General features: G+C 39.9%; 1 protein-coding gene across 1 annotated transcript; it reads right to left on the reverse strand.

Moving 5' to 3' along the window:
* Positions 1-16,448: 16,448 nt before the first annotated feature.
* On the reverse strand, positions 16,449-48,463 carry vstm2b (V-set and transmembrane domain containing 2B). Its single transcript, XM_053321179.1, has 5 exons — positions 48,370-48,463; positions 47,588-47,775; positions 46,679-46,708; positions 45,381-45,819; positions 16,449-16,537 (listed from the first exon to the last, which is right to left on the reverse strand). Exons 1-5 carry the CDS (start codon positions 48,440-48,442, stop codon positions 16,449-16,451), a joined length of 819 nt encoding a protein of 272 aa, XP_053177154.1. The 5' UTR covers positions 48,443-48,463.
* Between the last annotated feature and the right edge of the window lie 23,626 nt (positions 48,464-72,089).

The raw sequence follows: 72,089 nt of genomic DNA on the forward strand, positions 1-72,089 counted from the left end.
GGATCGGAACAGCACTGTATTGAGGAAAGCAGAGTGTGTGTGTGTGTGTGTGTGTGTGTGTGTGTGTGTGTGTGTGTGTGTGTGTGTGTGTGTGTGTGTGTGTGTGTGTGTGTGTGTGTGTGTGTACCTACATTCCAGCATGGAAAGGATCTTACATTTAACCAGCTAGTGAATTTGGTCCACCTAAACATATCATAATTATATCACCTCCTATATCTGAACAATACGGTAAATGATCGCAGTTGGGTGTCCCTTCCCAGGGCCTCCTATTGGCTGGTGAAACTAAACTGACAGCTGGTCTATTGGTTTATCAATTTATTTGGATATCCATTTGCTGAAACCACAGTTGGAACTTATATTCCAGGAGTCTACAGCTGCTGAGAGTGTGAAGTGTAAGAGTGTAACTTTAGCGCCTGCAGATGTGGGAAACAAATAGGTTAGAGGAGGACAATTGGAATAAAAACCAGACTAAATTGCAAGTGAATTCATATTAAATCATTGTGTTCTACTGTGAAATACATTTACCTGTAGTGTATATATTTGTAATTATTATTCATATAAAGGTTACTGGATTTAAAAACCCTGAAACAAATGTGTTGCTATTCTGTCTGAAAGTAGACATCTGTAGCCAGATTTCCATCCAAATGTAGAACAAATTTTAACAGAATGTCAATGTACTATCTTTATGTGAATATAAAGTTAGTTTGTCAAGATAAAAGCTGGTGGCACTAAAACTCCAGTATGGTTCCATTATACCACTGCAGAAGAAAAGGGTGCAATAAGATGATGTAATTAAAAGAGTATGTCAAATCTCAAACAGTAAAGACAATGTAGAAAACATGATATAAATGTGGCATTTCTGTATGTTTGAGGAGCATCACAGTCTCTTCATTGTGACACACTGATCTGATGTGTTTGTCCCTTCATTTTTGCAACATATGGAGATTTCCAAACTTTTGCCGTTCCATTTTTTGTACTAAATGAATACGTGAACAAAAACAGGTGGATGGAAACCAACTATGTGAGATCCCCGAAATTCCTTTGAAGGTGCAACTTTGTGATGGATGACAAGTAATAATAAAAAAAATTACATTTGTATGTTTCCATTAAGGTTTGTGTAATGAACACTCTGTAGTGCTTAGGTCTCAGATGGAGCTACAATGTGTTATCTTTTTCTGTAGTCCAGTCCAAATGAACCAAACCATAGGTGTGACCTGGCTGTTTAATTAACTGTGGGATAGTCCTACTGATTTGACTGATTAGCTTTGGGACATAGGGTACAGTGTTGCCATGGTAGCTTTTCTGTTCCAGATGGTCTGTGAGAAACCTCTTCAGTCTTTACTTCAAATTGCAATAATTTTGTTTGTTGTTGTTCCAAGATTATACAGGAAGTGATGGGGGATGATGTGAAGCCATCCTTCCTCTTAGCTTAAGTCTATGTCCATTATCACATCAGCATCAGGCCCCAACACAGTACTCTGCCTGGGTTCAGAGACCCCTTCTCTGACATCATATCAACAAGCTGTCCAAAGTGGAGGATGATGGAGATGAACATTTTCTGAGAAGACTTGCATCATTGAGACAGCTGTTTCCAGATGGAAGATTAAAAGTGACAATACGGCTTGTGAAAGGCACTACATCATGTGGAGATTTAAAGGAGGAATGCACACACTAACACAGGCATAATCCCCACCCCTTCTGGCAATATTATGTCTTTTCACATTTCAATCTGTTAAAATATGTGTGTTATTTGCAGTTCTAATAAAGGTCACAATTTATAAAATCATTGTGTAAATCAGTTGGTTCATTTTTAAAATGTATGTCAGTCTGTTAAAAAGAGCTTGATTAAATTGTGGGTGTTAATATTTTATTGAAATACAAATCAATTCAAATCAGTATTTATAAATACTTTGTAATTTGAATGTTTTATTTCTCTAAACGTAGTGTACACAATAACAGATTGTTAATCTACATTTCTTATTTATATTAGATAAACATTCATTTGGGTACTCGTGCTTTGTAGAAAATCTGCTTCCTAGCAGGAGGGTTGTACATCTGGACAGTGACAGCTCAGAGGACTAAAATAAGTCAGGGATCAGATATCAAGTCATGACAGAGGTGACTAATGAAGCTTATAATTCTTCCTCCACGGATCCATCATTGAGATTAAGGACTGTGCTCTTTATTACGGTTTTATGTGACTCTGAAAAGAGCCTTTGTGTTTTTTTGTTGTTTTTTTGTAGATTAGGGCTGGAGGGAGATTAGGGTGTAGGGCTCGATGGACGTCTGCCAAGCCACTGCACCAGCTGGACTGAAAAAGTAGGTTGTTAAATTCGCCTTCACTGTCAGTGCCTTATTGGTGGCATTGGTTCTGTTCACATTGGTATTTTGTTGCACTGCTGTATGAGGCTCCACAGACAAGTTGACAACATTTACTTCTCCCCTTTCTTGCTTTCAACTTGAGGACCTTGTGGGAAATGTCTTTAAAATGTCCTCAGCCACCTACGAGAACTGTCCAAAAGGTGGCCTAAGGTGATAAAATGTTAAAAGCACTGTTGCGATGCAGTATACATCAGGTGATGTTTCTAAAGTGTCTACTCAATGAAGACTAACCCTAACCCACAATGGTATCTTTGAGGTACAGGTTTGTGGCCTGGCAGTTGAGGATCTCCAAAGACACCAACAGCTAGTGTTCCACCATTTATTAATATTTTCCAAAGGTGTCCATTTATTGATATTTTCCAACCAAACAATGTCTAAGCCCAGCCCAGAGAACAAGGAATGCAGCTTCAGCTGCCTGTACTTCTGTGGGTTCCTGGAGTATAATAAGGAGCACTTTTCAATCTCTGGGAATGAATGTGACATCATTTGCCGGTGTGAAAGTTTCCTTTCGCTCATATTGGACCTCCACATTCTCATTTTGCTTCCAATATTGCCTGAGTCCTGGAAGGACACTGCAGGAAAATATGGATCCTCAGCTCCCAAAAGCCCTGCAGTAGATACTCAGCCACATCCTAGTTCTTTGTTTCCACAAGGTTTAAAGCCTGGGCAAAGATCCCTGGCCTTGGAAAGGTTTTTCTGGTGGCCAGGTCTTGGACAAAGGTCCCAAAAAGGATGAGGCTGTTGTCATAGGTGGTCCCAGATTGTTGGTCCCCAAGCTCAAACTCAGCTGGATGTTCATGTGGGAAAGCGACTGGCCTTAGGGAAATTCCTCCAGGACTTACTCAAGCTGAAAGCTATTCCATGAAGCATCAAAGCCCCCATTGGCAAGGTTGCTGTTCACAAAGATGATATGGCCCAAGACCTGTCTGCTGGTGGTTAGCCATTCGATAGAACCATGGAGACTAACTCCCAGGGGGTTGTCAACAAAGGGGAACACCATGAGTCACTGTGATAGGAGCTTCTCTCTGGATTGGATTTGGCTGCATCCTGGACTGGCAGGTGTCATTGGCAACATGCCCCACCCAACAACCTAGCTGGAATTTTGCATGCCAGGTCTTTTATGGAGCCCAGGTAGGAGACAGCCCTTGTTAATGTTGCTTTGTTACATTTGGGGTGGGACCAATCCTATGTAGCAGTGGCACCACTGACATGATTCCTGAAGGGGGTGTAAATGTCCATGTGCAACTGAACAAAGTTTACTTCACATGGACAGGAAATAGTGAGTAGATGATCTGAGATGAAATGCTTGCAGTACAAGTTCAACTGATAATTGCCGGTTTCATGTATGGACAAGGCACATTAACTAAATCCAGTCATGTTGTTAAGACACAGGGGATGCCAAATCCAACAGGCTGGGAAAGGTCATTTCACATCTCTGAAAGAAGAAGAACAAGGTCTTGATGAGAAGAATCTATAAAACCTGTTTGGAACATGAGCTAATAGCGTTCTGCTGATATGTTATTCTCAAAAGCACTATTATTTTGTTGCTGGAAAGCTTTGTTTCATCTCAATTGAGGCAATGTCAATAACACATTTAGAATACAATTGTATATAACATAAGAGCCCTACCAAAGACACTATCTTTGTTAAGTTTATCATGTTTTTGAAGAAACTGTCAGAGAGGTGATCACTGATCAATGACCATTTTTGAGGCTGTAGTTTGTGGTGGTGTCATGTCTACCCCTGCTGTTCATGTCTTTCTCCATTTCAGCTGCATTTTCTCTCTCTCTAAGCTTGTCACAGTAGAGTTTTTCCTTGAGATTATGTTGTTGCCTGTATGTCTGCTCTAAGCAGGCTGAGTATAATCTAGGCTTGGTCAATGTCGTGTGCAAGAACAAGTGCAAATGAGTCACATGTCTGCAGCCTACAGGAGGATTGCACTGACAGGGCACAGAAGGAAAGCCAAAAATGGGAACAAATGTGAGTGTCACAGTTGGTCTGAACTCAGCAGACATTCATCCGTTTAGTTAAGACTAAAAAAGAATATCCATCCTTACAAATAGCTCACAAATGCCCAATTTTGTGTCAGTGCAGGTTACCTGATGTCTTGCAGATAAAGAAAAAACAAGTTACATTTTTATACTAGTTACCAGTTACATTTTTATACTTCCATGCTGGGACCACATCTGTTACTAAATACGTGTATATGCCTCAGCCACCATCCCATCCTCCATGTTATCCCCTCTGACCTTGTTTAACCTGGAATCCAATCAGATTTGTGCAAGGACTGGAGGGCCTGTCAGATGTGTCAGTTCAGCTCACCACAGACTTCTCTGCCAGATGTTCATGATGGCATCTGCCCTTACGGTGTTTAAACATCTCTCGGTTTCTTTCTCATCCTGTCACTTTCTGTCTGTTTATGCCACTCTCCACTGTGTTCATTAGTCCTTTTTCCAAATGACATTGAATGTACTTGAATTAGTTTTGGAGTGTGATGTCTGTTTCCTTGGATTCCCTGTTAGGTTTTTAGTGTCTGTAATAGGTCACACTTGTTGTAAGCTTTAGTTGCTAATGCCAACTCAGCATTTCTTCTTTCTGTTTTTATCAGGGGCCCTATTCATAAATGATTTCTAAAAGGCATGAAAAGTTCTTGGCTAAGAGTTTAAATGTAATTCAACATGTTGGTGGATGGAAGTCAGCCTGCAGGGGCAGCAACTGTCCCCCCACTGAGTCTCGCCCTGCTGGGACATGATGCCCTTCAAACAGCATCCTTCGGCCGGCAGCAGGATACAACAATACGGTGCTTTTTTGGTTGACAGAGTGTAAAGAGGTTTACTGTAGTCTGACTATTTCTTTAATAGGCAAACTGCTAGTAGCAGATGCTTTTACTATTCATGACTTGGTCTTAGTGTCCTGTCAACTTGTCTTACATGTAGGAGATTGTTTTAATATTGAAATTTTTCATTAATGACCTTGAGAACACAGAATAAGGTGCCTTGAAATTAGCAACATGTTCCAGGTTTTACTTTTGAATTAACCAGTCAGGAGCTTGTCTACCAGTGCAGCAATATTAGAGACCCACACATTCAAGTTCATGCTTGGGAACAGTGCAAAAACATTATAACAGACATCCCAACTCTCCCGGAAGTTCCGGGAATCTCTCGCAAATGAGTTACACTCGCAAGCAAGAGTGTGCTCTAGAGAGTGTCTGCGCATGTCTGTGGGTTTGTGTGACTATCAATGCACTGCTTGTTTTGCTGCTTATTAGACCAATTGCAGGTTGGGATGTCTGTTATAATCTCAACTCAAAGATCCACTTACTAGCTATTTTAAAGCCGTCATTTACAGTGGCATAACTGATGTTACACTGACATGTTATTTTGTTTTATAAATTGTAAGCTATTACACCAAAACCCAAGAGAAACCTTTATGATCTGGGTGCCGGTATGAATACAGTCAAAGTTGGATAATGTTGCCTTCAAAACACACTTTATGGGCAATACCAGTAATTCACTGAGCATCACAGTTTATCCTGAGGCCTTGCCAGTTGTTCGTGTTAGTAGTGCCAAATACCAGGTGAGGTGAGATGAAAATCCTCTTCAGGTCACTGTTATTGATTGATATTTTACAGGACACACCGTGGCTTATGTAAAATCCAGGCTAGTCCCATCCTCTCTCCCTCATTCTGCCTCTGTGAGATGAGATTAATTCAGCGGTGACTATGCAGACTATGCCTCAGTTTGACATGATGTTTGCTCTCTGGCTGCAAAATAATCAGTGAGCCGGATCAGAAAAAGTGGAAATCGAGTTTTAGTGTAATGCTCTGGGCATCTGCCTGCCTGCTGAGATCTCTATCTATCTTATTAATTCATGTTTCGGTGACTTGTCATCATATCTTTATATCTCTCAATCTCCAAACTAGGATCTTAAATGACACTCTCCCAGACTATACAAGAGAATATTCCCGCCTCTGTCTCAATCCTCTTCCAGGATGAGATATATATTAAAACACACCCTGTAGACCATCTGTTTATGTACATTATACAGGAGCTTCTCCAGATTTCTATGAAGTCATGTTTGTGCTAAGACTGCTGGACTTCAGGCTACTGCCAATAAATTAGACCATATTGAATATTCTATATTATCCAGTTGAAGCTTGAGTTTATATGATGCTTTCTAAAGTGTAATTCTCCTGATTTGGTACCACTGTTTAACATTGTTGGAGGTTCTTTTTAAGCCCTTATCTGTTGCTTTCATCAGGATGGATTGGAAACTCTCATCATGAAGTCTATAGATTCAAGACCATGCCTCAACCACCACACCTAACCACACGGCCTACTACTACAGAGTCCTGACTACTTCAGCCATTGCTGAGGGCTAGGTTGTATTTCCTCACAAACGTGGTTGCACATCCTCATCCCGTCATCCTCAGTCTTCATCCCCCATCCCTCGACCCTCATCCCTTCATTCCTTATAACTTTATACCACATCCCTCCCTCCAGATTCCTTCATTCCTCCGCCATCATCCCTGCTCTCATCCTCCCATATTATCCATTAAACAGCATCCCTTTCTCTTTCCTTCCACTATCCACAGCTGATAAAGCTCACTCAACTTTGTCTGGTTCTTTTTCATTCATTCAACCTTTATTTAAAAGTTGAGGTATCATTGAGGGCTTACCCTCATTTTCGTTGATGTTGACCTATCTTATCATTTCACATCGATTCAGCTTTAGTCCGCTTTGTTTTACCCTTCACTAGTTCATACCAATGACGAGTACGACAGATGGTTTTTCGTGTCCCTTGCCCGGACGCGGGTCACCGGGGCCCCCCCCCTGGAGCCAGGCCTGGGGGTGGGGCTCGGAGGCGAGCGCTTGGTGGCCGGGCCTTCACCCATGGGGCCCGGCCGGGCACAGCCCGAAAAAGGGACATGGGACCCCTCTCCCACAGACCCACCACCATTGAGAGGGGCCAAAGGGGTCGGGTGCGTAGTGAGCTGGGCGGCAGCCGAAGGCGGGGACCTTGGCGGTCCGATCCTCGGCTGCAGAAGCTAGCTCTAGGGACGTGGAACGTCACTTCTCTGGTGGGGAAGGAGCCTGAGCTGGTGTGTGAGGTTGAGAAGTTCCGGCTAGATATAGTCGGCCTCACCTCGACGCACAGCAAGGGCTCTGGAACCAGTCTCCTCGAGAGGGGTTGGACTCTCGTCCACTCTGGAGTTGCCACTGGTGTCAGGCGCCGGGCGGGGGTGGCAATACTTATTGCCCCCCGGCTTGGTGCCTGTATGTTGGAGTTTACCCCGGTAGACGAGAGGGTGGCCTCCCTCCGCCTTCGGGTGGGGGGATGGATCCTGACTGTTGTTTGTGCCTATGGTCCGAACAGCAGCTCAGAGTATCCAGCCTTTTTGGACTCCTTGGAGGGGGTGCTGGAAAACACTCCCCCTGGGGATTCCCTCGTTCTGCTGGGGGACTTCAACGCCCATGTTGGTAGCGACAGTGAGACCTGGAAGGGTGTGATTGGGAGGAACGGCCCCCCCGATCTGAACCCGAGCAGTGTTCTGTTATTGGACTTCTGTGCTCGTTACGGATTGTCCATAACGAACACCATGTTCAAGCATAAGGGTGTCCATATGTGCACTTGGCACCAGGACACCCTAGGCCGCAGTTCAATGATTGACTTTGTAGTCGTGTCGTCGGACTTGCGTCCGCATGTCTTGGACACTCGGGTGAAGAGAGGGGCGGAGCTGTCAACTGATCACCCCCTGGTGGTGAGTTGGCTCCGATGGTGGGGGAGGATGCCGGTCAGACCTGGCAGGCCCAAACGCATTGTGAGGGTCTGCTGGGAACGTCTGGCAGAGTCTCCTGTCAGAGAGAGTTTCAACTCACACCTCCGGGAGAGCTTCAACCATGTATCGGGGGAGGCGGGGGACATTGAGTCCGAGTGGGCCATGTTCCGTGCCTCCATTGTTAAGGCGGCTGACCGGAGCTGTGGCCGCAAGGTGGTCGGTGCCTGTCGGGGCGGCAATCCCCGAACCCGCTGGTGGACACCGGCGGTGAGGGATGCCGTCAAGCTGAAGAAGGAGTCCTATAGGTCCTTTTTGGCCTGTAGGACTCCGGAGGCAGCAGACAGGTACCGGCAGACCAAGCGGAGCGCAGCTAGGGCGGTCGCTGAGGCAAAAACCCGGACATGGGAGGAGTTCGGTGAGGCCATGGAAAAAGACTTTCGGACGGCTTCGAAGAGATTCTGGACCACCATCCGGCGTCTCAGGAGGGGGAAGCAGTGCGCCGTAAACACTGTGTACGGTGGGGACGGTGCGCTGCTGACCTCGACTCGGGACGTTGTGGATCAGTAGAAGGAATACTTCGAAGACCTCCTCAATCCCACCAACACGCCTTCCGGTAAGGAAGCAGGACCGGGGGACTCGGGTGTGGGCTCTCCTATCTCTGGGGCTGAGGTTGCCGAGGTGATTAAAAAGCTCCTCGGTGGCAGGGCCCCGGGGGTGGATGAGATCCGGCCCGAGTTCCTCAAGGCCCTGGATGTTGTGGGGCTGTCATGGTTGACACGACTCTGCAGCATCGCGTGGACATCGGGGGCAGTGCCTCTGGATTGGCAGACTGGGGTGGTGGTCCCCCTTTTTAAGAAAGGGGACCGGAGGGTGTGTTCCAATTACAGGGGAATCACACTCCTCAGCCTCCCTGGTAAGGTCTATTCGGGGGAGCTGGAGAGGAGGGTCCGTCGGATAGTCGAATCTCGGATTCAGGAGGAGCAGTGTGGTTTTCGTCCGGGCCGTGGAACAGTGGACCAGCTCTACACCCTCTGCAGGATCTTTGAGGGTGCATGGGAGTTTGCCCAACCAGTCCACATGTGTTTTGTGGACTTGGAGAAGGCATTCAACCGTGTCCCTCGGGGGATCCTGTGGGGGGTTCTCCGGGAGTATGGGGTATCGGACTCCCTGATAAGGGCCGTCCGTTCCCTGTATGACCGGTGTCAGAGCTTGGTCCGCATTTCCGGCAATAAGTCGGACTTGTTTCCAGTGAGGGTTGGACTCCGCCAGGGCTGCCCTTTGTCACCGATCCTGTTCATAATTTTTATGGACAGGATTTCTAGGCGCAGCCAGGGTGTAGAGGGGGTCCGGTTTGGTGACCTCAGGATTGGGTCACTGCTTTTGCAGATGATGTGGTCCTGTTGGCTTCATCAGACCGTGACCTCCAACTCTCACTGGATCGGTTTGCAGCCGAGTGTGAAGCGGCCAGGATGAGAATCAGCACCTCCAAATCCGAGGCCATGGTCCTCAACCGGAAAAGGGTGGAGTGCACTCTTCGGGTCGGGGATGAGATTCTGCCTCAAGTGGAGGAGTTCAAGTACCTCGGGGTCTTGTTCACGAGTGAGGGAAGGATGGAACGGGAGATCGACAGGCGGATCGGTGCGGCGTCTGCAGTAATGTGGACTCTGCACAGATCCGTCGTGGTGAAGAGAGAGCTGAGCCGAAAGGCGAAGCTCTCGATTTACCAGTCGATCTTCGTTCCTACCCTCACCTATGGTCATGAGCTTTGGGTAGTGACCGAAAGAACAAGATCGCGGGTACAAGCGGCCGAAATGAGCTTCCTCCGTGGGGTGGCTGGACTCTCCCTTAGAGATAGGGTGAGAAGCTCAGATATCCGGAGGGAGCTCGGAGTAGACCCGCTGCTCCTCCACGTTGAGAGGAGCCAGATGAGGTGGTTCGGGCATCTAATCAGGATGCCTCCCGGACGCCTCCCTGGTGAGGTGTTCAGGGCACGTCCCACCGGTAGGAGACCCCGGGGAAGACCCAGGACACGCTGGAAAGACTATGTCTCTCGGCTGGCCTGGGAACGCCTCGGGGTCCCCCTGGAAGAGCTGGACGAAGTGGCTGGGGAGAGGGAAGTCTGGGCTTCCCTGCTTAGGCTGCTGCCCCCGCGACCTGACCCCGGATAAGCGGCAAGAAGATGGATGGATGGATGGATAGTTCATACCACACCACCTTCCAATCCACTCCAGCCTACTTCCTTTAGTTCCAAAGAACCATCCAGAAGATCCATTTTCTCGTGGTCGTCTCACAGTTTGCACTCAGTCCTCACATTGGACCCCTTCCCCCTGTTCTTCTCCCTCCCCTTGACCCTCCTTCATACCACAGGCAAATCACAGGCTAAACTTAGCTCTTCTAAGACCTTCAATGGCCTCAAGCCTTTCTTGCAGGCTAAATACATCTCTCCTTGCTTCCTCCTTCCTAGATTTTCTCTTTCACCTTTTATCTTCATTCCTAATCATTACACTCCATCCAGGGGCATCATACCTATTGCTATCTGTGTACCAGTATTCCTCCGGTGGCAGTGCTCATGCCACGTTCAGTTTCTCTCACAGCTCCATCAAGTATGGTTGATGATGTCACCATATCCTAAAGCACCAATTGCTATTAGATCCATCAAATGACCCTAAATGAACCATCCAGACCACCAGATCATTATTTTTCTTTTGCATGGTTGTCCCAGGGTTTCCACCCAGTCCTCACACTTGACCCCTTCCCCCTCTTTCTCTACCTCCCCTCAACATCAACCCCTTCATCTCACCCCTTGACCCTCCATCCTGCAACCAAGCATTGTTTATGGTCATGCCAATATGTCAAAGACCCATAAAATAGTGAATGGGTAATTAAAAAGCGAATAGCAATCCTAAAGTTCCTCCTTTCTGGTTCATCTGTTACATTTAGCAGTTTGATAGAGGTTTTTATATGCTTCATTTTGATAGGTTGTTGGAATAACTGAACATTTCAACAGTTAAAAAACACTTAAAAAAATAAGTGTTTTCATTCCATTCATTTTTTTCCTCAATTTAATCTGTCACACCTTTGTATGTCCATTCTCTTGTTTTGTTTCCTGCTTTTGAAGATGTAGAATAAATTACTTGGATGTACTGACAGTGTGCAAAGACAAATACCTTCTAACTATCAAACAAAGGGTATTTCATTCTCTAATAGAACTCCTGCTGTAGCTGGCAGCTCAATGGAGCGCTTGGCTGTGTTTTTTCTTGCTTCAGGATTTGTATTAGGCCCAAATTAGAAGGGGAATGTAACCAAAGGCCCTGAGTTTCTCTGGCCAAAACACAGGACAGGTGTTAAAAGCAGACTCGCAGAGGCACCAAAGACTTAAATGATTATCTTGGAACTGGTTGCAAACTTTGGCACACACATGTGGGTGTGACCCACTAATTTGTCCAATGTCAGTTTCAAGGGGGTGAACACTGGCACAGTGGGGCATAAAGTGGAAGCTGAAAATATAATTAGAAGCAGGAATATCTGAAGCACTTAATAGTTAATGATGTCAGCTGGGCGAGGCCACATTAAAACTACTGAATCTCTCTGAACTACTACCGCAGGAAACTCACCTCACTTTTGACCAACTGAAGAACATGCCCAACAAAGAACTGGCTTTTATAAAGATAAACTTTAATACAGATTTCAGGTGACAGGTAGCTGGAGTTGGAGGGAACCACTTCAAATAAGATACAGTAGATAATGACATCAACTTGTACTGTATCTATATTGGTAGACACTTACCTGATGAATTTTTACAGTTCCTTCACCAACAGGGACATTGTGGCCACAGGTCATATACACCATTAGGGGACCGTAGATACAAGCTAGTATGGGGAAGTGCAGTCATTAAAATAACGTGTTACCAGTTCACTGCAAACATGCACTTAGTATGCTTACTTAGTATGCTACGTTTCAAAAGCTAACTTTTGAAAGGTACCCAGCTTTTGACCACTGCTGCATTTTGTACATACCTCATACATGTGATATGAAAAAACATGAAATGGAAGACTTTCTCCAAAGACATCTTGGAAAAAATCTGCTAAACTTGTTACACAGTAACAACAATGTGATCACATTCCTTTGCTGCTGTTGCACAGAAAGAACAGCAGTGAGTGAGTTGTATGGCAAGCTCAAAGGCTCCAAAACATCTGCATTATAGACACTGCACATATTCTTCTTGTTAAAAGAATGTATATTTTAAAGCACTCTTTTTAAAGAGTACTGTTTCTACAGTAAATAAAGGGACGTGCCATTCCGCCTTAGATGAAAAATACAATTGGCATCTTTACAGGCTATGATCAAATATTGCTTCAGTGATTTATTTTTGGATTTAGTAATATTTGCAATGTGACTTGTGGTAGTTTCTGAAAGATGCACAGAAGTAGGTGAACTAGTTTATTGAACCACAACACCTCCTGCCATAATGCTGTGTGTTGACATGCTAGCAGTGTGAATTAGTTAGCTTGGCACTTTTTCACTGAGGCAAATATTGAACAATTTCATAAAACTGAAAGAAAAAACTTCTTCAAAAAGTGTGATTGTGGTTGTTGTAGTTGTATCATTGGCTAAATTATGGGTATGGGAGATTAATAATATTTTTGATATACAATATAAAACACAGTATGTCATACCTGGATATCTTCAGTGTCAAGAGACTTGTTGATGTGCTACTTTGCTTCACTAGAGAACATTCCTCACTTAGCTTTAACCTGCATGAGCTATCACTTCTAAATCATACACACAATTATTTCCTGTGGATCATTTTTGACATCTTGAACTGTTTATGTGTGTGTAATTCCCACTCATGCCCAGGCCCACACTGCTGCTTTCTCGTTGTTCTTAGCGAGGTGTCTCACACTATATAATTGGAAATCTAGCTTCCCCTCTAAGCATAACCATTGGGTCGAGGAGGTCGTGACTCATTTGAAGTTGGAAAAGCTTTATAATGGGGTATACAACATGAGAAATGTGACTTAATGATTGTATTTGAAGATCAACTTGGTAGAGTCACTGTATAATGTTTATTTCTGATGGATTTTTTGGTTTTGTATGTATTTTATATTAATGTGAGTTTTTTTATCTATTTTTTCTCTTTTTAGTTGCTGCTGTTGTTACAATGAATTGTATACAATGGTAAAACAAACAAAACAATAAAAACATCTGAATAATAATGATTTATGTGTAATGAATTAGAGAGTGGTGAAAACTGGTGGACACATTTCTCTTTGAGTGAAGCAATAAGTTGATGTTGCTCCTCCAGGATCTGAAAATCACAGGTGGCATGTGTACACCCTGAAGAAGATGTTGATATGTTATAAAGGCCAAAAAAGTGGTTTGACCAATGAGGGCAGGTGTGTCAGTTAATCTTCCTTCATGATGATGCAGACAAACTGACTAGAATAATAATTGGAGTAGGAGTTAGTTGTAATGAACTGCAATTATATTTAGCTTTGTGGGTCATTAGGTATCAGTTGTTACCTGAAAGCCTAAATTATCAAAATGATTTTTGACCAATTAAATGAAAAGAAGCCCAAACCATCCAATCTGTTACCACTGGCTGTCACAGCTGTCTCATGATTGTGCATTCACTAGACGTGTTATCTGTATATGAGGGGTATAAATGACACAAAATGAAACACAATATGCCCCCAAAAAAAGCTCATCAGTTGGCCAATACTCCCTCAGATACGGTGATGTACAGATATGGAATGCCAGAGTACATGTTATCACAACTCATTATCTTTTGAACATTTTAGAAGGAAATTGTTGTCACATTTAATTCATGATGTCAAATTATTTCTTGGCATTTATTGTTTTTTTTCTTTTTCTCCATATTGTCTCGTATTTCTTTTTTTATTGGATTGGTGTCCACTGATTGGTTAGCTTTTTTTATTTTGGTTAGTTAAAAGTCAGTGATACTTAAAGATACAGCAGCTTGGACAGGTACAGTAGGAATCAAAGGGTCTGTAATCTTTCTAATGATAGCTGTCAAGGAGTGTAAGCATAGTGAATAACAGAAACCACTTATCTATGTTTTAACCTAATCTGATTATTATACATGGAGTATGCCAAAGGTTATGTGCTTTCTTGATAAGTATTTTTCTTTGTTAAGCCTTACATACTGTTCATATTCTACACCATTGCAGTATGTTCTGGGTCAGTTTTGACCCAGTCTAAGAATCTCCTCATAAAAAGTGTTTATACCAAATGTTGAAGCACAGATGTGTTTAGAAAGCATCAATAGTCGATCTGACTGATCAATAAATGTGATTAAACCTTGATTCATGTTTCAGAGAGCAGAGAGAGTCTATTTTTTAGCTTTTACACCACTCAGCTACTATCACACAATATCATGTCCTATTTTACCTAAGACATGAAAATATAACATAGCAATAATGATGGAAATGTATTTAATGTAAAGGTAAAATGAGCAGAAATTTATGGAAGTGTGGGGTTTATTGTATAACCATTAGAGCCATCAGTCTTCACTGCTACATCATAAAAACTACTATCTTATTAAATCTATGAACTATTCATTTCACAAAAACACATGGCAATAGATATGAGTCAAATTTGTCTCTATTGACATCAATATGTAGCACCTATACAAAAGTATAACATTTCAAAATGTTTAAATTTTTGTATATTTTGGGCCACTTTAAGAAAAGTAATCAAATTTCAGAGTAAAATACATTTGGGGTGTTTTTAAAAGCTGTCAAATGTCAAAACGGGTCGAATTCCACCTGAACAGTACGTAAGGACTGAAATCATGTGTGTTCTACCTCTTATCCCCTTTTTATAAATGTTGCTCACACATCACACATATCTTATGTGTAAAAATGTTCATTTTGTCCTGAAGCGATTGCTGGAAATCTGAAAGAGTTCTTTCTCTGGGGAGCATGAAAGGGCTCATTAAACTCTCATTAAACTAGCATTAAAAGTCAGAGGTCACCAAAAATAGAAGAATTCATGAATATCCACAGAAAGTTTTATGCTAATCAGGACATTCATTTTTGAGAAACCTAAAGTTTTGATCCAGTGGAAAAAGTGGAAGAGATGGAAAAGGGGGGGGGGGGTCATGACACCATTATCAGTACCTGACAAGTGATGAAACCGCCATCAAACCCGTCCTCTCATGGAGTGGACATGAAACTCTGAGTAGTCCACTGAAGATTAATGTCAGTAATTTCCTGAATCGTCCCGTTCTGAATAAGCGTTTACCGTGAAAGAAAGCCATTAACATGTGACACCTTTTGAAATCTACCTTTTTATTACAAAAACAATAAACCTTCATCTCAGTTGGTGTTGGCAAGATATACCAATAAATCATTTTTTAAGTCTCATAGAAATGAAATGTCTCACTTTGATCACCATATATTTAATAAAAATAAACATTATTGGAGGTGATTGACAACAACAATGGTAAGGGTGTGCCTTATCTTAATCAAAATATATCAGCTTATTATTTGTTGTTTACATGATGGAACACAGCGATGAGAACAAAAGTCGGTGTGTGTGTTTGTGTGTGGGGGGGGGTGTGGTGGACAAAACATACATTAGACTTTACACTGTCTGTATAATGAAGATGTCTTGTATGGCTACAGAGAAGTATGTAAATGATTGACAAGTCATGCTGATCCAATCACACACACCCCTCCCCCTCCTTCCAATGAAATAAAAACAAAAAAGGTGGAGATCACGTCTTTTTTTTTTTTTTTTTTTTAGAACAAACACGTTCAGAGCATCAACGGGACTCACATATCAGTGATTTTTGTGTGTTTTGCGTGTTGTCAGAATTCACAGTGGAAATGCTGCAACAGAAACATGATGGTGGACTATCTGAAGAGGGCCATGCGTGAAGCGGTTGCTATGCAAAGTAGAGGCGGGCGCTTCAAGTGTGGCCGCGCTGTTATAGGCTTGTGTGTGGATCGGTAGTAGTGACGCTCCCATCGTTCATCGTCCACACTATGCTTTGTCCCCAGTTTCAAGTCATGAGGAGCGTCCTTTCTCCTCAGTATTTTTAATGAGTCTCTCCTCTCCATCCCTCGTCCTGCGTCATCTCCGTATGCCGTTGCCGTCGCCCCCTGTTTTAAGCGTGTTGCAACGGCATACGTCTATTTTTTTTTTCCTCCCCCATCCCCTCTTGGTGAGCGCTGACTGCTGCTGCTGCTTGGTTTTCTTGTTTGGTATAGAAAGTGAGAACGTTTTCAGGTCGAAAGTATATTTTGGTTGAAAAGTCTCTTCAGTGGGCCAACAGGAAGGGGAGGAGCTTATGCAGGAACAGGAGAGTGATGCAGAGGAGGGGGTCCATGGTGCTCATTATGCTGCATCCTGGATGGAGAGAGAGACACACAGGAGGAGGAACATTAGGACAGTGTTATATGAGTCACACTTGTTTAATCATGCTACTAAAGACTCAGGAGGGTTCTCCACTGACTTATAATTGCCATATTCATTTGCATATGATGGTATTATCAATCAAAATTAGGCTTTGACAGTAACTAAGGGGGGGAGGCAAGCTTCACAAAGCTGGCCCAGGAGATTTACCACCAGTAAACGGCTATTTTGTATTTATCCGGGCCAGGTTGTGATCAAGTTTATTGCCTATTTAACCGCATTCTTGATTTATGCTTTAATGGCAGAATGGTTAAAAGGTTTTGAGGATAAGGACTAAACTATTTGGAAAATGTAAAGCTATTGTATGCATGAGTTTGACTTGAGAAGCATCCATTCCTGAACAGGTGCTATTTCTAATGTAACTTAGTGTTTTTGGTTTCTGAAAGGTGAAAAACAATTACATAACCATAATGATTTAAAACATGATTGGGCTTAAATATAGAACAGTAGAAAGTGTGTAATTACTAATGATCAGACCCAAATAGAATCTGCTGATTTTTTATCCAGAATAAAAATCAGTGGAATTCTGCAGTTTTTTTGCTTGTAATGTGGTAGATAATATGCATTATTTAATATAACAAAGATTGTATTAAATGAATCAGAGCTCAGCTACATGATTCTGGATTCTTCTCTCCATATTACTCTGTTAGCTACCCACAGATAGTGAAGTGTGGTTTTATACAATACAATATGATATGATACAATATACTTTATTGTCCCTTCGGGGAAATTTGTCTTGGACTCAAGCTGATACATAAATAAATTACCTCCAACACTAAAAACAATACAAAAACAACACATAGAACATCCACATATTGCACGTACCCCCCACACTTATATGACCAGTGTGGACAGCCAGTCACACAAAGTCATGTTTGATTGGCTGAACTTTTGTAAATGCCTCTGACACATTATGAGCAAACATTTGAAACTATTTTATAGGAAGTGAAAAGATGTAATGATGTAAAAATACTGATTTTATGACATATTTGGCATATATTGGAGATAAATAAGCAATTAACACAGGGACACAGGATTAAAAGTGAGAAAAAATTTCATTTCACTGGATCTTAATATTTGGAGTTTTACAAGCAACATCTTTATTGGTGGAAAATCTGCTAATGATACGCAGTTTACTTGCTAATTATAAAACAAATAGCCTCATTATTAATATACTGTTCCCACTTTCAGATGACAATAACTTGTATTCCAGGATTTCCATGTTGTCATTACAGTAGATCAGCTGGATGCAGCAGGTTAATCAGCAGCCTGTGTTCCTCTTTAAAGTTAAAACCTGAAGAGTTTGGTTTAGAACCTGCTCTATGTGTAAAGTGCCTTGAGATAACTTTGTTGTGATTTGGCGCTATACAAATAAAGATTGATTGAGATTGATTGATTGATTCCTCACAGCCTAATAGCTCAGTAGTGGCACAGTGGCGCAACATCACAACCTCATAGCTCAGTAGTAGCACAGTGGCGCTACATCACAACCTCATAGCTCAGTAGTAGCACGGTGGCGCCACATCACAGCCTAATAGCCAGGTGGGGAGTTCCAGTCCTCTTAAATGAGGTCAACGCGGAAGTAACTTAGAACTACATTCTATCAAAAGGCCACCAGGGGGCGACCGTTTTGGTGTCAAAAGGACTTCCGTCTCTATACAAGTCAATGGAGAATTCACCAATTTCTCACTTGATTTCTAACCTCAGTAAATGTTTTCAAAATATGTTTATGGTCTCAATCGCTAGTTTAAAGCCTTCTTCAATGCAGTATGATGTTCATTTGTGAAATTTTGGCCTCCGTGATTTTATATTTGACGATAAAGCAGGGTATGCATTAGGGCGTGGCTACGTCCTGACTGACAGGTTGATTGACCAATGTCCTCGAGATCCAGCCGTCGCAACCTATCGCAACCTATCGCAACCTCCCCCACTCTGCCCATGGCCCCTGCCTCATGCCCATATAAATAGAATCCATGTTTTTTTTCCCAGCATGCACCTGAAATTTTCAAGATGGCACTGCCCAGATTCGAAACTATTGGCTTCCGAGCAGCAGTCCACAAACCGATGGGTGACGTCACGGATGTTACGTCCATTTCATTTATACAGTCTATGCTAATAGCTCAGTAGTAGCATGGTGGCGCTACATCACAACCTCATAGCTCAATAGTAGCACAGTGGCGCTACATCACAGCCTAATAGCTCAGTAGTAGCACGGTGGCGCTACATTACAGCCTGTTGTGACCACAGATGAAACACTATGTGCACTTGGATCGGCAGAAGAGCGGTGTAAGAAGTTTGTAGGCTGAACACAGGATTCACACCCAGACTCCAAATGCTTGTGCCAGTGAAATGTTTACCAGCCAAAATCTGCCTGTTCTGGCTCTTACTTATTACTTACTTATATTGTTCACATTTTACTGGCAGTAAAGTTTTTCTACATTTGTCACACTGCAGCCGTCTTTGCTACTACACAGAGCTTTCCTTATGGAGAAATGGAGGCGTGGTAGTATCAGTTTAGAAATGATTCTGATACACTAAGACACACATGGATGTAAGAACAACATTGTGGTGTGCACGTCATGAATCTGATGGTAAATGTGCAAGAACTTTTCTACGTGCCTGTTAGTGAATGAGACTGAATGTGACTGATTTCTCTCCTATTCTAACAAGGTGACATTCAATGCAAAACTCAATATAGATCTATTTCTGTTTAAGTGCTACATGTTGCAGCTGGCCCAGACACCAAAACTGTGAAATTACATCCTGTCCCTTTTTTTTCTCATTGTGGGCAGACACAGGTGCAGTCCTGTATTATTATTTGTAAGATGTTGTTTCAGTGAACAAGGCGGGCACTCCCACAGCATTTGGGAGCAGAGACAGAGGCTGATTTTTACATAACTCAGAAGCCTAATTTCATATATTTGGCGATTTTTTTAATCATTCAAATTTGGCAGGGTGGTTAACAACACACTTTTCTGTGGTATGTCAACAGACTTTAAGAGTAGTAAGTGCTCTATTTTAGTTTAGCTTTGTTTTATTTCTCTCGTTCTATTTCTGTACTTTGTTTTCTTTTTATTATAATTGGGGTTTCTTGTCTTGTTTTTAATTGTGTGTTTTAATGTTTCCAATTTTGAGTGTTTAACAGTTTGTTTTAATGAAAAACACATTGATTTGCCCCTGTGTATGAAATGCACTACATAAATAAAGCTGCCTTGCCTTAAGCACTAAAGTTACACATTCAGAAAGATATCTGCCAAAGAGAGACACATTTTTCTGTCTCCACCGTCCCAATACAATATATGTGTGTAATCCCACAAAGCCTGCATGGAAATAGAATTAGATTTGTTAAATAAATGAAACTAGCAAAATGAGGCAAGACTACTGTGAGTGAAATACCTTTAGTAGAACTGCATAAACATAAAAAAAGCCAAAGCGTAAACACAGCTATACAACATAAAATCCTGTTAGTATGGATGAAATGGCCAGTGTGTGTTGACAACAGTATATTCAGTGCTAGGCAGTGAATCCACCACCTGCTAAGGAACACATACAGGATAAGCACAGATTATTTTGTCGGGCGGGTCTGATGGAATCTAACCCTGAAAAAACAACACAGTTCTTCAATAAGCCTTACTTAATGAGATATTCCTTTAAAATGTTCTCCCTGATGTAAATTGGATTTGGTGAAAGTATCATATAAAAATCACTGTGGCTGCTATAATAAGATGAAGACTAATACCTGATAGGGTAGAAATTGACCGCTGGAGTTATTTCAGGCATTTTAGAAAGATGAAACTTAAAAGCTAAATGAGTCTCCAAATCCAGGATAATGCTATTGTGTGTTCTAGTCCCTTAATTCCTGAATGTGTTAAAGAGGAAATTGAACGGTGATAGATAAATGAAAGGTTGGCTTGTTAACCTGATCATACAGTCTGTCAGTGAGGAGAACGCCTGCTGATGGGTTACCAGGAATCTCTCCACCCAATCACTGGACTGACACATCTGACGCAATCAGTATTATCTAATAGACTTGTATGCGTTACCCTGTGTAACCCCTCTGGCGTCTCTCTTTGGAGTGCATATTTTTGGAACTGACGGCCCACGAAGGCAACTCCATCTGTTATCATGGCCGCACTTTAAGTTACAGACTGTTAGGGAAACAAACGGAAGCTTCCATGTAATTAAATCTGGACATAAAACACAAAACACGTTCAATATTGGTGTCAGTTTATAACGCAGGACAGAGTGACCGAGTAAATGTTACAGTGTTGTCTCAATGTTATCTACAGTAAGAGCAAATCCAGCTGTACTGTAAACAAACGGCTCATTTCTGTTCCGGTGCAGCGGCACTCAGTGCAGTGAAGTCAGCTGGGCTCATTTTTGAAGCAGATGGCGTTGCAGCCTCTGTCGTCGCCCGCTGTGGTTTGTTCTTCTGCGTCTCACACCAGCCGCTGACTGACAAGCTTCACTACCTCTGCACACCATGGAAGTGTCAGTAAATGCAATTAAAAAGTCCTTTTAATTAAAGTGATGTCTTCAAATATCACATTTTGTCCAAATCTAAATCTATTCAGTTTATTATGATGTATGATACACACAAAAAACAACTTAAAATCATCATTTCTGAGAGGCTGCAACAAATACATTTTTGGATTATATCAAATAGTTTCCGGTTGATTAGACCTATTAATTAATCATTGCAGCTCTAAATTTTTGTCCTCTTGTCTTCAGCAGAAATAAGCAGTGAACACAAAACAATCTCAGAAAATATTTAATAGTTGGTTTTCTGCTGTGTCATCACCATTCATATCTATAGAACCAACGTGTTTATGATTAAATTGAGTTTAAATTAAGAGAGCACACAATTTTGTACAGCAGGACAAAGTTCTTCACAGATCTAGCCTAACGCTACACAGTCTCATGTTCTGAAGGAACACTGAAACACTGAAACACTGAAACACGATAAAGGTGGTGGAGCATGTCTTTAAAATGACTGTCTGCATTTTGCATGTCTGTTATTTTGATAAACTAATCCTGAGCCTTCATCACAGCTAAACACATAAGATCTAGCAGCTTCCAGACAGCTCATAACATCAGTCTGAACCTGGTCGCCACCACTGGACTGATAAATAACTACGCTTTTAAAAATATCATTTATTTACATGACACTCAACCTTTAAAAATAAACTCATGTCCTACAGATTTTAACTGGCTAAATAATTGTATTACATCTCTAAAGTGGAATGAATGAAAAATGGAATTGCATTCACTATTAGTTGGGGAGTGAGTAACTTTATTGTCCTTTGTTACTCAGGTTTTTCCAATGTGTTGTTCATGTTGTCCACTCTCATATTTTGGATATTCGAATAATCTGGTTCTAGTGTGTATGTATAACTGTAAATCATGCAAAGATAATCCAGTAGAGCCCCACGTTAAACATATAGACCTGAACATGTGTATAATATGACCGTTTAGTAAAAGAAAATTAACCAACAGCAGTCATGTTCTGAAGTTTTCAGGCAAACATGCAACATGAGTGAGAGTCTCCTCTCTGTTCCAGTAAAACAATGAACTGATCTAGTTATGACCACATTTTTGAAGCAGATGGCTTTGCAGCCTCCGCCATCGCCGCCCGCTGTGGTTTGTTTTTCTGCGTCTCACACCAGCCGCTGACTGACAGGCTTCACCACCTCTGCACACCATGGAAGTGTCAGAAATTGCAATTAAAAAGTCCTTTTAATTAAAGTGACGTCTTCAAATATTTACTGTTCCAGTAAAACAATGAACTGCTACGAATCTAGTTATGACCAAATTTTACTTAAATCTCATTATGTTGTTCCCACACATCCACAGGTGTTGTTAAAATGACTAAAATGTATTGAGTCTTGTAAATGTAATTCTCAGATGATCTTCAATATAGGGCCATTTGTCAGTATACTGCACCTAACCCTAACCCTAACCCTGCGGTTCCTTCAATATGTTCCATGTTTGCTTCATCTTCAGTCAGTCATATATAATCCATCACTTCCATCAGTTGTACAAGGTGAAATCTCTGGACATGATTCATATGTCTGGTCAGTCTGATTATATAACTCAATGGATCATCATGCGTGTAAAGCTAACACTGCTCTGGAGACGTCTGCCATGACAACTTAACATCAGCCAATGATATGATGCCTGTCCAAAACATGTCATTACAAGTTTATTGCTATATCAAACACAAATAAACTGTTTTATATTAAACTGTCATATCTAGGATACTATAGCACTAAAAGTGATATTTTTAACCAATTACGCATCATGACAGAGTTAAATTCATGTTCGTGTCAGTTTTCACAGCCTAGTTTTGATCTCGTTGTGTCAGCTTTATGTAAATCCTTTCAAATAGCATTACCCATTTAGTTGCAGACAAGTGAAGGCAGCAGACCAATATGGAAAACTCTGGTGTACTTAGAAAAATCCGACAAACCAGAATAAATGAGTGTAGAAACGTAATGCCCTAAGGCCCACTGAAAAGAATCCAAATGATGTGAATCAAATGTTGCGCCCTTCACAGTCCTCACATTTCAACTGGAGGTTTCCAGAACAGGCCTATAGAAGCAGACCCCGTGGATAAGCACAGCCAAAACCAACTAGAATAGACCTGAAGATAATTAGACCTGATTCAAAATGCAGTTGAGCTGAACGAACCCTTGCAGAGAGAAAACACAGACACTGAGAGGAACATAATGTACTATCAATCAACAAGCAGCTGGATGGATGTTCTCCAAATGAAAAGGTCATAGAAACAAATGTGTGTGCATCAAAGATTCATTTACAGATATAACTGACAGACCTGTTTTCACTTCCTGCACCAACAATACACACTTAAGCCAACTGGACTGTAGATAAAATTCCCTTCTATCTACAGTCCAATTATATTTCCAATTCAATTCACGAGTAATTGTCACTTTATGACATACAATTGATTTCTTTGAGTATTTTCTCCTGCTGTGGTTATGACCAGGGACTTGGCTTGGTTCTTGAGGAGTTGAAGCATTTATTTACTGACAAAGTGTACCTTAAACTAAAATCACTGCTACATTCACAGTTTTACTGCCAATTTTATTTTCTGCCAATCAGCATCACCTGCCAACCACCTTCACACGCACTACACACACACACTATGCTCAAACACTCAATAAAACAAGACCTTACAAGACCTTGCCAGATTGAGCTGAATTGAGATCTGATCCGACTTAAGTCTTGGGTGAGGTCCTAGTTGCTCAGAGCTATTTTCTGGCAGCTCGTGGTGAACAAATGGTTTTACATGTAATTCACCTCACTAATTGATTCTAAAAGTGTTGATTCTTGATGTCACTATGCCACAAAAATTATATTGACGCTGTACTGACCAACAGTCAGCCAGAAAATATTATTATTTTAAAGCTGAAAGTTTGAGATTTTTTCTTAAAGAATGACTCAGTACCTCTGGTGGTGCTATTTAACCACCATCAGTCCACTAAGGTCAAACTGTGAATTCTGTAGTGCAGCTAACAATGTTCTAGGGCCCATGATTACACTGATAAAGCTACAATACAGTTTGCAACACTAACTGCAGCAACACGCAAGACTGCAGTGCACCCTTTGACCCCCATATACAGAATATAATATTTTTTATAGACTCAGAGCAGCGCATAGAAGAGACATGAATTAATTATCACTTCTTTTAATTAATAATCCATCAAACTGAATTATGGAATGTGCTTCTGTAATCAGGAATGAAAGTTACAGAAAATTCATTTTACTTTTCATGTGTAGTTTTTGGAAGGCAAAATGCTTAATGCAAAGTTCTGTTGCAATTGAAAGTAATCAATCTACTAAAGGAATGACTCTGTCTGTATGTATGTACTTCACATATCTCTTGAACCGTTTCTCTGATTTAATTCACACTTTGCATGTGCATTGCTGGGGACCCAAGGGGGTGCAGTGTAGAATTTGGTCCCAGTTGGACACATTCAATATTGATACATTTTGAATAGACCAGTGATCAGCGAGCCAGGTTTTGGGCTCTGTGACTGCATGTTGAGCACAAGCAGAGTTGGCATGAAAGAGATGGGGGAGGATGCCTCTCTTTGTTTGATAATGTTAAAAGATAGGCTTTGTTGTTGGCTTCCCGACTCATTTTAAAAAAGACAAGAGAAAAAGAGATAGAGAGGGCGAGCGAGCTGAGCGACAGAGAGACAGACAACGGTGGAAAGCTTTTTCTGAAAGAGAATGACAGAAATATGTTATTTTCTGATTGTTTCATGGTGGTTATGTTCTACAGCAAAAATAAACAACCATCAAACAGATGATTTACTGTGGAGACAGATGCTCTTAGCTTCTGTGTAATTTCCCATCTCTTCTCTGTTCTCATTCATTCATTACATCCAACTAATGCAGCCGTAAATACAAAGAACAGAAAAAATCAGCAGTTTTTTCCCCTAATGTGTGTGTCAAGCATAGCAGCTAAGGAGCAGAGAGAGAGAGAGAGAGAGAGAGAGAGAGAGAGAGAGAGAGAGAGAGAGATGGACATTTATTTCATTATTTCATTTTTAAATGCAGCCCTCATTATTCTTGAAATGAGACTCACTGCATTGTCTAATAGACTTTTTTTTCATGTTGCGGCACTCATTCACACCTCACATTAACAGTATCAAGAGCCCAATACACAATGACGAAGGACGAAGGAAATACTTCCATTTTACTTTGTCCCATATGTTCAGAGTATAATACAGACAATGCACAAATACTATGAGCAAACACAGCATGAGCAGCACGTGTAACAGATCAGCAGCAGCAGTGAGTTACAATTAATTTATACTCAATGTTATACAGATACAAATGGAACTTTCTGTCTGCAGTCTATGTTCATTTCATCCATATTTGTGCACATTTTTCGGAGAGCTTACAGATATAGATGAAACAGAGCGGTACCACTGGAAATTGTGGGGTCCAGGTATAGCCAAGAGCTCAAGATAGACCAATGGCGGACCTTTTTGAGGAGAGGTTGTGCAAGTTGTTGAGAAATTATGAAAATATGTGTGATGTTACCTCACCCAATAAAACAATAGAAACTGAATGTGAGTTGGAAGGTAGCAAAGGAAAAGTGGAGATCTGCACAAGACCAATTCATTGGAGCCCATAACAAGTCCATGAGCAAACAGAGTAGGGATGCTGATTGGGTGAATCCGCCAATTAATCACTGAGCAAAGGCAGCCAATTACCCAAATAATGACATGCCAACATTGTGCTATCTGGAAAACAGCTGGACATTTTTTTAATATGGCGCCATATGCTATGCTGACAGCAACGGGTGGATGAATACTACATTTAGACCTCATATATTTTAAATGAGCATTTAAAAAAATGCAAAATGCACATGTTGATTTTTTTTCTGAAAGACAATTTACTTTTTTTGGCTTTGGAATAGTTTGAAAAGTACACACACAAACACACACACACACATCCACACCCACACACAGTCCCAGAACAACAAAACCTTACCAACATTGGTATTATAAAGACAGGTGAGGTGATTTGAGGTGATTTCCCAGTTGATAATACATTCATGTTTTTATTGACTACTTGGCACCTATTGTTTCACACTGCCAACTCTTTGCATGTGTTTTCTTTGTCATTCTAGCCACCTGCACATGAAGGAGAGGTGGGTACTTGAGGTTTGTATGCTGTCAATCATCCTCCTTCACCTGCATCAAGCTCTATTGGTAATGTACACCATCTTCCTTTGATGTGACAAGCCCTCCTCCTCCTTGTCCACCTGGGACATCATCACATGAGAAAAAGAAGAGAAACCAGACACAAAATCCAATCCAGCTGACACTGCATTACTCCAAAGGCTGGAAGTGATAAAGGCAAACACAAAAACTTTCAAGAGCCTCCTAAACACGTATTTGTTGCAGTTTCCTGATGCCAAGCGTCTAGTAAAAGAAAATACAGCAGCTTATGCTTTGTTCTGGGTAAACAATAATGAAATGTACTGTTTGGGTCTGTGACAAATGAGACGTAGATACAGAATACAAAGTAGTTACGGACCTATCTTAGTTTGGTAGTATTTCTTTAAAGCGTTACCTCAGAGTTCAGAAAAATGTGAATGTTTTACTGCTTTTGTTGCACATGCATGTAAAAAATGTATGTTTCTGTAACTGGTTGCTTGCACTTTATTTTTTGTATAAAGGCGCTCACATTGTAATATTATGTACTGTTTACTTGAGTGTGTACTGTTTACTTGATATTCCACTGAATTAAAGTTTCTTTTGCATATGTCACATTTGGTAACTGATGCTTTTTCTCATCAATTTTGATTTTTTTCAAACCAAAACAATCATTCAATGAATGGAGAAAATAATCAGCAGATGAATCGATAAAGAAAAGAATCATTAGTTGCAGTCCTATACAAATAGTTCCTATACAAGATGAAGTCCACCTTATCCAACTACAACAGTAAAATCCTGCTTTTACATTAATCCATGAGTGATACAAAGATATAACTCACAGGAGGCATTTTTTAATTTGAATTGTTGATTAAACCTGCATAGTAGGGGTGTGTGCAATATATATGTACTTTATGATAATATCTTGTTTTAATAATGTGTTAGCTGATGTTATTGAGTATGTCCATCACTTTTCAAAAAACAATCAAAAACAGCCTTGAGCATCCATTCACTGCTGCTTGTCTAAAACAACTGATCTATAATCCATTAATGCAAAGTAATCAATCACTTTCATGGTGGGGGTGGCACGGACCAACAGTTATATTGTATCAAGATGTGCTATATTGGGATAGGCATCATCATCAGGATATGAACCTATGACCTATATTGGGATTTTTGGTCATATTGCCCCCAGCCCTGTTGCATGGTAACTTTTTGCTGGACTTTCACTTAACAGAGTATTTCTACATGTGGTGTTATTACTTTCACTGCTGCCTTAGGTTGGATCACAAAATGCCACAATATTGTCATTTTACTTAATTGACAAAACTGCTGAACTCTAAGTAAATTCTGTGCTGTATTGTACAGAGCTGTTAAGTTCAGGCTTTTGTGGTCTTTTTCGTGTAATGTCCCTCGCTGGATGACATTGTCCTGCCAAATAACCCTTCCCTTCATCACTCAGAAAATAGTCTTTGAAGCCACTGAACAGCCATCTCATCATAATGAGTGTCATAATGGTTGGTGTCTCCCTGAACCACCCCTGCCCATCAGTACAGGAGTGACGTACCTTTCACTTTTTGCCTGGAACTGATCTGCATCACAAAGACAGTACTGCAGAGGCAACACATGCCTTTGTGATGTCCTCTGCTGTTTCAACTGGGCACTCCAAGGCTCTTATGAAACTCTTAACCTTGCTGCAAGTATGCTGAAAGCATTCTTCACCACTTTTCTCTGCCCTCTAATGCCAGTAATTGTAGATCTGCTGATCAGCTGTAAAAGTGCAACCCTGCTAAGACAATATTGGTGTTAGATGTAAAACCTTACTGTAGATGATACATTACTACTAAGAAGAGTGAATTAAAAGAGTACAATAAAGCAAGCCACAGTACACTATGCCACCAACAGCAAACTTTAAACCCTGATGGAATTGTGAGCATCCAGTGGCACCAGATTCACTTTTTGTGGAAATGCTTCATCAGCCTAAAACCAGGTGGAGTGATTATCTCAGTCCCAGGCAGGAGGAGCTGGGGGTGGAAAACCAAGCTGAGATCCAAAGTGGTTCCTCGAAAAGACTCCAGCATCTCTGCCACAAGCTCCCATACCGACGTACCTGAGTTTGTACCTTGCATCTCAGCCTGCCATCAAGATGAAACTAAAGAAACCTTTGTAGATATAAAAACTGCTGACACTGCTACTGCCACTCTGATATGTTTCCCATCCATATCCCCCACAGCTCCCAAAAAATCTCTCCTGATTACCTCCCACTGTTCTCCTTCTGGAAAAGCCACAAACTCATCCCTGTGCTCAATCCTTAGAGCGTGGCACACCTCCCTGACAATACAGCTCACAGATGCAGAACCCAGCTTGTAACCTGCTGCCAAAGCTTGCAGGCTGATCTCTGAAGTGAGAAAGCGGATGGTGACAGCTATAGTTGCTCAGCCTCACTCACAGGCGCACTCATGCTTGATGTAGGGGGCCATCCAGCGAAGCAAGTTATCGAATGTCCCAGTGGACATCCAAAATGATTGTTGTCTCTCATGGGTAATATCAGGGAAAATACCACATGTCCACATGTCACATAGATGGAAGGGCTCAGACTGTAAGTGCAGACAACTCACAATGACTGGCTAGGTATTGGCACTCAATATTTTCAAGGTATCGACTGAAATAAATGGATGCCAAGTAGTATCAAAATGTCTCCCGTCAAACGATACCTGCAATTGATCCTTTTTGCAACCAGAACTAGAAAATATGACAATTTGTATGGACTTGCTCACAGCTAATCAACGTAAGCGTTCTTCGATTGAATGTGTCATGTGATTGGCCCACTGCCACAGCAGCTACAACCCGTCTGTGGTGGTGAAGTCGTGGTGAATTTGAGTTAGCGCGCTTACCAGTTCTGAAGCCAAGATGCCACCTAAACGCTCTAAAGTGTGTCTACACTACACGCCTGTTACACCAGATAAAAGACAGAGCACTGAATCTGTGATGAGTATCGAATGAATTGGTACTTGGATTGATTCTGGTGTAGCTCATTTTTAAATGATAGGAAACAAAACAACACGCACAACACCCAGTTGGGGATGGGTGCTGGACCAAAAAACAACTATAAGAGAAAAGAGAAAAGCCTGCACACCATAGGAGCTCCCTTACAGGTAGAATTTGATAAAGCATTAAAGCATGATGTTTCGAGCGATACTGGCTCTTCTTCAGATGCTAATAAAGTGAGGAGGCTCAGAGACGCCATCTTTCAAAAGTCCCATGGCCCAGTCATGTGACCTAACACACCTGTGGTACATTTGTCTCAATGAATTCATCAATAGAAAAAAGGGACCATATTACTCAAATATTACTCAATAAACCAGAAAAAAAACGAATCACATCAAGGAGATAGACAGTACTGATATAGATGTCATGACAATTAACATTGAAAAAAGCAAGGACAATGATATAAACGTCATGAGATTGACCTCAAACTGTACATTCTAAAAACATTAGACAGCAACACACAGGAATACATCAATATCTACGAAAAAGGCCTGATGTCAAAGTCATTTTTAAATGATACCCAGCTCTATCCACGTGCACTTCAAAACCAGTTTGTTTTATATGGTCTGAGACGTGGTAACTGTGAAACACTTATATCACATCTGGATATATCTGGAACAAACTCTCAGAAGACTGCAGCTCACTTCTTCTAAATCACAGCTGGAGACTTTTCTGTTTGTGACTGCTTTTTTATTAAATCCCAAGATTCAAGGTTAATATCAGTTACTGCACTATAACTTTTGATTCTCCTGTTATTATATATTCTATTCTATTATTATATAATTTTATTTCCAGTGTAACACTTTTAATCGTATTGAAATGTCTTTTTGTTTGTGCCATGTGTTACTTTTCTATCCTTGATCTTGATGCATTGATCTTGATCTTGTTGTTGAAATGTGCTATACGAATACATTTGCCTCTTTGGAAGAAACATACTCACTCAAATCCGAACTGAAGGCACAGAAAATAGGAACAATCTAAGAGCCTGATATGATCCACTTTATTTTATGATGCACTTTCAATGCAGCCCTTATTTTAGAATACTTTAAATGAGAAAAGACGTATGTACTATTAGACGATTTTTTATTGATAACATCTGTATATAATAGAATGTTAGTTTCCTTCATGTTATTGGTGTATATACTCCCTCCCACCAAACATCAACTATATTTATTAGTCTCTCTCGTCTCTTGAACCGTCACCACATGAATTCGGACATACTGATAGTGTAAAACCTTTGATATTTAAATGAAAGACTAACATATGAACACACACACACACACACACACACACACACACACACACACACACACACACACACACACACACACACACACAAATAAAGCCAGAGCAGATAAGAGATTGGAGCAGCTGTTAGGCCAGATTCAGCAGAGAGATGCAGAGGTCAACTAAAGAGTGTCCGTGTCTGATTTTGTCTCTGTTACATCTTCCTGTCCTTTACCAAAGCCTGAGCTGCTGGAACCATGACACATTATTACATGCTTTACCTCTTTTCTGTTCTTCGGTATCTATGGAGAAAAGGGTTAGCCATCCTTTTCTTTGCCTATAAGAAAAGCTTACACATGAGCGTTTGTTCTCAGTAAAGTTGGCATTGGTCATTTTCAAACAGTTAATAACCTTGTACCCTTCTTTTGTAGAGCTTTTTCTTATGCTGGGGGAAATCTATTATTTCCATTGTTGAATTGAACCAATAGTCCAATAAAGAAGATTGCTTCATTCGTCATTCTTTTTCCTTTAATTCCTTCCTCTAACTCACGTCTCTTGGCTCCTATCCATTCATATATCGTCCCACTGCTCTCCATTATCTTGTCAGTTTCAAAATTTGAGGCAGCACTCTCCTGATTCACACCGTCCATTAACTAAGCCTAAAAGTACCGCTGTTGCTCCGATAGCCACATGGGAGTCAGACGTTATTAATATGCTATTTATTCACTCAGTTTTAACACACGTCCTCTACTTCCTGATACAGCACACACACACTCACCACTAGCAACAACAGCAGCATCCAGACTCTATCCCTGATCAAAGCCATGATGCCCGAGCTGGTGGGTTATGTCGCTGAAAGATTATGGGATGGATAATCATCCGTTAGCATCACACTGGAGTCGACGCCAAAACTCTAATCTATGCTTTATCAGAAAAGCTTTATATACATTAGTCGCTAATTGCACTGCACAACTGTAGACAATGACTGAGCACATCCTGGATATTTGCAGTGCACTGGCATGGAGAGCAACATGTAATGCACCAAATACTACATGAAAGCATATTTTTATTAACTGTATTCTTGATTATACTGTATGGGACAACCTAAAGCTTTAAAATGACAATATGCATGCTGAACGTGCTCGATTTTAATATAAAGTGAGACACTCATGATTCATCACCTCAATAGTGAATAACATCAACATAAAATGAACTAATAACTAACTATTATTGAATGAATAATATTGAATATTTCATTGGGATTTGTGCTGCATTATTATTAGGTCATGTGTTTTATAACAGAATTTTAGCATCCTTTTTTATTTTTAGACATTGCATATGGTTTTTATCTTATACTTTATAATCAGCTCTATTGACTATTGGCTTTAGTTTTACTCTTTTTATTGTCTGTTTGTTGTTCTTTGCTTTACTACTTTTATGCTTACATTGAGCTGCTGGAAACCTGAATTTCCCATTGCTGCATTACAATATGCCAAATATTGTGTTTTGCCGAATATGTTCAACTTCTGACCTCACAATTCTTTTCTTTTAAGCATGTTCTAAAAATATGAAAGACACATCTCAAATTTCTCAGTTATATAAAGTAAAATGTTAGCATTTTGTCCTCCTTGACCAGGAACTTTGAGCTGTGCCATATTTTCATATTTCTGGATAACTGGACTGACCCTCCAATTCTATTCTTCTATTTTATTTGTGATGTATCTTATGTCTTGACAATTATGCGTAATGTATCTAATTTAAAGAATTGTCAAAAAAAGTCTTTAAGTAACCTTTTTTTCTTTTTTGTTTGCCCATCCAGCAGACCAAAACCAAAATGATCCCATTTATTTAGAGAAGCTCAAGATGATCAGATTTCAAGAGGCAGCAAAAGTCAATATTCAGCATACTTCCTTCATAAATAATCAAATAGATTTATCGATTATGAAAATAACTGATTATTCAGTTGATAATAGCTTATTTGTTTTGAATCATTAATTCAGAACAGAAAGTTGGAGGCTGATGATTGAAGACCATACCATCATATAACTCCACTGAAAATCAATAATCAAATCAATATTGTTGCATAACATATAATAAAATATGACCATAAAACTAAATTGCACAGTAGTCAAAAATATAACATTCTGTAGATTTGTTCACAGTACTTTGAAGTATTATTATAATATAATAGCACAGAGTTAGGATAAATACAGTGTACTATTCTCTAAACTGTGAGCAGCCAATGGAAACACATTCAGAGCTAGCATCAGGTAGAGCTTCAGGTTGGTTGATACTCTGTGAAACAAACACATTTACTTCCTCTTGATGGAGTCAGTATGGGTCTGAAGTCAGTAATTACAGCTCTGCAAACACACCGCCTGTCCCTGGACCAGGAGGTGATGGAGATAATAGCTTTTTCTGTCTGCTGCTTCTGATGCTCTCACTCTACTTTTCCTCCCCTGGTCAAAATGAAAAACTGAAGGAATCTATAACTAGGAAAGGATTTCAAGCATCTTCACAGCCCGTTTCCTCTCTCCTATTTATCACTAAAGAAGCATCTGACTTTGCGCCCCAAAACTGCCTGCTGGTCTAGAATCCTTTTGATGCTTTGGATAGCTGAAGTTACTCTCAGCAGGACCAGGCTTTTTATAAAAGAGAGACATAAAACTGTAGTCTCAGCACTGCAGCCACAAAAAACACATTTAACTATGTTTGGGTGCAATTTATAAATTAATACAAATACTAATCCAACAAATTCAAACTCAGCAAAGTGGTTTACGACATAAATTACACTGACATCAGCGACCACTGCTGCATATCTGTAATATATCTGTAATATATCTGTCATCTGATGTTCATAGTAAGAGCTGTGGGTGTTTGGATCATTCTCAACCAGGGTTTACACCTTTTTTTCAACTAGTATATAAAAATAATACAAAAACAACTTTAACAGTGATTATCCATTAAATAAATGGACTGTACTTATATAGCACTTTTCTAACCCTTTGACCACTCACTATATGTCACATTCACCCATTTACACACATTCATACACCATTGGGGCAACCATCGAGTGCAATTTTGGGGTTCAGTATCTTGTCCAAGGATGCTCCTACAGTATGTGCATGTGGAAAGGAGGAGCTGGGAATCAAACCACCAAACTTCTGATTAGTGGATGACCTGCTCTACCTCCTGAGCCACAGCTACCCTGTTTAAACAATCTCTAATTATCTATAATCTATCAAAGGTACAGTATCATTATGGGTAGGGTTAGTGCCTTATAGGGCTAGGTATCATTAAAAGAATTACAATACCAGTACCAATCCAAGTACCCTTAAAGTGATCTTAAAGTACCAATTGAGTACTTCATTATAACTCATTCCACATGTAGGTCTCTGTCTTTTATCCGGTGTAAAAGGCGTGTAGTGTAGACACACCTTAAGGCCCATTTATGCTCAACGTAGGTATAAAAATGTATACGTCCTTTTCAAATGATGTTACCATCACTGCTCACTTACTTCCATGCGTCCTTTACGTTAGCATGGATGTTAACCAATACATCCACCAGGGGGCAGTGCAGAGTCAAACGTTTATGGCAACAACAAACTCAAAAACAAAAATGGCGACTGTGGAGGAGATATTGATAATGTTCCTCTTTCATAAAAGACAAAAAACGACATGTTTAAAGTTTCTAACCAACTCACACAACCTTTCCTCAAAAAGTTCTGCCATTGTTATTTCTTCTTCGTGTCTCACTAGAGCTACGTATCGGCAACACTGCCCCCCCCCCCATGGTTTCTGGTGGTACTGCTCCGTTTGTCCGTATCCGTAAGCTTTATGGAAACGTGCAGAAATACGGACGATCACCCCCCCCCTCGTGGCCCAACTGTTGAATAACGCACGCTAAACTGCCCTCTTGGGAGCCAAAACATATGCTAAGGTGCCCTCTTGGAAGCCAAAACACGTGCTAAGGTGCCCTCCTGGTTGGCAAAAACACACTAAACTGCCCTCTTCAGTGGCGAGAACGTGCTGTTCGCCCCTGCCCTTCAAAAAGTCTGTGCACGCCACTGCCACTCAACAAGCCCTTATGGGTTTTATTGGCTCCTTCTGCACATTTCTCTTTTGTTAGATATTGTTTTCTTTTCTCTATCTCAAAAATCTCTGCATGTATTACTTTTCTTGTATTATGTTTTTTTCCACTCTGTATACATGAACTAAACTAAACTGAACAAGAAAAACTCAAGTGGTCTGGTTTTTTATGGTAAACTAACCTTCATTTACCTGAAGTAGACTTTGCTTTGACTGGCTGGAAAAAATAAACCTTAACATTATTTTGATTCTATTCATCTATTCAGAGATAAGATGAATTCATGATAGTACTCACATGATGTGAGCAAATACAGACGTGGACTTTAATTCACAAAAAGTAATTAATATTTAAATAGCAATTGAAATATTAGTCAGGAAAATCAATATGAGCATTTACATTCCTCATGTTGTCTTACGCCTTGCTCTGGTTTTTCCATCGTTTGAGGTCATGTGACATTTGATCGATGGCTGTCTGAACGCCAAACACCTTGTAAATACAACGATCGTTTCCCAGCTGTATGAGTTGATGAGGACTGAACGCTGCATAAAGAGTGTGATACGGAGAGAGAGAGAGAGAGAGAGAGAGGGACAGGCGAGCTTATCAGTTACTAGGCAAGGCCACCAAACCACAGATGAAAAATGAAAATACGAGAGGCAATTTGAGACACCTGACAGCTTATCTCTGCCCCCCTCCCTCCCCTCTACTGCCAGCCGCCCCCCCTCCCATATTAATTGTTTCTGCCACTCAGTCAGATGACATTGCAGAAAAGTGACAGATGCCTGCATTTTTTTGAGCCCTCCTCTTCCTCCTCCCTCCTCCTCCCCTCCCCCCCTCTCACAACATTGGCTCTTATTACTGTGGATAAGGCAGCGGAGCCCGGAGCAAGCGTGAGGGGTAATCTTTGGGTTGTGCCGTTTTTTTTTTTAACCTTCATCTGTTGTCAAATACTTTGGAGCAGATCAACTCGGAGGAAATGGAGGGAAAAAAATTGAGCCGAGATGGATTCCTCCAGGTTCTTGTGTCAATAGAAAAGTGTCATCGAGCCACTTAAAGTGTATTTGATTTAGTGTGTAACCGACACCAGCAGGCCTGTCTGGATGACAGTCCACTCAAGGACTAGAAATGTGAAAATATCAGCTCACACCACAGCAATATTAATCAGGAGGGCTTTCAGAATCAAACGTGCACTGACTGCTATGCTCTTACAGGAAAATCTATTTTATTGACTGTTTTTTTTTGGGTTTTTTTTCAATCAAAAATAATCAGCAAAAAATGTCTCTGGTGCAAATTTGACATCAGACATCCAGATAATAGATGATAGATGTTATGTTTGAAGTATTGATTACAGTAAAATTGCAACTGCTATTTTCCTTTTGGCCAAAAAATAAAGAAATTGAATCTATTGATGGATAAAACTGGAAAGAAGGGAACAAAATCCCTCTTTTTGTTTCCCCTTATGTGGGCTTACATTTGTTCAACTCATCTTATACCATATTGTCTAATTGTAGACAATATTCAATAACGAACGCGCAAACAAGGACAAAAAAACAAGAGAGATGCATTTCACAAAAGGAAACTTTGATTCCAGCTGCATTTCAGGAAAAAAGAAAAACAGATTCATCAGCTACAATAAATGTAGAGGAGCAAAGCGGACATCACAGGATCATCTGGATTAAAAGTCACAGAAGAGAACTGTTCTCTGATCAGCCACTGCAACACTGACACCAGCTCACATCTCCTAATAGTGTTGACTCATTTCTGCAAAAAGTCACCAGCAATAATAAAGCTATTCATTTTTACATCAGTGTCTTTGCATTAGAAAGTAAGTGTCTTTACATCTGAATCTGTTAAAGGTTCTGCTGCAAAGTCATTTATCAGGGTCAAAGATAATGCAAGTGAGGTCACATGACAGATGTCAGTGATGGCATTACACTGTGGACAGTGAACTAAGCTGGCTTTTTCAAAATAAAGTCACAGATCTGTGTATTTAATGAATGTTTTGCATTTATTTGAAGTCATGTTTTACTTCTCTTGTACTCTGAGAAGTTTCATGAGGCATTTACTTCAAACATCATCATCTTGTACGGTTCTCTCTGTACAAGATGATATGTCTTTCTCTGTGATAGAGTGGTGTGGTGTCATGGTAGGTGTGTATACTGTGCCCTCCAAACCCAACTTCCATTAGCCCACATCCCCCCCAAGTATTATAGGACAATAAAAAATCCAAATGCATTAAACGTAAAGTCCTGCATTCAAAATGTGACTATAGTATATAGTATAATTTTATTTTATTATCATTTCTGATGCCTTCAAATGAAAGCAGCATTTTAATGTTGCTGGTCAGCTGCCTTACTGTGAAATAGTTTAATATGTAATAATGTGCCTCATGCAAGAAGTCATATACTGTACATATTCCCTCTTATTGTCATTCATATATACAATTTGCTTTTATTTTCTTAGTACCCGTTGATTTCTGGGATCAATGTTTTCTTCTCTCAGGTTAAGATATGATTTTACGAGCAGTCGAGCTTCGTTCACAAACATCTCGTTCTCCCAGTTCACAAATGTGAATATGTAATCAAAGTTAGTTTATGTTTGAGAGTTATTATAGTAATTGGACATTTGTGAGCTAAAGAAATACTGTTGGTCGATTGATCTCAATTAGGACTATCATAAGTTGAACACTGTCAATTTAATGATTGCTAAAGTTCATCTTCCTCTTGCTGTCTTTTTGATGACTTCTGTCTGATTCCTGGATATGAGAACAGCTGCTCCTATATAATGTTTAGTGGGTGTTACCTATGCTGAGAACACTATATAATGTTTAGTGGGTGTTACCTATGCTGAGAACACTATATAGTGTTTAGTGGGTGTTACCTATGCTGATAACAAACAATCATCCAGACTCCTCCAATGTCAGATCAAGCGGTTCATCGTTTAGCACAGCTGGGTCAGAGAACATCTGGCTGGCTAAGAACGTTTGGTGCATCAGGAGTTGACTTCTCTTATTTTTTCTCTTAAGAGAAATTTAAGACAATGTTGCTGCATGGGACTCAATATATTATATTTTATAAGATATATGTTTGTATGTCAAATTGTTGTCTGCAAAGCAATGAGTAACTATAGTTGTTGAGTCAATAATGTAAATAATAAAGTAATGAATTGAAGAAGAAATGTAAACTTTCTTCTGCAAGTATCTTTAAATGATACTTTAGTACAGTACTAGAGTACATGTTATTTTCCACACCTGGCATTTTCCCACACAGAGTGATTCATAGGGGATGGAGCAGCTTGCTTGTTAGGAGAGCTTGAAATCTCAGCACCTGTTGAGGTGACAGTGGACTGACTGGAATTGATCAACAACACTTTCAAAACCCTGCAGTGCTGCGGCTGCCAGTGAAGCACTGTTAGCTGCTGTTACATCAAGTCATCATCGCCTTCTTATCTGTGGATCATTCACTCTCTAGCTTGTGACTGTCATTAGTGTCATTGTTACCATGCAGGTTGTTTTTTTTTGACAACGTTTAATAATGTTTCTTGGTGTGTTCACTTCAGCTGACTTATGAAACAGTGAGGGAAGGGACTGCACTCCTCAGGCAGTATAGACTATCTAAGAGGAAGTAATGCCTTAAAAGGCTAAAGTCAGGGAAGAAAAGTCTGCAGTGCTCAGTTAACTCCAGAGATTTTATGAAAGATTGTAGCATGACTCTCTGCAGCATTGACTGTGCAGGAGGGGCAGTGATACAGTACATCACTGTGCCTATTTTTAGGGCGGTAAACAGTAAGTCCTTCTGCCCAGATGTGTGTACACCTGTGTATACAGTCCACTACACATCTGGTTCTTTCCTTAACTTTCATTTTTGTATTTTAAACTGGAAAAACTTGCACTTTTACTGTTTTACTTCCTCTATCACACATTCAACTGATAACTTCACACAGGACAATACAAAGGTTTTGTTTTTTTTAACCCTTTCATACTGTTCATATTCTACACCCTCGCAGTCAATCTTGACCCAGTCTAAGAATCTCCTCATAAAAAGTGTTTATACTAAATGTTGAAGCACAGATGTGTTTAGAAAGCATCAATAATGGATCTGACTAATTAATAAATGTGATTAAACCTTGATTCATGTTTCAGAGAGCAGAGAGAGTGTATTTTTTAGCTTTTACACCACTCAGCTACTATCACACAATATCATGTCCTATTTGACCTAAGACATGAAAATATGACATAGCAATAATGATGGAAATGTATTTTATAACTTTATGGAAGTGTGGAGTTTATTGTATAACCATTAGAGCCATTGGTCTTCACTGCTACATCTAATTAAGTAATACAAATTAAATAATTGTTCATTTTATATTTTTCATTTATACCCTGCGAGCGACATCGTCATCTTAACCTTGAACACTGATTGGTTTGACACCACAGGTATGGATTCTTGTGCAAACTGAGCTTGTGCGATCGAGCCTGTGCAAAGCTACATTTATGCACTGGTAATAATAAATAAAATTCATTTAGTTCTTTGTCAACAAAATTAAGTTTAGGCCAAACACAATGCGGACATTCAGGATGTAGTGTGTAATAAGTATTGTGCTGACTGTGCTTGCGAGCACTCTCGTCAGCTGAAATGACCGGATGGAAAACAGTGTCCATTTTTTATTTTTTTTATGTTTTTATGATTACAATGTAGCTTTTTAATCCACTAACATGTTGATGGCCGTTACGTCAGAGATAAATTGGATGATCCTTTGTTAGCTGCCTCGTGAAATGGATTAAAGTGAATGCGTACGGAGAGGATCGGCACCAGGGTTGTGTTATTAATTGAGCTCAAATTGAAACTGTAATGTGAACAGGCAGAAGCTCAACTATAAAAAGCTTTAACATGCGTCAGTGAACTCATCAAACCGGAAGGCAACAATTGGAAAGCGAGCAGCGAGAGCGAAAACTAAGCAAGGCAATTAAAAATGTTACAGCTGGATCACTGGATACTTAGTTAGAAATGAATCTGTAGCTTCAATACAAACTATAAAGTTTTTCTGATGTGGACAGATTCATCTTATTCTTGTGATTTATTTACTGGGCTCTGATTGGTTGTTTTAAGTCGTCAGTGGTGGATTCTTGCTAATCATTTTACGACTTATCTGTATCTTATTCTACTGTCAGATCATAATGACAATTTTAGCAAATATAATACAAAAATGGTTACAGACTGCAGCTGTAAAGGTGCAATATGTAGAATTTTAAAGATGCAGTATGTAGAATTTTTTTATGGTATCGAGAGGAATAGACTTGGCAGAAATGGAATATAATTTTCATGAGTATGTTTTAATTTGTGTATCATCACCTGAAACTAGACTTAGCTCTTTATATCTACATAGGGAGCAGGTCCCCTACAATGGAGGCCACCATGCTGCACCGCCATGTTTCTACAGCCTAGAATGGACAAACCAAACACTTGCCTTTCTTGTTATTTGTGAGTTTTGTAGCAACTGTACATTCTCTTACATCCTTGGAAGGGAAGGGAAGGGTGAAGGAAGGATATTTAAATCCTACACACTGCGCCTTTAATAGTATTAATCACTACAATTGTCTTACAGCCAGAATCTGAAATGAGGCTATCATAAGGTAGAATGCCAATTTCTATAGTGAAAGTCATTTAGACCCCTGTATTATTATTGGAGCTCTGTTTTATAGTTTATACTTGGCTTTTAAATAAAAAGGTGAATGTCATCCTGTCTCATTTAGCCTACAGATAGTCTGTTATCAAATGAATCTAGTCAACTTCGTCATTGATTGGACTGATGATTGCCCTATTCTTTACAGCTTGTCTTTTCACTCATCAGCAATGTTTCCTACACATTATTTAGCCAATATTGCCCCATGTATTTATATTCTGAATAGGAATGTACAAGTGAGTCATGATGGAAATTACCAGCTCAAATTGACAGGTGCAATGAGACTGGTTCTGAAATATTGATGATTAATGGCTAAATAGAAGCCCTGGAGAAAGGGTTAAAATTTGGTAGCAAGTGAATCCACAGACACTGTAGTGTTAGCAGGTTAGCTAACAAGCTAAAGACTATAACAGGATAACAGAGGCATTTAAATTCTATTTTGAATTTGATTTACAGCATTCAATAAGAAAATATTGATCACCTTCCTGAAAAGAATTTAAGACTATATAATACTTTTTACAGTGTTTTATTACTAATTGGTATTTTAAGACTTTTTACAGACCCGTGTCCAGCCTGTTTTACACATTTATTTAAACACCATAGATCTCTGTGTAGGACACATTATGGCCTTTTTCTTTAATTTCACTGGATAAAACAATCATTCTTTAATTTCAAATTTAGGAGGTGAGTGAATTCTCCAGAGACATGGAGCATTGCCTCACCCAGGATCGAACTGAATTCTTTGCCAAGTGCTGGTCTGACAACATGATACTGTCCAAAGTTAAACACTGTGACAGAATGGAGATTAAACAGACCTCTTGAGAGGCCATTTCTGTCCAATAACTAAATTATGGCCTGAACTAAAAGCGTTGATGAAGTTTGGGGTCATTTGAACCAGGGGAAAGGACCGACAATAAGTAAACATGGACAGAAAACTCCTCTCCTGAAACGTTGCTTTGAAGAAGATAGCAACATTTAAACTGGATTTCAGCCTGCTTGCTGTCAGCAGAAGAGGCAAACTGGGAGATAAGCCGACAGAGACTCTTTAACGGCAGTCTGAAACAAGGCTTAACCCCACTTCACCAGTGGTTCAACACCGCTGCACTTACAAAGACTGATCTACAACAAGGCCCAAGCTGTTACACATCACTCAACACTACAGCTAACTAAAGCTCAACCAATACAAATCCAGACCTGCTAAGATGACATAAACTACGACCAAAAGGGTCAGTGGTAAGTGATAATGTTTTGTGATCAAGGGTTGATTACCTTGTAGATTGACATTAAACAAGAAGATTTCTTTAGAGGTTCCCTGTTGCAATACATTAACCTCAAGCCACACACTTCTAGCCACGTTTTTCTTCATCATTTTATTTTTATTATCATTCAAAGGCCTTATTATTCTTTTCCCGTATCATCATATGCTTTATCATGTATCCTCAAGATGTTACGATAAATGAAGGCATTTATTATTAGCTTAACGTTGATGTTGTTTTTTTGGGAGAGCTCAGTAAACAGAGATCACTGCTTTGTAAAGAACCTAATGTTATGAGACTGATTAATTGATCAAACTGAGAACTATATTCAGAGTTCCGGACATTAAAGATTAACCTTCAAGGAGGTGGTGCCCAAATGGGGTTTTATATTAATTAAAGTAGATGAATTCCTACAACTGAGTTATAGTATGCTGCTGCACAGCTTCTGGAGAATTTAATGTCTTTCCTCTCGAATGGATTTTCCTTTTAATCATAGTTAACTGTTGGTACTAATTGGCAGATCTAGATATAAAATTCCCAAACAAGTGGTCCAAACTGGATTACAGCCCACCATGCATGATCAACCTGTAATATTTCAATGCTATCCACTGTGATGTCTCAGGCGTAGCTCATAGAGCAACATTTTGTCCTAAAACAGTTGTGTGATACCATCACTCTTTCTGCTTTGAAATGGCCACAAGAATAAGAAGCATTAAGTGATAAGGCTTGACAGTCCAATAATAGACGCTGATCTTCTGACTTTGCTTTTATGTGCTGCGTCAGTAATCATGCGGAACACAACCAACAGATGTAGGTTACATAAATGAGCAGTCACGTGGCTTTACAACTTCTTTGTTAATCATTTGTTGTTGTTTTTTGCTTTTTTGAAGGGCTTATTGAAAAGTACAGAGAGACAGCAGGATGAAATCTTGCCAGAGTTGGCTAAGCTGTGCACAGACAGGGACTCCCAGATGTTTATGTTGGCAGGTCTAAAATTTACTGCAGTTTATCAGTGAATATATGCATTTGGCCTTATCGCAAGTTTGTCTGCTCATAGCCAGTCTGCAGGGCTGCTGTTTTTTTTTTCTGTGGGACATTTAACCGGCAAAATAACATCTGATAACTGACCATCACCACGGTCATTTTGGCCATTTCAGATACAGTATTTCTCATTTCACTGCACCGCCACATGTCTGGTTTTCCACCAGAGGGGATTCCTCATTATATCTGCCATGCTTGGAGCAGATGCAGCTGTCTAAAAAAAAAAAAGGATAAAAAAAACCCCACTGTGTTATTCGTACCTGTCCTGATTAAACTGAACACTGCACTGTTTACAAGTGTCTGTAATCACTGAGGAAGATGAACACAGATTACTGAAGCTCAACTGTCGAAAAAACATGTCATATTTGTTTTGGTGGAACATCTCTCAAACAAATCAAAATCAATTTTCTTTTATTTTCTCTAACAGGTGGATGCTTAAAAGTTTCCCTGTGAGATGACCGTCACACACAGTCACCTCAACTGTAAATGGAAATGCTCTATCGGTCATCATCAATGTTTTTAGATGTAGAGAAAGTTATTTATTCACTTCATCTATTTAGGGCTGGTTAGGCAATATATAAATATTATATTAATATCATGATATGAGACCAGATATCTGAAGTATGTAATTTCCTGAACTAGCCAGACTGTTCTTGCTGCTGCTGTTATTTATCTTTTACCCATTTGGTCATAAAATCCACATTACTGGTAATTATTCATTAAAAAAATGATTCAGTTCATCAGTAACATTACAATAGCATATCTGGTATTAGGTCTGTCATGATAACTACCTTTGTTGGACGATATATTTTCTCAGGAATAATCGCAATAAACAATATTATTGTCATTTGAAGATCATTTTATACCACTGATATAACATAATAATGTAAAGGGGGTGGGGGGATTGGAGAGTGGATGCTACACTTTTGTAAAAACACAGACTGCCATTATGGTTGGGGACAGAGTTATTTAACTTTAATTCTTCTGCAGTCTCCACTCAGGACGTACACAGTGAAGAATGGAGGACACTACTTGCTTAGCCAATGTGACATGAATAGCCTCTTAGCTGCTAATGTGAAGTGTGACAATATTGAGATTAAAAAAAATGATCACGGTCATGTCCATGTATCATATGATAAGACATGATGATGTTGATAATTATGTTATTGTACAATAAGGCGATAACGTTATTATTGTGACAGGCCTAATAACATACTGTACACTTAAACTATGACTGATTTCCAGACAGCGTCAATCAGTGCAGACATGTCTAATAAAAAACTGCACATAAGTGTAGCAGCAGCAGCAGCACTGATGAAGTCCTCTCCGTTGTCCCTGAGAGAAGCCTTTGAGTGAGTGATCAAAGCTACGAGAACAGTAGCTTGATACTCTTCTGAAATTACACAGCAGGCTCTACATGGAGAGAGCTGCAGACATCAGACCTTTTCAAAGAATATCAATACCTCTGACACTGTAGACTAACCCCTGCTATTTAACAACATGCTGTCATGACAGCACATGGAAGTGTAAGATACAGAAGTCATGCAAAGGCTCAGGCACTTTATATCAACACATGGTATTCGCGTGTCTTGGCAGCGCACGCAGCATCTGTCGTACAGTCCACGGGGCTGACTGACTGACTCTCTGCATCAGCAGCAGGGCTGACGAGACTCCACTAGACTTTGATGAGTTTTAATTATTCAGAAGTACGCCTCATCGAAGCCCCCATCCCTCCCGTTCCTCCCCTTCCTCTTCTCTTGCTCCCATACCTCCCCGCACCATCTGCCAACCCGCTGGCAGAGGTAGCAATAAATAGGTGTTACATGTTGGTATACAAGTCAACAAAAATGCTCCCCTGATTTACAGAGATTTGAGAAGTGTGACAGAGGTTTCGGCGCGAGCGTATGAATAGACGATGAGCCGGGTGATCGCATTTGTTTCATGAGGGGACACATATGGTATGTATGAATGCAGAAATATTCATGCTCTCACACGGAGGGATGCCACCAAATTAGATTTTTTTTTCAACAAGGAAAATGCTATCTCACCAAATGCATTTTTTATGAGAAGTGATAATATAACCATTCGCTCATAAGCCGTACATGAGCTTACTGAGTTACAGTGTGCGCTGTAGATTATGGAAGAAGATTAAACTTTACAGTAGGAGAGTCGCTACTGGTGCAAAAATAAGAAAAGATGGACATAAATTAATGCTTTTCTTCATCCTGAATACTATCTATTTTATAGCTATCGCACTGTATGCCTCTATTTTTGCAGACTGGCAAATGACACTTTAGTAAATTCCTGTATAACTGCATAAACAGGAGGTTAATATTTGAAATGATTGGTGTCCAATATGTCACAGAAGATGACTCCAGGAGTATGTAAAGCACATGGAAAGATTGCAGGAGCAGCAGCAAAAGCACACACACACACATACAAATCTAGTAGTGGCAGGTGCAATTGATCAAAACACCCCAGAGTGCATCTTGGAATTAAATATCTTCCCCAACAACAAAAAGATAAAGGGTCCTTGTCAAAGAGAAACAACAGCGCATTTGCTCTGATTTGAGTTACTAAGACGGATGAACCTTGAGACAGATACAGACCAGCACACCAAGCTCATACAGTATGCTGTGCAGTATGTGTGAATCTCAGGTGGTTACTCCCTTCCAAAACCACTAGGGGTCACTGTGGCTCTGTTCCACCTCCATCCCCTCCCTTCTCCAACATTCACTCACCAGCTCCATGCTGCTGCCGGAGGATGGCTGAGTTCCCGGGCAGTGGTGAGGCTGAAGACTTGGCCACCGAGGTGGTGGTGGATGAAATGGACGGAAGGAGGCCAGGCTGGGCCTGCTGAGGCACCCGATGCTTCCCCTGCCCTAACCTCTGACCTCCTGCCAGGCCATGGCCCGGCTCCGAGGTCGCCCTCCCGGCTCCGGCCCCTCCTAGAGCTGTGTTGGTATTCCTCAGAGGCCAACGGTTCTGGATGTGCGACACGGCCTCCTCGGCGACCATACCATCACCCGCCGTAATGTGTAGCGCCGCATGGACCGTAAATTCCTGAGTCTCGTCGGCCCACAGGTCGGACACGCGGCACTCATACACCCCCTCATCTTCCTTCTTCACCTTGGACAGGCTGAGGCGGTGGGAGATAGCGTTGCCCTGGACACGCACAGTCTGGAATGAAGACAGAGAATTTTATTTCTTAAAAAGATAGAAACAGAAAAATGTGGCAAATGGCAACGCTTGAACAACAACCAGTTTTAGCAGGCATTAATCAGGATGAAGAGGGCAGCTTCAAGTTTTATGAGTGGAGGTGGAGGCACCATCAAAAACATACCAACTGGTGACCCTGTATTAGCTGCTCAGCAGACCGACACATTAGTTCTAAAGAGCCTCAATTATCCTTAATAAGGGTACACTTTAACAGCAAGAATTTAACATATTATCAAAGCTGAACCTGCCACGGCGTGTTTAACACCGACACCACTTTAAAGGTCTGAAAACATTTACAAGACAAAACACGCCTGAAGAAATGAGGACAGTGGAAGAAATTATTCCTGAAAGATTTCTTTATATAAACACGTCTGCAAAAGGAAGATCTCATGAGGTCTAGCTTTCTGACGCCCAGATCCAAACTTTCATTTACCAGCAATGATTAAAAGCTTACTTCCCATCAAAGCACCACAGCGATGACTAATCTAGTCGACCCCTAACGTGCAGTTCTTCAAGTAATCGACTACCGCTGAGAGCGTCAGACATATTAGAGCCATTATGGTTGAGTCAGACGTTTGGCATTTAATGGTGTCATGCCATCATGAATAGACAAAGGACGTGATTCAGCCTTGAAGAGCAGACCATCTCCATCAGTGGGAGAAATATTACATATTACACCTTTTTAATAATGCACACCCCCTAAGTCAGGTAGTTTTTTTCGCTTTCATTAATGAAGTAAGGTCTGCTGTCATGCCTGTCTTCAGTGTGGTATTAAGGGAGTAAAATTCTACTAAATGAACACAGAAAAGTGGACACTTACACTTATTTTTGTGGCTTCCCTTGGAGCAACCTGGAAAAAGAGAGGACTGTGAATAGCATGACAACAATTTCACGTGTTAATAAAGTGTTATATGTTAGAGAAAGATTGATCGTCAACAATAAGACAACATTTTTTCTTTCGTTTGGAGGAGAAACTGCATGTAGAGAGCTGGTAGCGTACATTTCTCAAAGACGCCATTGATAACCTCTCTCACTCTCTCTCTCTCTCGTCGCCTTTCCCCCTGCCCCCCCCCCCCCCCCCCCCCCCCCACCACCACACTGCATGTTTTAATGTGCTTAAAGCGCAGAGGAAATGCTGCAGATGTGATTGTCCCTGACTCCTCAGACGACTGAAAAAGACTCAGACTGATTTGTCATGCTGAAAGGGAAAAGTAATTCCCACCGCGTCCTGCCACAATATCCTATCATGGCGGGTTTTTTTAGGCAGCGGACCTGAGAGGAATGTAATGCTGCCGATAACCAACAAGTGCCCTTTCTGCAGCCGTAGTGACACCCCCCACCCACCAACCCCCAACCCCTCCACCCCCACCCCCAATGCATCCTGAGCCATGCACACGCTAGGTTGCTTATGAGTTATCGTAAAAGCCAAAAACAAATGCTGCAGCAGAGGTCAGACACACATCATGCACAGATTTATAACTGTGCTATGTCTGGATTTATAATTAAGAACCCTAACACTGGTGATTATTACTTTGTTTACTTGTGGAGATGATTGTTAAAGGCTGGCATTACATGGTAGATGTCACAATTTCTTTAGCTGATAATAGATAAATATGTTGGGGTTAATATATGCAAGTCTTGTAAGGCAGATGTACGCATACAGTTGCAAACAACACACACACACACACTTCATTTATGGTAAACTAATGGTGTTTATGTTGCCAGTTACCTTCGCTCTGTTGTTCGGAGAGCTGATCTGCAACTCGTGAGGCAGCTCTTTAGCCATGTCCTCCTTCAGGTACCACCACTGGATCTCCAAAGACATGGGCGCCGAGCTGACAGCTTTGAAGGCGCAGGGCATCTCCACATCCTCTCCCTCCCCCACACTTACATCTTTAGGGACTTCAGTGAATGCAGCTTTCGTATATATATGTATGTGTATATATGAGGGGGCAGAAGCAAGACACCAGAAGCAAAGATTAATTATGCTCAAATGTGAAAGTGTTGTTCTACACCCTCCATAAGCCTAAAACAACTTGGAGATTGGCCTGTCACTTCGACCAAGCATGTGTGCCATCATCTCGGACTATTTTAAGCTCACCTTCTGTAGCCTCCATTAACCATGATTTATAGAGTTATATTAGAGCACCTGTGACCTATAATCTGCCTTGGGCTTCATTTGATCAAATAATGGAAAGCAGATCTCCATCCTTATCATGAGCCTGTGCTCTGGACACATTTGGACAGCTGGGTCATTTCTCAGTATATGTGTGTGTGCTTTAATGGTTTACACACAATTACCCAACTAATTCCTCTATGTCAGAGAAGCATGCACAGTAGAAATACATAAGCTTAGATTTAACACTTAACGTTTAATCCTGCTGACAGGTGTCAGGTGTTATTTTTAAATATATCTTTTAAACAAAAAAATGTCTATTTCCAATCAAAATATTTATCTTTCATTTCCCACTTTGCTTCCCTTCTGCGTCTCTGGAGAAGGGGTTAACTTACCGTTTGCACAAATCATAAAGGGCGAATTGAGAATGAAGTAATAAAGGAGGCTGTAGAGTCCCGTTTTTTCCATGTCACAGTGCGGCTCGTCACACTCAGCACTGGCATTAGACGGTCATTTGACCTGGATGTGTAGCGTCCTCTGTTAACTGCCTGGTCAAATAACTCCAAATACGGGAATAGAAGAACCCGAATCCAGATGTAGCCCCTGCATCAGCCAGGCAACATGCACAATCCGGAGGTGAGCTCCAGCATACTTATATATTCAAAAAACAAAACAAAAAAATGAAATATCTGAAAGAAGAAGAATTGTAATAATTCTACAATGGCAAATAAAAGTGGTTTAAATCCCTTTAGAGAAAAGCGGTGTCTCCTTTATTTCCCGTTGAACGTCGTCTGGAAGTAAAAAACGAACTTCCCGGTCAGCAGCAGAAACCTGCTCTTCATCATCACCCAGCTCCCCTGGCGAAGGAACGCTCTCCCGGGCTCCGCTCCAAGACCCATCACATAACTGGTCCTCTGTGTGTATGTGTGTGTGTGTGGGTGCGTGTTTGTATATAAGTGTGTATGTGTGTGTGTGTGTGTGTGTGTGTGTGTGTGTGTTTGTGTGTGTGAGAGAGAGCGCCCGCAACAGCCGGAAAGGAGACAGCGAGGACAACTTCTCCGTGTTACTGACAAACAGGAATTATCGTCCTGAAGAGCCAGAGGTTTGTCCGTAGTTCCCTCTCCTCTCTTCGGCCTGGCTGCTTGCCTGTCACCGACCTGGATGCTTCCAGCGGCTTGGTGTGCAACGCGAGCAGCAGAGGTCCCTGGGCTCTCTCTCTCTCTCTCTCTCTATCTCTCTCTCTCTCTCTCTCTCTCTCACACACACACACACTCACTCACCCTCTCTCTCTCTCTCTCTCTCTCCAGTGTGCCAGTGTCTTGTCTTCTAATGACTGCAACTGGCTTCCTTTATGAAAACACACCACACACACATATATATGCACACACACATTCACACACACACACACACACACACACACACTGACTGAGAGTACTGTAGCCTATCTATCAGAGGTAGTCAGAGCTGCGGTTTTAAATTAAGGGCATCAAGATAATCTATACAGCCTCAGACAGACAGTTCCAGAGGCTTAATTCAGATTAAATCCTCCAGCTGAATAAAACGCTGCTCTATGAAAACCATTTAAGCTAGTACAGAGTGGAGAATTGTGCTGTTTTGATGATGTGTTTCCCCCTAGACAATGTCATGTGACTGGCCATCTGAGCATTCCTGACACCCGCATTGGGCATGAATGTCAATGGCATCATAATCTGTAGTTTTAAGAACAATAAGCAATTGTTCAGCAATGATTCATCTGGGAGGAAAAGGGAAAAAAATCAAGGGTACACATAAGGGATGGACCAATCCAACTTGTTCCTCCTCTTAAAAGCTGCTACCTTTTAAAACAAGGTAGAACAAGCCAGGGATTGCTTTTGGAACAATAAACTGAGTTGACAGCCTGCCATGACTCAATAATATATAACAGAAACACTGGATTTTATTAAGGCATATATAAAGAAACTGCATTCAGTGTGGATTGGTCACATCATGGCTATTACAAGATTCGCTCAATAAGGTCAGTATCTATTATATTTTTGTAAAGCTCACTGTGCTCTGAGACTTATAACAGGTAATGAATCATTGCTGACTTGTACAGGAGTTTAGATTGACTCTCAGTGAGAAGACGCCTGCATTATTTCCTATGTATGTATGTATAAAGGTGCTCTAATGAAAAAAGCTGTCTGCATCTCTTCTGCAGTAAAGGAACATTCACTGCCTTACCAGATATCAGTATTGTCTTGTTCTGATTGTTCCTGGATTACTCAAATAGAATACACACAGCATCATTTGAAAATGGACCACCTCATTTCTTTAGCCAATTTCCAGGTTTGAAATGAATACTTTCATGATTATTGTAATCTGAAGGTGTGCAGATATTTATTCCATATAATTGTAGGCTATTGTAATATCTATTTCTGATATTCAATGTCCTCCTCATATGTATTGTAACATTTGTATATGTATGTAGTTAATTTAATTTTAACTTATGTTATTTGTAACACTTAAGATCTGTTCACACCACAAGAGACAAAGCTGCAAAACAGCCAAGCATTGTCGATGAGTCTCTGTTGAAGTGTCACTCAAGCGCTTGTTGATGTGCTTATGTTGCCATCTTTAATAGGTAGTAAACATGATTTAGTAAGATTAGATAACACACTACCATAGCTAGCCATTGTGTGTGTTAAAATGTATGTTATCTATCTGGTACTCCTGCAATAGTGTCACAATAAATGAAAAGGGTTGGGTTAAATAGCACAGGGAATCTGTTTGTCTTCCATTTTTCAGACAGAACAGACCAGGAGTGATTGGTTGACCTTTGATTACTTAATTGGAGCTCTGTAAAAAGTTTGATTTGTGGCGTGTCACATGTCACAGCAACAAATGTCACATCATGTCACCAGTTTCCATTGACTATGACTTGTAGCCTGTTGCTTGGGCTACTATAATTTCATTGTCCTGTGTGCAGTGCTTATATTTCACCATGTTGTATAAATAAAGGTTGAATGATGAAATAAAGTCAGTGATAAAAATCTATCTTTAGAGTTGGCTAATTTATTTCCTTTTAACAAAATTTCAATTCATGAGAACGTCAAATGTATCCAACATTAGATCTGTAAGAAAGAAAGATTTAAAAAACACTAAAATCAGTCACATGTCCTTAATGTGGAAGTCTATTTTATTCAGGCTTAGACGTTTTTGATAAAACTGTGAAGACTACATTCAACTGATTAGTATATTATTATTATATATAATAATATGGATATATATTTTATTTTAGATGAGCAAAGTAAACATATAGCAGAATATGATGGATTTACAAGACTTTGCGGTAGAACGTCTTGAGACTCTTTCTGATATGAGAGAGAATAAATGTATAAGCTCCCCTTCAGGAATACTACATTTTAAGTTTCTGACTTGAACCTTTGGGAGTTAATTTTTTTTTTATAATGTTGGGGGAGAGCATTAACACTTCACTTCAATCTATTGTAGGTCTTTGGCTGGTTTGAGATCTGGTGGCTGTAGAGGCTGACTATTTAGGCAGTTCTTGTGTTTTGTATGGACACATCTACATTTGTTATGTCTCTCCACTCTTTTTTTTCTTTAATTTGTGGCTCATTTGCACCACTAAGAGGAAGTACTGTTTATTATTTCTTAGCAAGCAACTTAGCAAGAAACAATATCTCTTATTTTTTATGTTTTAATGAAGGGGTTCCCAAACTTTTCAGACTAAGAGGTATATGAATGCACACACTCTAATAGGCCTATCCAAACACAGGCATTATAATAACACAAAACAACACAACAGCCTAACAACCATAATATTATTTTATATAGTATTTGAATATAGGCTAGTAATGTTAAACTCACCTAATGCAAGGGGCACTATGTTTGAAGCATACCAACCATTCTGGGTTTAATTTTGGAGACGGCCACTCAGAGATCATCCTCCACTAGGAGATCATCCTCAACTAGGAGATCATCCTCCACTCAGAGATCATCCTTCCCCCAGAGATCATCCGCCATGTTTTGACGCAATCTGTATTTATTTGTAATATTTGTCAGTGCCCAGAAAGATTTTTCGCATAAGTAGGTAGAGCCAAGCGGTGTCAGTACGTATATTGTGGCCTTGGGTAGCTGTGGGGATTCCCCTTCAACTGAAATCCAGAACGTAGTCAGAGTCTTGGACGTAAACGCTGTCTTCAAGGTTCGATCGATTGACAGTTGACCCAATGTATCATCCAGGTTGGTTGTCAGGTGATTTGCAGCCATTACAGTAAATGGTGATCTTATCTAGTCATTTTGGTCTGGAGCTGTTTCCTCAGAGAAATGCTTGTTAACATCTCCCAGGAGGGCTTGAAGCTGGGTAGTGATACTGTAGTCATGAATTCGTCCAGCTCAAGAAACATATCAATACAACCCAGTTCAAGTCGTGTAGTACAACGTTTGACTTTCTTTGTGAATGCATGGATTTTATGCGTTGATTCAGGAAAACGATGCTTGTGTTTTCACTTTGCAATGACATGTTAAGTCTATTCAATTTACTCAGATATGTAAGACAAATATGCTAGCCTTGTTAACCAGTCAGGGTTAGTCATGTGGTCAGAGAGCTGGAACCCATGCTCCATCAGAAATAAGCACTGTTTGTACCGTAAGTTATACAGGAGAGAGAGCGGATGAGAACCCTACTGTGCGATTCCAGTTTGTTGCAGAGAGTGGTAAACAGCCTGGTGTTGAGTGGACGGGATATTATGTAGTTGAATGTTTTTATTGCAGTCTCAAGAACACTTTTAAGCTCTAGGTCAAGTGTTTTTCTCGCAAGAACTTATCTATACAGAAAATTGCATATGGTGCCACTTGTAAGACGTCCCCAAACAGTCCCTCTTCATGTTTGTGAAAATGCCCTCATCTGTGCATGTTCTATCCAGCGGGGTGCCAAGCCGCATACCCTTGTTAAGTTTTCCGGTAAAACTGTATCCAAAAAATACAAGCAGTTGGACAGAGTTTGTTTGATATATCTGTGGATCCATAGAACTGCAACGCATATTTTCCTTTCATCATTCTGTCAATCAGCTGACCTGGGCTAGGTTAGACAGTGGCACTGATTCTAGGTCATAGGCAGGTTACCCCATGCATAGCCTAACCTATCGCCATAGCAGCAGGTTTGATTAGGGTTTCCCCAATTGTGTGTGGTTTCTTTGCCTGTATAATTAAAGTTGCCACCTGATATAAAGCCTATTGAGCTTTGGCAGGAATTATTATTTGTTTAGTTAGGACTTTCTTACAGCCTTGTAACTCTCATGTCTTTGGGCAAAATTTTTTTTTACTGGGTTGGCCCTGAGAGAGGGATGCTTGGTTTTCACATGTTGTAGCATTTTTACAGGCTTTAGGGTTTCATGTGCAAGTACACTTTATTGATGATGAGGCATGTAAATCCATACTGGATATTCTTCTTGATACTTTTGAGAGCAGGAAGGTTGGTTAGACTGATGTCCGCTGATAGATGTCCTCTTTACCCACATGGTGGTCTACTCCAGTTCCATAAGTCTATGGCCTTTTTGACAGTAGTGTTTCTCTCCTTTCCTCTGCTGGACACTCTTTTTTGTCTTTAGTCAGTATTAATAAATGTTATATTTTGATAAGAAATAAACCTAGTGTATTGATTTGAGCTAGTTTGCAAAAATATTTCCTACATGCACACATTGTCACATTTCGTGTGGAACTGTAAATTGACCTGCAAATGATGCTGTTGCTAATCTGTTGTAATCAGCTCAGGGGTAGTATGGGGACAAAGAAAATGGGAAGGCGGATGACATATTTTGTATTTGCATTTTCTGTTTTTTAATAATATTTTTAAGTCACATTGGCTAAAAAAAGAAAAAAGAAAGAGAAAAAGGAAAATACAATATTCATGCCAGATAATCCGACTTTGAATAACTGCACTTAAAAGCAAATGTTTTATGTGCACTTGTCAATGTATGTGTGTGTGTGTGTGTGTGTGTGTGTGTGTGTGTGTGTGTGTGTGTGTATTTTTGGGCAGAAACTCTCACTTGCACTCTCTTTCTCTCTCTCTCACACACACACACACACACACACACACAGAGGGACAAACCACCACGGCTCTGTCTTGAATCCAGTTCTCTATTGAAAGTCTCTGTGTGTGCATGTGTGTGTCTGTGTGATTGTGTGTGTGCTTATCTTTCTATCTTTGTAAGGATGTGTGTGAGTTGTTCATTTAAAACCATCACTGTGAGGACATAGCTGCATTGTGAGGGGCCGATTTTGGACGCTTTGGTGGATTTCTGGCTAGTCAGCACTGAGAGCTAAGACTTGGTTTAAGGGTCAAGGATAGAATTTGGTTTTGGTTAGGGGTAGGGTTGGGTTTAGGCATTTAGTTGTGATGGATGAGGTTAGGGTTAGGGGGTTAGGAATGCACTACATCAGTGATGGTAGAAAGACAAACGTGTGTGAGACAGTATTTGTGCATGCATACAGTATGTTATGTCGCGGTGTGTGTGAGGACGGGACAGCAGCAGTCTGGCCTCACATTTAACACCACAAAACAGAAACTCATACTTATTCTAAAATCCTTTCAGCAGCTGTGTTCAGTTTGGATTAATCGGTTACCATGAACTCCAACAGTGATGTTTTCATATTGGATGATCTGTGTAAAAATGTTCACAGCAGGATACATGGTCCAAAATAAGCTGCAATCGGCACTCTCTTAAATACTCTTAATAAGGTTAAATAATGCTCTAATGAATTAAACTCATTGGAAGGTACTGATGTAGCTGTATTGTTAGTTATTGATCCTGTTGGCTATTTACTCTTCTGGTTATAGCTTCATATATTGGTTCTCATTGTGACTGCATTGCTAAGTTTTAAAATGCCTCTTTTTTTGCAAGATATATGCATCTAAAACAGGATGTGATGATATTACAGGAAACACTGATACCATTCAATACAAACTTAGTCCAAAAAACTGCAGGGGTATTATAAAATATTTGTCAATATTTATAATATCTAACATTTCTATTGGGGACATACTACTTCATCATAGAAAGACACATACAGAAAACACACACATTCCACAGAACTACTGTATTACTCCAATAAGAAGTAGGCAACCATACCACCTCTGGCAAGAGTGTTCCGTACCATGGACAGCGCCACAGGTCTACCACCATCAAACGTACATCGGAAGTATTAATATACTTCATTGTTTTATATTAACAGCAAATTATACAATACTTGTGTGGAAGTCAATTATATTTTAAGAACTATACTTATGTGTTGAATTTTAAATACAATGGCACAGGGAAGCAGCAGAGGACGTTGATAATCAAAATAATTCATTTTGGGTGGAATATCACTATAAAGCCAACTACAAAAACCCATCAATCCCCCTTCTTTACAATACAGCCACTGTCACAGGCATAATCAAGGATAATACTAGTGTTATTTTTTGCCATCACTATTATTGTACAACTCTGCAGTAAATCTCAACATCCTGTTTTTTATTTATTTATTTGTATTGGATTTTGATATCTATATATATTAGTGCTTCATCATTTCCAATAGTAGCAGCTTGTATTAAACTGTGGAAAATACATCTGAAGATTAAGAATTTTGATGGGCATTAATGGCAACCGGAATCTATATTACAATGGTATTATCCCTTAAGTGCAGCAAGACCCTATTCCCCTGCAATCCATACTGTATTATGCAGGCCCTTTGGTATACTCAACCTTCTTATCTCCACACTAAAGACAGCAGAGGCTGTACATAGCACAGGGCCTGTTGCCAAACTTGATACTAAAATTTTACATTTAAAGTCTGAACTGTGCTTGTAAAAGACATGAATACCTATCTTCATGGCAACAGGACATTCCTACAGCTCTTTACATTCATACATTTTCTCATTACATTCGTCTCACAGTGATTATTATTGTGGAATAGCTACACAGTATTTTTAGGAACGTGTGTGTTCATGTGTCTGTGTATAACAGTTCATGGTAATTTATCTAATAGTTGCTAAGACCTTTGACTCCAATCCAGTGGACAGATTGACCAAAATTGCAGGACAGGTCTTCCACGCAATAACAAGAAATACTGAAAATAAATTAAGCTTAGCGAATGTTCAGTCAGGAAGACCATCTTGCATGCTCGCGTGACGTCTATAGTTTTATTTTTCATCTAGTCATTCTCATCCCTCTCACAGTTCATTATTTCCTTGCTGTCATTTCTGGGGCTTAAATTAAGACATCAGCTGTTCACATCAACCAGACACATCTAACCAATAGCACAGCAACCTCTGAAACCAACAGGGCTCACATCATTTGTGTGATCAGTATTTTATTGATGAAAGAAAGTGACATTAATTATTGAACCTCTGTGGGATATCTATCTATCTATCTATCTATCTATCTATCTATCTATCTATCTATCTATCTATCTATCTATCTATCTATCTATCTATCTGTCTATCTATCTATCTATCTTCATCATATTGCAGTTGTCTTTTCAAATATGTTTTCTCCCTCTCTGCTTTAATGCTTTCTTGATGCTGTTTTGTGTGACCCACCACCTCATCATCACCCAGTCTTCACAGATTCCTCAATACATTACTTCATCAACCTCATCAGCCTGATCAGTACCACCACCAGCGTCTGGACTCCATGGGGGGATCTATGTTGATTCAATATCTCCCTGCAGAGTCAAAGCATCAAAGACTCTTGACAATACCTAATCTTCAGTATCATCTGTATGATAAACAAATCTTTTTACTTCATTCTCTTGTCTCTCCTGATTGAAATAATAATGGTTGCCAGTTGGTTAGAAAATATGATGGCGTGCTTTTTCCGAGTCAAGAACCAGCTTTGTTCAAGAGTAAAATGGGCGCCTTGCCCTTATTTTCTCAGAGAGAAACTATATTTCTGGAATGACTCATAGCTACTTTGAACACTCTCAATAAAATATTTAGCTTGATATCTTAACAGTCACATCATGTTTGCCTATTAAGGTTCATCTTTTTTGTCTAACTGGTATTTCAATTTGAAATATTTTGCTTCATTTAACTCCTTTCTCTATGGAGTGGGCAGGGAAAGCAATCAGAGAACTTGAAATTACAAATATGGACAACTGCAATGGACTTTCTCCACTTATGTAGTACATTCATGTCATTAAATTTCTATAGAGTGACCTTGCTCTGTCACTGCAGACATAAGTACATTCACTCAGCGAGCAAAAAGGTGGTTGCTCTCCTCCCTGCGACAAATCGGACTTTAATCTTAATCACCTCTATTGAAAGAGGCTGTGAACAGAAAAGCACACGTTCTTTAGTTAAGAAAAGTCATTTCATATAACAGGAAGCAAAAGCTCTGTACATTTATCTCTGTAGTCACTGATAGAAATGTCATTTGCATCTCTCCTCACATCTTTCTCTCTGCCTGCCTTGGCTGATCTCAATGTGCTTTTTTTTATTTTTTACATTTTGTATTCCAGCTGTCTCTTCAGCAGAGCCAATTTATTTGCTTCAGACAACACAGTATGTTGACAGAATCTTTCTTTCAGTTGCAGATTTTCTTCTGGATCTGAAAAAAAGTGTAAAGAATAAAGGACAAATTGTTTCTGTTCAACATGCACAGCATCTTCAAACATGAGAATTTGACCACTGATTTCACACAAATAGGTTCACGCGGTTCAGCAGCTCCTCTAGCCGCAAGGTTTTTTGTTATGCAGCAATTTTGCTCATTGCAGAGCTACATATGGTTTATTGTTAGATGGAAAGCATCTTGTGTAAAATGAATTGCTCAGCGTATCATTTATTTTATAACAGTAACTAGAATTTATTTGATTTTATGCAGTTCATTAGACATAACAGTGTCATCTGCAAATATGTGAAAAAAATGCTGATGTTTAGCAGGTAAGGTTTACCATGTTCAACATCTTAGTTTACCATATTAGCAAGCTGTGTTTAGATGACTTATAAAATACTAGTTATTAAATGAAAAACAACAACAAACCACACATTACAGTACTTTTTTGACCCAGTTCTCTCAAAGGTGCTTTTAAACAGCTCCAAAGCCTTCATGCCAACATGTCACGCATTTCATCTATACTGTATTTCTCATGTGCAGAAAAAGAATACAAAAGACTATACAAAGACAAAATACTGAGTCTATTTTAAACATATCAGTGACATTTCCTACACCAAAAGTTGTTTAAATTTCTCTAAATCCATCCTTCCTAACAGCCAAGAGTTCACTCCATTTTCTAGCAAAGCTATTTACATAATGTCTGCATTATTAATGACCACCTACTCTGATTGGCTGGAGGTGTGACCCCCATTTTCACCCCCGACCAATCGGAATACTACCTAATGAATAATGCAAGTTCCCTTACGCTGCATCTTTCCCTGCAGTAATGGCTGCAGCTGGAGATGTGAGACTGTAAATGTGCAGCAGTCAGATCCTGAATGAACGGGAAGAATCTGCTGTTGAGACTTTAACATGATGTTTCAGAATGCTAAATTTCCTCACAAAGTCAAAGTCATAGTACAAACATATTGTATTCCTTTTGCCGAGTAATAGAAAGAAACAATGTTTACAAGTGTGCTTGTTTTAAATCTTTATCTTGAAACAGTAGAAAATCCTGCCCTATACTGAATTTCGTTAAGCAGACAGTTGGCTGTAAAATCTGCTGAACAGACACACAACCACTTGCCGTCTCCAAAAATGAATTAAAACCATTCCTGGAGTAAATTTCCATTCCCTGGAAGGCTGTAAAAACTTTTGCTGAACAACCAGGAACACTTCCAGTGTCCTGCTTTTTGCTCATCACCCTGCTGCGATGCAAACTACGACTACAGAAGTATCATGCACTCAGCGTAGCTCTGGGTGGCAATGGGCTCATGCTAATAGTTCATAGCATATTGGACTTTCTGGTGCGATGTAGCAACGAGTATTGCCTCAAAACCATTTACTCTTGAGTCGTAAATTTCTTAACTTAAAAAGACAACAGAGATAGAACTGGGTGACAGCAGTTTACAGCAGAGGTGCCCCCCATCAACACCCAAATCCATTCAAAAGAGCAAGAAGCCTCATTTAAAGATATTTCCTAATCATCAACAGTTAGCCTAGCCCTGTGACTGCAAATCCTGAATGTAGTACTACCAACAAAATATAGGCAGTGCCACTTGTGGCTAGCTAGCAGCTGAAAAGAAAATGTGTAAATAGGATACTGGAGTTGTCCGGAGTCCACATCACTGGTCACTACACCAACCATGCCAACACATCCCTGTTCAATCTGTTGACCGAATGCAAGTGGCTGACAAATGTAAAGTAACAGAGTATAATCAGAAATCGTAATCCTTTACTTTTTCAGTTATTAGTAGTGTCATCACTGCAACTGTCCATCACCTTTAGCATGTGTTAATTAACACTCAGAACAAAGTACAATACTGAAGCTGATGGCAATGTCAATTTCTGTTGTTTGGTCATAAATCAAAAGATTAAACAAACTGAGATTTTGAACTAATGATGGCACTATATGAAAAGTCAGGGGGTCATGAATGTTTTTACAATTCATCCTGAGGGGGACATGAATGTCTGTGTCAAATTTAATGGAAATCAACACAAAAATTATCAAGATATTTACATGTAAAACAATCAATCTGGCGATGATGCCAGGTAGAATTCAGGTAGTCATTAGGAGTCATCGTCTGGGGACCTTAAATACTTCAACCACATTTAATGACATAATAGAAAATAGTTTGGACCATGTAAGTCTGGACAAAATTTTCATCCATTTAATGTTTTTTGGTGATATTTTAATCTTGAACAAAGTTTTGACAAACTAACAGGTTTGACCATCCCTACAAAATGGCTAAAAACCTCCATACTGCACACTAAGAAACCCTGAGTTATGATACTGAAGGTATAATAAAAACAGAACAGGTCTTTGATTTGTGTCCATGGTGCTCAGAAGAGAAGTTCCTGGAAATTTTATTAAAGAGACAATTAAAATGCAATCAAAAAAATATGAACAGTGGTTTGCCACATTAAGTTTGATGATTGAATCAATGTGTTGTGACATTAGTTGTGATTGAGAGTTTATGAGAACAATGTTTGTTCATGAGGAAGATAAATTTGCTGGCTGGTAGACTGACATTCACATTATATAAGAGTTGTTCATGCCAGAATGTACTAGAGAGTTTGTGTGCATGTGTTCTTGATTTCTGCCTCACAGGCATGATGATGATGTTTTCAGGAATCTACTGTAGAGTCTATATGTGTTTGAACAGAGAGGAGGCTCTGCTGTACCATTCATGTGCATACTCACTGAGCAGAAGGAGAAACACAAAACAACAGAAAAACAAATCTGCTCTTTCTGCTTGTTTAGTGAAAAAATACAGCTCTAGGAAAGCCGGTGCAGATGTTTCAGGCCTCACAGAAGTCAAAGTCATCCTACAGAGAACCTTGATGTCATGGTGCCAGCTGCTCCATCTTCATCTTCTCCATCCTTTGCCTCAGGTCATTTGTGATGTAATTTGAACCGGGCCGGTTGGTGATGAAGAATTTGATGTGGAGTAAAAAAGAAGTGAGGCTTACCAGATGAGATTAGATAAGACAAACTAGACGTTTAGGGTGTCTTTACAAGTCTGGTTCAATGGGACTCCAGATTGCTGGTGTAATTCAAAAAAATCACACCAATGGAGAAACATGACCAAAACAATGGTATCAAGACCCTTTAGAGGAAGTGGTCTTGTTCAGTTCAGTTCAGACCTTTATGGTCCCTGGAGGGGAAATTTGGTTTGCAGTGACAGTACAAAAAACAACTAACACAACAACCATACATAATATTGATATGGTCCCAAATGGACTCTGGAGTGGTCTACTTATGATTGGAACAAGAGTGACCCTTGATCCAACCCAACTAGTATGCCTACTCTGTGAGTTTGAACAAAACATCTCCTGTAGCCAGGCGTGCTTTGCATGCTGGGATGTAAATGAGTGAATTTAACAGTTGCTAGCAGCAGCTAGCTGGAGAATAAATCAAGACTGGACTAGCGTGAAATAATACCTTGTATTTGGCCAGTGGACATTCTTCAGGACCTTCCTGCTGTTTTTGCTCCCACCCTAGACACATCTGACCAATAAGCAAAGTGAACACTCATGTGTAGTAATGCATTTGTTTGCTTTGATTTTTCTCTGTATGAAACATACCAAAGGGAAAATAACCCAAGTTTACCAACTCATCCACTGATTCAGACTATTGGTGTGAGAACACCCTTGGACATCTGAGCAGAGGTCAGCTAACAGCCAGAAAAAGTGAAAACGTGTGAGTTTACAGGTTCTATTACAACACTTAACTATTCCCTACCAATATTAGTCTCATACACGTTTTGTTTATATTTCTCTTTCATAATTTGATTTGATAGTTTAAGGAATTTATATTCATAGAAATGCAAGGACAATGATAATAATGCAACAAAGGAACTGCACAATGACCTGCATCTTTGCATTGCAAACAGTGCAGATGAAACAGTATTAGTGACAGTAATGGCACAGAAAATAAAGGGGCTGCATGTTCTTCATGTTGACTGAGTTCTTCCGATGTGATAAATGTGTTAACCAAAAACAATTAAAAGTAAAATCCTTTTCAAACATTGAAGCATTACTGTGCAACAGTGGCTGCTTCTTTATTTGTGCCATCTCCTGTGATCAGTCTATAGCAATACAGAAGAAGCATTAGTGGTCCCCCTTTTTCATTGTATTATTATTATTTACTTGAGACCCTACTGACATTTAATACACATAATAGCAATTTGCTTTAGCAGTTTTATTGCACATCCTGATTAAAGGCATGCTTGTTGGATGGTGTCAACACTTGGAAAAAAATCCAGTTACTGCAAGCTCAACACCAGACAATCCTGGCAACCTTGGAGCAAGCTTGAACTGGACACAGATTAATGCAATAATGTGAATATGCTGGCCAGAAATTACACTAAGCACCCTAACTATGACTCTAGATAGCTGGGCCTCGGATGTGACCAAATATAAGGCTTCTCAAAGCTCTTGGCTGCCAGAGCCAAAATGAGACACAGTGTCGAAGAAGGGGAGAGGAAGCGAACCTCTTTATTTGTTGTCTGCACCCTGTGATTACTTGTATTGTTCTCAAAAAGAACAAACAAAACCAGTAGGCTGCTTCACACAAGTGAGTACCACTCTGTTTGGCCTCTACAATCTTCATCTTCAAGTATGACTTGAATTTGAAAAACTAGTACACTCTGAGAATGAAAAAGTGCTAATCAGGATCTTTTGAAGTGTTTTCAGGTTGTTCCCATATGGAAACATTTCTACACTTCTCACTGTAAGGGCAGGCAGGGTAAAATCTGATTGGTGGTGCTTTTTTTCCTTCAAAGCCTCTTATTCCCCATGTACTCAACAGGATTTCCATGGGTCATCACAAGGTGCTGTTAGTAGGGCCCTGATGGCTGACCATAGGAGTTACAGATTTTACATAGACAACGTGCTCTGACACTATTATTTTGTGCTGGGGATATTTGGAATGAAATTGTGGTACACTGTGTTAAGTTGAACAAGCGTGTAGGCAAACTTGAGGACATTCAAGCTGTGTCTGAAATCACTCCCAATGTACCATATGGTGCACTATATTCACTGTCTACAATTTGATTTAAAGTCCCTCCGCTCACACTCAAAAATGTGTTTTTCTTCTTGTTCCTAAATAAAATTGAGTATTTGTGAGCCTTTTATTATCCCTAGAAGTCATGTCAGAATACCAAAGGCATATAAATGAGCCATTCAAATGAATCTCAACATAAAAGAAGAAATAACACAAAGTCAGCACTGCATGACCCTTGTTACCTTGCAGCAAACACAAATTAAATAACTAATATCTTAAAATTCAGAACACCAGCTAACCTGTGACTACTGTGCATACACAATGTGGAGTCTTCTGAGCTTTGAATTGAAAAGATTTACTATTTCATTGTAATCCATATTAATTAGTTGTCAAAAAACAACTAATTGATACAGATTAGTGTCTAACCCTAACCCTACCTAACCCTATTTTTTTTAAACATGGCTTAAAATGAGCTCTTTAGCCATCTTTTTTTTTCTCTTTCATCTAGCTGCTAGCTACATGAAACCACCTTCTGATAGCGCGTGCGCAATGTAGTATAGAGATAATGTAAGATATCAGATTCATGAAAACTTCCTTTTACATGACTGACTGACAGTGTTCTCATGAATCTGACAGGGTGGGCAAGCTGTCAACCTGGATGGGCCTGTACACATCCAGACCCACCTCTAGATCTGCCTCTGGCACAGGGTGTTTCTGAGAGACACACTCAACAATGAGCTCACCAGGCAGAAAGCATGATGGTTTATTCTGAGCTGCAGTAGACATTGAGGATGGTTCAGAGAACAATGCTGTTGATGATCCAGGAAGTGATATTTCTTCCTAAGAACATTCAGATGAAGAACGTTCCACACCCTCCTCTACATAAATGAATTCAGTATGTGTTCACAAGATAGCAGTTAACAGTTTTCCTTTTCCCACTACCCATTTTCCTTTTCCTTCCCCATAGGAATGTGTGAATCACTGTTTTTACCCTGTAACGTGGCAAGGTGGTTGTCAAAATATTGCAGTCGCATCATGGCACGGGTCAGTGCTTGTGTTAAGCCCATTACTGCTTCCATTAATTTTTTCAGTTGTTGCTAGAAGATGTTGAACCCTATCCTATTTTAATTTTACTACTACTGACCAACAAAATAAATGAACATAACACTGAGTATTTCCTCAACAGAATTCTATTCCTGGCTTAATGGACAGGATTTGGAATTAAATGTATCACTCAATGAATTAAGTGTATTTATCTCATACAATAATCAGGTACAATCACAGTGAAAAGCAATCCCATCAGTTCCTTCAAATTGCAAAATAAAATAGATTAAATAAGTAATGATTGGTTATAATTTTTAAAAATAGCAATAATAAATATGAATGATATATGTATGATTGTGGCAGAGGAGGGGGCGGCAGTCTTACACGATGACCTAATTTAGCATCCTAGTGGCCTGAGGGTGTGGGCCTGGGGTATCCAATACCTTTCTCCTGACCGCAGCAGGGAGAAAAGGTCATTATCCAGGTGGTTGGAATCTTTAATGATTCTGCAAGCTATATTCTTGCAGCAACTGGTGAAAATATCCTTAAAGCAGGATAGAGCACCATCTGTTTCATTATCAGCTCAATGAACCACTTTTTGCAGGGTCTTGCTTTCTTGCTTGGTACTGTTTCTGTACCAGGCAGTGATGTGTCCTGTCAGGATGTTCTCAATGGGGCAGGAGTAGAAATCTATGGTGAAACAGTCTCTGCCTTGCCTTTCTCACCATCAGTATGCAGCCCCCAGGTCAGGCTCTCAGTGATGTGGACACCTAAGTACTGGAAGCTCTCTACCCTCTCCACAGAGGAACCATTGATCTTAATGGGGTGTAGTTTCTTCCCCGCTTCTCCCCAAAGTCCACCATCAGCTCCTTAGTCTTACTGATGTTCAGGAGTAAGTTGTTAGTAAGTAAGTAAAGAAGTAAGCTACTTCTTTGAGGTAGGCCCTGTGTTGTCAGCAAACTTGACATGTTGGAGTCAAAAATTGCTATACAGTTGTGTGTGTACAGGGAGTACAGTAGCGGGCTCAAAACAAAGCCCTAGGGTGCTCTGGTTTTAAAGGTGAGGGCAGAACAGGTGTGTCTGTCTACCCTCAACATCTGGGGTCTGCCCATCATAATGTCAAGGATCAACATGCACAGTGAGGTGTTAAATCCCAGATCCTTGAGATTTGTGACAAGACTGGAGGGAACTATAGTGTTGTCCAGGTAGGCAAACTGTAGTGGGTCCAGTGTGCATGGTAGCAGGAGGAGCAGGTGTAATCCTTGACCAGCTGTTCAAATTTTTCCTCACTACAGAGGTAAGTACCACTGAGCACTAATTCCGGCAGGTGGTCTTGTTTTCTTGGGCACAGGGATGATGGTAGACCTCTTGAAGCATGTGGGTATGATAGATTGAACTAGGGACAGGTTAATATTATTGTGAACACTGGCACTTGTTGGTCAGCACATGACAGGTGATAGGTGTGAAAAGTGTATTCACCCATCCATCCGGTGTATAATGCCTCCCGGGTTTCCCCAGTGCTTCCTTCAAAGTTTTGTAGATGCAGAGATGGTCTTGCTTGTCATAGCTGCTATTTATCCTCACACATGTTGTGATTGTTGTGATGTTCAATAGTCAAGTCACCACTGGCCATTTCACTCTCATGACTCATAGTCATATGTTATCATTGTCCAATATTATTCACAAAAAAGTTGCACATATTTAGATAGGCCACAGAAAAGGTATGTGCCTTCAAATTGGGCATGCTAGGAAATATTTACAGAAAATATAATCTAACAGTTCAGGATGTAGACAGACTGACCGACGTTGCCATAAGTAGAGCCACATCGCTGGCATGGCAAAAAATAAGATCCCAGACACTTCAGATGATGTTCCTCAGTATTTTCAAAATCCTGAATCCTGATCCTGGCCATGGCTCTGCAAGACATGGAAGTCTAAAGATAGTCACATTCAGTGGTCACTATCACATTAGCAAAGCCAAGGCAGACTGTCATATGTAATTAGAATGACTCCTGGGCCTTTAAGGCTTGTCAGCGCTCAAATCCAGTGGTGGTAGACGGACAAAGACAACCTAAAATCTGTTCCAGATCAAGCTGCATGACCCAGACCAACATCAAATCAGCCACAACAACCAAGAAACATGTAGGATTGTATATAAGAAAGAGCACATAATTGTTGAGTGTTACATAAAATGAATAATAATGTCAGTCAGTGGTAATTACTTTTAACATTTGAATATCACCACCTGCATGTGTTTGTTTAAATTTACATTAAAGCATTTGTAGTTTAAAAAACGATCAAAAATCATTATTTAGTCTGTCTTTCCTTTTGAAAGCACAGACATCAGTTTGGCAGGGATGTTAGTTTTACATAATTAGCTCACAATGGCTTTATTAATAATGCAAATGAGCTCAAGACATCGCACAAAAACAAATGCACATGGCAGCGGTTGCTATGTGACAGCTGAATGATGATGTTTGTTTTGTGGTGTGGTTATGAATAACAACTGTGTGGCTCCGAAGATGATCTCCTCTGTTTGAGTGTTTTGATTACACAATGGAAACATAAGGACGGGGAGTTAAGGAAAAGGGATGTTGTGTTTGTAGTTGTGTCTGTCATGCCGATTAGTATTAATGAAATCATTATTACAAAGTTCATTTCTGGGATTTGTGAAGAAGGCTAAAAAGAAACTTAAAACACAAGCAGACGAAGAAACCCTTAAGGTCATTTGACAGAGAAAATGAAGGTGAAATAGTAAATTATTGTTGGTTGTAATTATCCATTACAGTTTACACAACATCTTCCAGTTTTCCTGTGCATTGAGGGATCTTTAGAAATATTTCAGATGTGCTCATTCAGTTTTACATTCCATTAACTAGGTTATGAAAATATGGCTACAGTACTGATATGACTCACTGATAATCTAGCATAGTTGTGAATTGTCTGATTTTGTGGCTGCCCATGTATCTTGCCCTGTTGGACTTCCATGTAGCAATTCTGCAGTGTTCATGAAGGGTGCTTGAACACCTAACCTGTTTGGTTAGATAAAATGAACTGTGGTGATCTATTTGGATTGGTGTGAAAGTTTTATGTCAAACTCTGATTCAGTTTCTTTTCACGCAGAAAAAAACCAAAATGGACCAAAATCCATCACTACAAATCATGTGAGAATTTTCACTCGGTCTAAAGAAGGTCCTGAAGAAGGTGATATGGCTAAATGCAACATTCTTGTACTAGTCTAGGTTAGAACTGGATTCATTCTCTGACTAGCTGCTAGCAGCCAATGATTTCACTCATTTACATCTTATTAAAATGACGATGGGAACTGTTTGGCTGGTGGGTCGGATCAAGGTTGGATCTGGTTTCCACTAAGCAGTCTCTGGTGTGGTTCATTTCAGTCTGAAGCAAACAGACCAACCACAAGACTTTATTCAGAAGCTAAAATCTTATGTATACGTATCATATTTATGCAAATCGAATAGGCAGTTGTCTCTTTTCATTCTAATGTGAATCTAATAATACCAACAATGTCCATAATCAGTTATTTCTTTGCAAGCTCATTGTGAAATCATGGAACATAAATATACATCTCATTAATGCGCTGAATGATTTTCTGTCAGTCACTGGAATTTGATTTCTTCATGTGGGTCCTTGTGGCGATGATGATGCAGTCCAATCAATGATTTACCTGTCAGTACAGGCACCTTTATGTTTACTCTGGGTTTGTCTGTAGACAGCCAGCTTGAAGACAAGCTGGACCATAACTAAAAGGCAACAATGTGTCATTTTTAACTCAGTCTGGTCCAAATGACCTTCAGTCTGCCGGTGCGTCGTCTATCAGACTTCACAGAGCCTTACGTTGGTAATCCTGAATGAGGTACCCTGTTGAGTTTTTAACCACCAGTAGTGTTGTAGAGCTACATGGTTCCCATTGTGTCTGTGCACATGCAAGACGATGCACACAGGAAAACATGCCATTTGGATATATGATACATTTAATGTTAATAAGCTTTGAATAAACCAGCTTTTAATCAAGCATGGACACTCCATGAATAGACTCAAAGCACATCATTAGCAGCACCTTTAGCAAATCACAAGAGGCATTCAGGCAAATTCTTCAGTGTAGGAAGTACTAAGAGCCTTACGCAAGAAATGAAATTAATGACACACTACAAGTATATCATTAAAATTATCATGCCTGAGAGAACAATGTACCACCTAACATGATATCTCATGGGGAAACAAAATGGAGTGTCATGGTGCAACATCATACTACAGTAATGATTTGCAGTGAGTAAAAGTAGAGGGCTTAATAGGTCTTGATGAAAAACTGGTTGGGAAGACGCAGTCAACACAGGTTGTATGTTTTCCGGCAAGAACTGCTGGTGAGATTTGAACTGTCAGTTTTAATATCTGTCAACAGTAGTACGCTAACTTATGTTAGCCTCAAGGGCAAGAACGTTTACTGTTGCTTAGCAACACTGAAAGCTGCTCCAGGACTAACTAACTTTCGTCTCATTGTGGACTTGTCTCTCATTGGCTACTGTAGTCCCATTTGTAAAGTAGTGACATAATCATGCAGCCTTAATATCTACATGTTTGAAATGATCAAGGCAGTCCTGAAGAGTCTACAAGGATTACCAGATATTCTGGGCTGAACATGGGTCCTGACCAAGATCCCAAATATGATTTCTCCTCCAATTGTCAGGAAGGGAGAACTGGGGATAAATTGGCCCTGTAGTCTGAGCCCCACTATAGATATATGACATGCTGTCAGTTTACAAACCCATTAGATCTCTCCATTCACAAAGTCGAAATCTCCGCCATGTGTCTAGAACACTTTCAAAGTCTGGTGACTCTGTATTTACTGTATGCACCTAGAGAATGTAACTCTTTGCCTGCTGAACTAAGACTTGCACCAACACTGTATTCAGTCCAAAACACACTAAAGACTAATGTGTTTTTATATAAAGCACTTCGAACTCCTTTTGTATGAGATGGTGTTATACATATGAATTTGAACTTAACTGGACTGAATTGAATATCTAGAGATATTTGAGAAGTCAATTAGCAGTTGTTAGCACTATGTCAACATGAATACCACTGAGTCCACTGTACTGTGGCACAGTGTGGAAATGGACACCGAGATAATAATCATCACATCTGTCCCACTGTTGTCTTTTCAGTGTTTTTTTCCCTACTTTTTGGTAATGTGAGATCCACTCAGTCGATGTGAAAGGTCTGAGTTACCCTGAAAAGGATGAAGTTGACAGTTAAATTATGAAGACAGCAATGTTCTCTGTCAGAATTGAAAGTGTGCTCTCAGACGATGGAGGCGCTCTGTTGCACTGTAATCTCAGACTAAACGATAATCTAAAGATCCACCTCTTAAGCACAAGCATGAGCATGAGTATTGACAGGCATCTTACAGTGTATTGGCTACTCTGCTGGGAAATGTAATTGAAGACAGGTGATATTGCTGTCCTGAGATTTGCTGAGTGTTTGCTCTTGGAGCCCTCCATCAACGCTCTGCAGTCCCATGTGAACACTGTATACCTGATTTACATGGATACTCTGCAGGAAAATGCCTTGAACAGCATAAAAAGAAAGGAAGCGAGGAAAGAAGACAGACATGAAGCCATCTGTCTGCCTCTGGTCAGCTAAACTATGCATCAGGTCCAGTATTATACATTCGCTGACCAGAAAACAAACACCTTTATAATGAAATTCAATGCAACTTTACATACTTACCTACTTAGAGAAATAAAAATAATGGAAACACTTGAGAACACAATGCAATCCAATGAAACAACACCACAACCTGCAGAGAGTTACAATAAAAGCAAATAACATGTTATTATACTTATAAAACTGTTGTACTATAGTACAAGCTATAAGCTCTATAGAGCTTATAGGGCAACATATTTGCAATTATTGAAGTTATCACTGTCAGACAGCGTACCCACTACAAGGATTCACAAGAAGCAAGTGCTCCAAATGAAATGACAAAATGCAGAGTTTGTTACTGCGCTTTAGATCAATGATTACGCATAATAACCCTTTGGTTAACGAATGACCTAGGTCATAGTTTTAAGAAATCAGAATTGATTGTCCGTAAGAAACTGGAAACAAAGAGTGATCTCCTATGTTAAAATCTAACATTTTTCATAAATATATGTTGTTTCTAGACATTTGCTGAAATAACTAATAATGCTGATGATGATGGTTTTTTTGGAAAAAGACGGGCCAAATGCTAGAACCACTCGTATGCACAGATTTGTTCTTAAATCATGTGCACGAGTGATTCACGAGGATTTGCCTCATTCACCAATTACTCCCTGTGGAAGGTAGTCAATTACACTACTAGTTACATTACTTTTGGGTTACTCATTAGAAACACTTGAGATGTTGTGTAAAAATAATATACTAACAAATAAAATCAGTCTTGACCATCATAACACCATGTTGTACAAATAATAATTACCTCACAATCACAGACTGGCCTTCCTAACACCATTACATTGCATATGAACTGCATTTCACAGGCCAGACACGCTCAAACAAACTCACTTGAGTTGTTTGCTCACCAAACCACAGCTTTATAGTAGACTAGTCCTGTTTATTTGACGTTTATCACTAAAGAAGTGGTTAAACCTCTCTTAAATCGTTTGACAGCCCGTTTCTCCTCAGAGTCAGCACAGACTGGCCAGGCTGAAGAGCCTCTCCACTGGCACATGGCTTTTCCATCTAGCATAACACCTGTTCAGATAGCTCACCAAAGTGTTCAGACGGAGATTCCACTGTACATACAAACTACACACAAGCTCTGGCTGCTTGGTTGGGGTCTGCATACACTCAGCTAGAGCATCACTGTGGGTCCCTGAGTGTTTTCTTGCTAGCTTTGTGTTAGCATGAGAGGTCAGGCAGTTGTTGTACAAGCGTTTTATCCTCCCAATTTAACATTATAATTGAAGAACTCATGTAACGCAAGTAACATCATATTTGTTTTTTGTAACTGTAATGTGATTACTGACTGTAGACACTGTAACGTGTTACATTACTGCGTTACAGATAAATGTAATGTGATTACAGTAACGCATTACACACAACACTGCTGAGGACTGAAATCGTTCAGATTGTGCAACCGAACTAACTGACAAGGGACTTAATGATAAACAAAACAGGGGTTTTAAAAAAAAAAATAGTTATAATAGATAGTTAAATGCCAATATCTCTATTACACACTGTATTTACATCATTAAATGTATATGTAGGTTATATTCATATATGGTTAAAGTTGTCTAAAGTGCACATATTGCCTTGTCATATACACTTAAAACACCTACACCCATACTTGTGCATATTAATAATGTACCAAGCTAAAACTGTGTCCATGTAAAATATTTATATTCACCCTAACATGAAATCTACATACTGTACAGGGCATACAGTAGAAGTCAGCAGTATTGCTGAAATAGTGGCAAGGATATTAACCAAGACAGTCAGATGAGATAAGTGGCTGAGGAGACAGATATTTGGAGATGTGTCGCATTCTTTATCTGTGATCTCTTGAATAACTGTGAGAATCTTTCTGTAACACCAAAATGAATGAAGGCATACTGCACCCTGTAAAGATTATGTGCATACATTTAAAATCCAGTCCCTGCGTATTAACTGAGGTGCATTTTAGGAATATCATTTCACAGATTTAATTGCAGTAGCTTTAATAATTCAGTTCAATAATCTTGATCTGAAACTAATTTGACTGCAGCAAGCAATTAGTTTCAGACAGTGTCATATATTGTATTTGTGAGACTCTATCCTTTTGACTGTCTGAGTGATTCAATTTGGTGCTCTTAAAAGCATCTATTTTTATTTAAAACTTCAAAATGTGGACATCTGACTTTAGTATGTCAAGTAAAATCTTAGTCTGTAAATAAATACATTCATATTTAGTGTTAATGAAAATGAGATTGTTATAGGTCTCAACAGTGTTAGTCAGTATAAGTCATACAAACACAATATCTACCTGGATATCTTGTCAATTATTACTACTATTATTATTACTATTATTAACCACCTACAGCCTAATATCTAACCATAACACTTAAAGTTTAACCATATCAACATAAAACTGTAGTATTAGGGACTTACCATTGATGATCACACTGCCAACAGCCAAACAGCAGCATGCTACACAAGGACAACGGGTTTTGTACAACCCACTGCAGTTTGTAGGCCAGATAGTTAATTAGCTGCTCAGCCGCAGAACATTATTCAGCTTGTAAACAAACCTCTGTCTGGTTAGCTGCTGATGTGGTCCTTACAATTCAATACAACTACTAACATACCTGCCAGCTGCCATCAATCAAACCCTGACACACCCCTCAGGCAGCTCCGAGCTAAATGGACATTTCGGATATTTCCT

This window comes from Scomber japonicus, chromosome 1 (assembly GCF_027409825.1).
Source record: "Scomber japonicus isolate fScoJap1 chromosome 1, fScoJap1.pri, whole genome shotgun sequence".
Taxonomy (NCBI): domain Eukaryota; kingdom Metazoa; phylum Chordata; class Actinopteri; order Scombriformes; family Scombridae; genus Scomber; species Scomber japonicus.

What these genes read in the sequence shown, in the direction of transcription:
- vstm2b (XM_053321179.1), bottom strand. Translation starts at nt 48,442, where the DNA reads ATGGAAAAAACGGGACTCTACAGCCTCCTTTATTACTTCATTCTCAAT. An exon ending in CTTTATGATTTGTGCAAACG is followed by an intron (nt 47,776 to 48,369) that starts GTAAGTTAACCC and finishes TATATACGAAAG; the next exon opens with CTGCATTCACTGAAGTCCCT. An exon ending in CCGGCAGCAGCATGGAGCTG is followed by an intron (nt 16,538 to 45,380) that starts GTGAGTGAATGT and finishes CTCTCCATCCAG; the next exon opens with GATGCAGCATAATGAGCACC.